We start from the raw sequence: 72,089 nt of genomic DNA on the forward strand, positions 1-72,089 counted from the left end.
AGTGATTTCCAGCTCAGAAAAGCAGTTTAGAGTGAAAAATCAACGTTTCAGGCTGAAATATGACTTTTCATGCAAAAGTGCACAACTCTGCTTAAAATGCTTACAGGAGCATTCTAAGCCGTTTAAAGTGATTTCCAGCTCAGAAAAGCAGTTTAGAGTGAAAAATCAACGTTTCAGGCTGAAATATGACTTTTCATGCAAAAGTGCACAACTCTGCTTAAAATGCTTACAGGAGCATTCTAAGCCGTTTAAAGTGATTTCCAGCTCAGAAAAGCAGTTTAGAGTGAAAAATCAACGTTTCAGGCTGAAATATGACTTTTCATGCAAAAGTGCACAACTCTGCTTAAAATGCTTACAGGAGCATTCTAAGCCGTTTAAAGTGATTTCCAGCTCAGAAAAGCAGTTTAGAGTGAAAAATCAACGTTTCAGGCTGAAATATGACTTTTCATGCAAAAGTGCACAACTCTGCTTAAAATGCTTACAGGAGCATTCTAAGCCGTTTAAAGTGATTTCCAGCTCAGAAAAGCAGTTTAGAGTGAAAAATCAACGTTTCAGGCTGAAATATGACTTTTCATGCAAAAGTGCACAACTCTGCTTAAAATGCTTACAGGAGCATTCTAACGATGAAACAAGCAGTTTAAAGTGATTTCCAGCTCAGAAAAGCAGTTTAGAGGCAAAAATCAACGTTTCAGGCTGAAATGTGACTTTTCATGCAAAAGTGCCCAACTCTGCTTAAAATGCTTACAGGAGCATTCTAAGCCGTTTAAAGTGATTTCCAGCTCAGAAAAGCAGTTTAGAGTGAAAAATCAACGTTTCAGGCTGAAATATGACTTTTCATGCAAAAGTGCACAACTCTGCTTAAAATGCTTACAGGAGCATTCTAAGCCGTTTAAAGTGATTTCCAGCTCAGAAAAGCAGTTTAGAGTGAAAAATCAACGTTTCAGGCTGAAATATGACTTTTCATGCAAAAGTGCACAACTCTGCTTAAAATGCTTACAGGAGCATTCTAAGCCGTTTAAAGTGATTTCCAGCTCAGAAAAGCAGTTTAGAGTGAAAAATCAACGTTTCAGGCTGAAATATGACTTTTCATGCAAAAGTGCACAACTCTGCTTAAAATGCTTACAGGAGCATTCTAAGCCGTTTAAAGTGATTTCCAGCTCAGAAAAGCAGTTTAGAGTGAAAAATCAACGTTTCAGGCTGAAATATGACTTTTCATGCAAAAGTGCACAACTCTGCTTAAAATGCTTACAGGAGCATTCTAACGATGAAACAAGCAGTTTAAAGTGATTTCCAGCTCAGAAAAGCAGTTTAGAGGCAAAAATCAACGTTTCAGGCTGAAATGTGACTTTTCATGCAAAAGTGCCCAACTCTGCTTAAAATGCTTACAGGAGCATTCTAAGCCGTTTAAAGTGATTTCCAGCTCAGAAAAGCAGTTTAGAGTGAAAAATCAACGTTTCAGGCTGAAATATGACTTTTCATGCAAAAGTGCACAACTCTGCTTAAAATGCTTACAGGAGCATTCTAAGCCGTTTAAAGTGATTTCCAGCTCAGAAAAGCAGTTTAGAGTGAAAAATCAACGTTTCAGGCTGAAATATGACTTTTCATGCAAAAGTGCACAACTCTGCTTAAAATGCTTACAGGAGCATTCTAAGCCGTTTAAAGTGATTTCCAGCTCAGAAAAGCAGTTTAGAGTGAAAAATCAACGTTTCAGGCTGAAATATGACTTTTCATGCAAAAGTGCACAACTCTGCTTAAAATGCTTACAGGAGCTTTCTAACGATGAAACAAGCAGTTTAAAGTGATTTCCAGCTCAGAAAACGCTTAGGTTACTCACGTAACCCCGGTTCCCTGAAATAACGGGAACGAAGCATTGCGTCAGTTAGCTGACGCTATGGGGGAAACTCCTGTTTACTCCGTGACTGAAGCCTATTGGTTAACGTCTGTACAAAGTACAGACCAATGACGTTTGAACCCGCGCGCGGGAAGTACACGTCCTTATATAAGCGCGGTTCAAGCGTCAGGAGCTCATTATTATTCGACTGAAGCGCGCAGCCGAATACACTCGCTGCGTAGACGTTTGTAGCACGGCAAGTGACGCAATGCTTCGTTCCCGTTATTTCAGGGAACCGGGGTTACGTGAGTAACCTAAGCGTTCCCTTTCAATACGGTTCACTTCGCATTGCGTCAGTTAGCTGACGCTATGGGGGAACGTAATCCCATCACGCCGTGCATACACAACGTACAGAAGTGCCTTACCGGAGAGACACTGCGTGTGGCCCTATACCCGGCATATTCACAGCTTTAAGCAATGTGTAAGCACCATATAAAATGTTGACGCGCACACGGTGGGGTTTTAAACGCACCGGGGGCACATAACATAGCACAAGACGGCGAGATACCGAGCGCGCCGCGGGTGTGCGAGATAAGTAAATTCAGAGTCACGTTGCTGAGCTCGCTGAGCGCACCGTGGTGTACACATAAAACGCATGAGCGTGCATGATTGAGCCGAGAGAACCTGCGCTCGTAGGGCAGGGACGTCTAAGCTGTACAATCTGACAACGTAGACGGCGAAGACCAGCCGGCCGTGTAGCAGATATCAAATAGATACCCCTGTAGACCAAGTCCATGAAAAAGCCAAACGCTCACAGAGTGGGCTCTATATAGGACATAGCTCATAGAGGGGCGTGAGCCAGTGCGATGGTTTCAACGATCCATCTAAATAACCACTGTAAGCAACAGACATACATAGTGAGTGATCTGCGAAGCTCACGAACGGCCGATCTGACTATAATATGCGGCAGAACGGTTCGTAGCGTGGGATTATACAGATACCACAATAGTGTGAACCCAGGTGCGCCCTCGAGCGCATCGGGATGCATATGGGTAGTATTATAGTGCACAGATCGGTGAGCTGTCCAAGCGCGCCGTAAATGTGTATTGACTATAAATTGCACGGGCACAGGTGAACACTTGAATACATCGTGAATGCATATAGATGAATCAGAGTGTTATAATGCACAGGCCGGCAAGATTCTCAAGCGCGCCGTCATGTGTTCTGATAATAAGTTGTGCGCACACGGGTGAACCCTTCAGTGCACCGTGAATGCGTATAGATAAATCAATGCACAGAACGCGCCGTGAATGTGTACAGATATGATTGATGAACGTACGGTGGGCACTCAACGCACCGTTAACGTACACAGATGAACAACAATGTATGTATGTGTCACAGCCGTGTATACAGATGAGCTTTTCCGAGCGCATCTTTAGTGTATACCGAAATGTTGTAGCGTGCATATGTGAGCTTCTCTAAGCGCACGGTGGACGCATATAATTAAAACCCATATCGTGCATACAGGTGAGCTTATGCGGCGCACCTTTAATGCAACAAACCTCACTAGTGCGCGAAGCAGGGATGTCGAAGCTGTAAACTGACAACGTGGACGGAGGGGGACCAGCCGGCCGTGTCACAAATGTCAAATGAGAAACTTCTAAGACCATGCCCGAGGATCTAATCCATACATGGAGTAGACTTCATTGTCACGGGAGGTGATAACGTCAACGATCCATAAATAACCTGTATTGACAGGTGCGCTAGTGAGTGATCTGTGACGCCGATGAACAGCTGATCGTCTGATGTACGTCAGACGTATCTGTCATACAGGACCTTGGACAGTTCCAGAGCGCTGCGCCTCGGGCACCGTCCGCATCTGAGAAATGACAGACTTATGAATAAAGTGGATGGTCGGTCATAAAAGCGTGGTTCGCTGTTATCACCGCCACATATATATATATACACGCAGGGGGAGAAAGCCGCCGTGCACGAGCCTCTGTAGTGAGGAGAAAGCTGTTCCACCTACAATTCGCGGGGGGAAGACTCTCGCTGTCACTAGACAGAATAGATCAGACTTTGCATAAGGACGCCTCGCGAAAGGGGTCCTAGCAGCTCGTGTCAACGTGTTATAAGGCACGTAATGTAGGTCGTGTCCCACGGATGCAATCTCTGCACGCCCATCGTAACGGGATAATATGTCTGCATCTTGGTAGTTAAGCACGAGATGCGTATCACTCTGATTGAACATAGCTTATAAAGCGATGCAATGAGTTTATAAAGGAGATGACTCGCCAGCTTGTACAGGGGGCGAGATCTCAGTCTGGTTCGGTAAATAATGAAACCACCGTAGTTTGCCCGACCGCATTATCACAATAACATGGTCGAGAGTGCTGCAGTGCTAAAATCATCCCCTTAATGGACCGTATGTACAGTACAAGGTGATTGATATGAGACAAACGGGCGTTCCACGCGCCGAAGGCTGATTGCCGTCGTAAAGCGTGTTCAACCCACAGCAGATGCTGGCGATCTCGTAATGGTAGCACTTCATGCAGCTGTGTGTAACTTAAGCATGAGCTTCCCGGCCGTCAGCTCGGGGCGGGACCTTTGCTTAGTCAAACTGAAGTGGACTTATGAACAGAATGCCACGATATTCAGTTTTCTGAGGGTCGTTAGAGGGGTACGTGAGCCCGTCTTAAACGAGATGCCGCGCGTCTGTCTGTGCGCGCGCTTTGAGTTTTGAAACTTATTGTGGCGGGTAGCAAGCTCACTTCAGGTTGATATTACCCTTAATATCTCCGAGTATTGGAGCAGAGCGGAAGTGTGAGCGTCTTCGGATCCGCTGATATAAATCAGCTGTATGGCCGAAAAACGTCATAAACCGCTTGGCTGTAAGCCTTTGAGTAGCCGTCCGGAGAGGGCGCGATTCAAATGCTTGGAGCCATGGAGAGGTCTGAGGCTGCGTCTCTCTAGGAAGAGAGAATGACAGCCGTAAGACCGTGCTCGTTTGCGCCGTCAGCATCGTAGCGCAGAAACTGAGGTGGGCTGCGAGCGAATTTGGCAGAAAAGTGTTAGAGACACCGTACAGCCGTGGGGTGTCAATACACATGGCCAAACCGGGTTTTTTTTTGGCAAGCGTCGATAGAATTATGGACAGCGGGCCGTGTGTGCGTATTACCGATTGCTTGTCAGTAAGGCGAGAAAGTGTTTAGAGACACCGTACAACCGTGGGGTGTCAATACACAGTATAGTAAGCACGGAAATTACTCTTTTTAGAGGAATTCAATACCGTTCGCCACTATAGTGAGGTCGCATAACCAACAGTATTACTCAGTATGTTTTGGATAAACAGCACACAGAAAACATTTCAGGGCAGTCCAGCCGAGGCGCGACTTAACCCCTCTTCAGACAGTTCTATGTCGACGCAGCTGTGCTGCGAAGACCAGAGCTCGGCCGTTCAGCTGCACGAGCCTCAGTAGTGACGGTGACCCGAACGGCTCACGGAGCAGAGCAGTATGTCTAGGTGGTTTAATGTCAGACTGAACCCATCGCAGAGAGGAAGTCTGCCGTGAGGCCCGCGGTTTTGCCGTTTATTAAAAAGGGCAGAAAAACCGGGTATATAAGAATGTACCAATATTCAGCGCACTGATATAGGACGGGACTGAATAAAGGGAGGTATTCGGGCCTCAGTATGTTTAACAAATTCGTTCTGCCTCTGATTCCGTCTAAACCAGAGAGAAATGACCGGGCAGACTAGTAGTGAGCTTTCCGAAGTGAGATAGACTCAGGCCGGTTAAGCTCTATAATAAGTGTTTTAGCGCTCAGAAAGAGGCGTGTCCGCCTTATCGAGCAGACGAATGAGATCGCGCCGCTCCAGGGGGGAGGGGCATGAAGCTCTGTATAGACGAATAGTGAGCCGGTTAGCTCTTATAATGAGTGTTCTTGATGCTCCAATAGCGGCGAATCCGCCCTATCGAGCAGACGAATGAGATCGCGCCGCTCCAGGATGGGGAGGGGCATGAAGCTCTGTAATCGTTGAACACTAGACAGCTGCATTTAGAGGCAGCGAGCCGTAAGACTGCGTGCTAACTACGCCGTTAAGAGATCTCACCACTGCCGGGAAAGGAGCGAGGGACTCCGCGAGCGTGGAGCACGAGTGGCTGTGCTATGACAGGAAACAGGGGCAGATCCGCCCGTGTTTGCTTGTCGTATGCATCTTTCTAGTTTTACGGTTCCCCCGCTTGTTCATCTCAACAAGAGAGGAACGGCAGAGGGGAGCAGCAACACAGACAGAACAGCCATGCGTCATATAAACGGTATCACCCGATGCACTCGGGGGATTCATATGTGTCAGAGATTTCGCCACTGAATGTGAGAGGAGCGAAGGGACTCTGTAAGCATGAACGGTTGCGATGTGACAGAACACAGGGGGGGTTAGTCCGTGTGTGCAGGTCTATGCATCCATCTAGTCTCATGGCTCGCCGTGTGTTCATCCCGGGGAGAGAGGAACAGCAGGGGGGAGCACGAAACATGGATAAGACAACCGAAGCATATAAGCGCGGTCCCGGCGTGGGAGGTGCCAGACCGGTGACGCGCTCGGGGAAATTCATAGCAGGGAGGCTCACTCAAGCCGCTGTGCTGGACGCTATTACAACAGCGCCTGCTCTTTTAGCTTAAGCTTTATATTAAAATTATTGATCTTACCGGGCGGCCGCAGGGGAGACCTCGTCAGGCATGTGTCCGCTGCACAGGGCTCGTACCACGGCAAGCGAAGGCTATCTTCGGTTCTCGGCCGGAAAGCGGCAGGGGAAGACGCTAGACCTGGATTCTGCTGTCTTCGGTTCTCAGCCGGAAAGGGCAGGGAAGACGCTAGGCCTGGACTCCGCTGCAGGGCTTTTGTCGACGGCGAGGTAAGACTTCTTGTTCTTCGGAGCAGCGAGAGGTTCGCGCTGAAGGAGAAATTAATGAGCTCCTGACGCTTGAACCGCGCTTATATAAGGACGTGTACTTCCCGCGCGCGGGTTCAAACGTCATTGGTCTGTACTTTGTACAGACGTTAACCAATAGGCTTCAGTCACGGAGTAAACAGGAGTTTCCCCCATAGCGTCAGCTAACTGACGCAATGCGAAGTGAACCGTATTGAAAGGGAAGCAGTTTAGAGGCAAAAATCAACGTTTCAGGCTGAAATGTGACTTTTCATGCAAAAGTGCCCAACTCTGCTTAAAATGCTTACAGGAGCATTCTAAGCCGTTTAAAGTGATTTCCAGCTCAGAAAAGCAGTTTAGAGTGAAAAATCAACGTTTCAGGCTGAAATATGACTTTTCATGCAAAAGTGCACAACTCTGCTTAAAATGCTTACAGGAGCATTCTAAGCCGTTTAAAGTGATTTCCAGCTCAGAAAAGCAGTTTAGAGTGAAAAATCAACGTTTCAGGCTGAAATATGACTTTTCATGCAAAAGTGCACAACTCTGCTTAAAATGCTTACAGGAGCATTCTAACGATGAAACAAGCCGTTTAAAGTGATTTCCAGCTCAGAAAAGCAGTTTAGAGTGAAAAATCAACGTTTCAGGCTGAAATATGACTTTTCATGCAAAAGTGCACAACTCTGCTTAAAATGCTTACAGGAGCATTCTAAGCCGTTTAAAGTGATTTCCAGCTCAGAAAAGCAGTTTAGAGTGAAAAATCAACGTTTCAGGCTGAAATATGACTTTTCATGCAAAAGTGCACAACTCTGCTTAAAATGCTTACAGGAGCATTCTAACGATGAAACAAGCAGTTTAAAGTGATTTCCAGCTCAGAAAAGCAGTTTAGAGGCAAAAATCAACGTTTCAGGCTGAAATGTGACTTTTCATGCAAAAGTGCCCAACTCTGCTTAAAATGCTTACAGGAGCATTCTAAGCCGTTTAAAGTGATTTCCAGCTCAGAAAAGCAGTTTAGAGTGAAAAATCAACGTTTCAGGCTGAAATGTGACTTTTCATGCAAAAGTGCACAACTCTGCTTAAAATGCTTACAGGAGCATTCTAAGCCGTTTAAAGTGATTTCCAGCTCAGAAAAGCAGTTTAGAGTGAAAAATCAACGTTTCAGGCTGAAATATGACTTTTCATGCAAAAGTGCACAACTCTGCTTAAAATGCTTACAGGAGCATTCTAAGCCGTTTAAAGTGATTTCCAGCTCAGAAAAGCAGTTTAGAGTGAAAAATCAACGTTTCAGGCTGAAATATGACTTTTCATGCAAAAGTGCACAACTCTGCTTAAAATGCTTACAGGAGCATTCTAAGCCGTTTAAAGTGATTTCCAGCTCAGAAAAGCAGTTTAGAGTGAAAAATCAACGTTTCAGGCTGAAATATGACTTTTCATGCAAAAGTGCACAACTCTGCTTAAAATGCTTACAGGAGCATTCTAAGCCGTTTAAAGTGATTTCCAGCTCAGAAAAGCAGTTTAGAGTGAAAAATCAACGTTTCAGGCTGAAATATGACTTTTCATGCAAAAGTGCACAACTCTGCTTAAAATGCTTACAGGAGCATTCTAAGCCGTTTAAAGTGATTTCCAGCTCAGAAAAGCAGTTTAGAGTGAAAAATCAACGTTTCAGGCTGAAATATGACTTTTCATGCAAAAGTGCACAACTCTGCTTAAAATGCTTACAGGAGCATTCTAACGATGAAACAAGCAGTTTAAAGTGATTTCCAGCTCAGAAAAGCAGTTTAGAGGCAAAAATCAACGTTTCAGGCTGAAATGTGACTTTTCATGCAAAAGTGCCCAACTCTGCTTAAAATGCTTACAGGAGCATTCTAAGCCGTTTAAAGTGATTTCCAGCTCAGAAAAGCAGTTTAGAGTGAAAAATCAACGTTTCAGGCTGAAATATGACTTTTCATGCAAAAGTGCACAACTCTGCTTAAAATGCTTACAGGAGCATTCTAAGCCGTTTAAAGTGATTTCCAGCTCAGAAAAGCAGTTTAGAGTGAAAAATCAACGTTTCAGGCTGAAATATGACTTTTCATGCAAAAGTGCACAACTCTGCTTAAAATGCTTACAGGAGCATTCTAACGATGAAACAAGCCGTTTAAAGTGATTTCCAGCTCAGAAAAGCAGTTTAGAGTGAAAAATCAACGTTTCAGGCTGAAATATGACTTTTCATGCAAAAGTGCACAACTCTGCTTAAAATGCTTACAGGAGCATTCTAAGCCGTTTAAAGTGATTTCCAGCTCAGAAAAGCAGTTTAGAGTGAAAAATCAACGTTTCAGGCTGAAATATGACTTTTCATGCAAAAGTGCACAACTCTGCTTAAAATGCTTACAGGAGCATTCTAAGCCGTTTAAAGTGATTTCCAGCTCAGAAAAGCAGTTTAGAGTGAAAAATCAACGTTTCAGGCTGAAATATGACTTTTCATGCAAAAGTGCACAACTCTGCTTAAAATGCTTACAGGAGCATTCTAACGATGAAACAAGCAGTTTAAAGTGATTTCCAGCTCAGAAAAGCAGTTTAGAGGCAAAAATCAACGTTTCAGGCTGAAATGTGACTTTTCATGCAAAAGTGCCCAACTCTGCTTAAAATGCTTACAGGAGCATTCTAAGCCGTTTAAAGTGATTTCCAGCTCAGAAAAGCAGTTTAGAGTGAAAAATCAACGTTTCAGGCTGAAATATGACTTTTCATGCAAAAGTGCACAACTCTGCTTAAAATGCTTACAGGAGCATTCTAAGCCGTTTAAAGTGATTTCCAGCTCAGAAAAGCAGTTTAGAGTGAAAAATCAACGTTTCAGGCTGAAATATGACTTTTCATGCAAAAGTGCACAACTCTGCTTAAAATGCTTACAGGAGCATTCTAACGATGAAACAAGCAGTTTAAAGTGATTTCCAGCTCAGAAAAGCAGTTTAGAGGCAAAAATCAACGTTTCAGGCTGAAATGTGACTTTTCATGCAAAAGTGCCCAACTCTGCTTAAAATGCTTACAGGAGCATTCTAAGCCGTTTAAAGTGATTTCCAGCTCAGAAAAGCAGTTTAGAGTGAAAAATCAACGTTTCAGGCTGAAATATGACTTTTCATGCAAAAGTGCACAACTCTGCTTAAAATGCTTACAGGAGCATTCTAACGATGAAACAAGCAGTTTAAAGTGATTTCCAGCTCAGAAAAGCAGTTTAGAGGCAAAAATCAACGTTTCAGGCTGAAATGTGACTTTTCATGCAAAAGTGCACAACTCTGCTTAAAATGCTTACAGGAGCATTCTAAGCCGTTTAAAGTGATTTCCAGCTCAGAAAAGCAGTTTAGAGTGAAAAATCAACGTTTCAGGCTGAAATATGACTTTTCATGCAAAAGTGCACAACTCTGCTTAAAATGCTTACAGGAGCATTCTAAGCCGTTTAAAGTGATTTCCAGCTCAGAAAAGCAGTTTAGAGTGAAAAATCAACGTTTCAGGCTGAAATATGACTTTTCATGCAAAAGTGCACAACTCTGCTTAAAATGCTTACAGGAGCATTCTAACGATGAAACAAGCAGTTTAAAGTGATTTCCAGCTCAGAAAAGCAGTTTAGAGGCAAAAATCAACGTTTCAGGCTGAAATGTGACTTTTCATGCAAAAGTGCCCAACTCTGCTTAAAATGCTTACAGGAGCATTCTAAGCCGTTTAAAGTGATTTCCAGCTCAGAAAAGCAGTTTAGAGTGAAAAATCAACGTTTCAGGCTGAAATATGACTTTTCATGCAAAAGTGCACAACTCTGCTTAAAATGCTTACAGGAGCATTCTAAGCCGTTTAAAGTGATTTCCAGCTCAGAAAAGCAGTTTAGAGTGAAAAATCAACGTTTCAGGCTGAAATATGACTTTTCATGCAAAAGTGCACAACTCTGCTTAAAATGCTTACAGGAGCATTCTAACGATGAAACAAGCAGTTTAAAGTGATTTCCAGCTCAGAAAAGCAGTTTAGAGGCAAAAATCAACGTTTCAGGCTGAAATGTGACTTTTCATGCAAAAGTGCCCAACTCTGCTTAAAATGCTTACAGGAGCATTCTAAGCCGTTTAAAGTGATTTCCAGCTCAGAAAAGCAGTTTAGAGTGAAAAATCAACGTTTCAGGCTGAAATATGACTTTTCATGCAAAAGTGCACAACTCTGCTTAAAATGCTTACAGGAGCATTCTAAGCCGTTTAAAGTGATTTCCAGCTCAGAAAAGCAGTTTAGAGTGAAAAATCAACGTTTCAGGCTGAAATATGACTTTTCATGCAAAAGTGCACAACTCTGCTTAAAATGCTTACAGGAGCATTCTAACGATGAAACAAGCAGTTTAAAGTGATTTCCAGCTCAGAAAAGCAGTTTAGAGGCAAAAATCAACGTTTCAGGCTGAAATGTGACTTTTCATGCAAAAGTGCCCAACTCTGCTTAAAATGCTTACAGGAGCATTCTAAGCCGTTTAAAGTGATTTCCAGCTCAGAAAAGCAGTTTAGAGTGAAAAATCAACGTTTCAGGCTGAAATATGACTTTTCATGCAAAAGTGCACAACTCTGCTTAAAATGCTTACAGGAGCATTCTAAGCCGTTTAAAGTGATTTCCAGCTCAGAAAAGCAGTTTAGAGTGAAAAATCAACGTTTCAGGCTGAAATATGACTTTTCATGCAAAAGTGCACAACTCTGCTTAAAATGCTTACAGGAGCATTCTAACGATGAAACAAGCCGTTTAAAGTGATTTCCAGCTCAGAAAAGCAGTTTAGAGTGAAAAATCAACGTTTCAGGCTGAAATATGACTTTTCATGCAAAAGTGCACAACTCTGCTTAAAATGCTTACAGGAGCATTCTAAGCCGTTTAAAGTGATTTCCAGCTCAGAAAAGCAGTTTAGAGTGAAAAATCAACGTTTCAGGCTGAAATATGACTTTTCATGCAAAAGTGCACAACTCTGCTTAAAATGCTTACAGGAGCATTCTAAGCCGTTTAAAGTGATTTCCAGCTCAGAAAAGCAGTTTAGAGTGAAAAATCAACGTTTCAGGCTGAAATATGACTTTTCATGCAAAAGTGCACAACTCTGCTTAAAATGCTTACAGGAGCATTCTAACGATGAAACAAGCAGTTTAAAGTGATTTCCAGCTCAGAAAAGCAGTTTAGAGTGAAAAATCAACGTTTCAGGCTGAAATGTGACTTTTCATGCAAAAGTGCCCAACTCTGCTTAAAATGCTTACAGGAGCATTCTAAGCCGTTTAAAGTGATTTCCAGCTCAGAAAAGCAGTTTAGAGGCAAAAATCAACGTTTCAGGCTGAAATGTGACTTTTCATGCAAAAGTGCACAACTCTGCTTAAAATGCTTACAGGAGCATTCTAAGCCGTTTAAAGTGATTTCCAGCTCAGAAAAGCAGTTTAGAGTGAAAAATCAACGTTTCAGGCTGAAATATGACTTTTCATGCAAAAGTGCACAACTCTGCTTAAAATGCTTACAGGAGCATTCTAAGCCGTTTAAAGTGATTTCCAGCTCAGAAAAGCAGTTTAGAGTGAAAAATCAACGTTTCAGGCTGAAATATGACTTTTCATGCAAAAGTGCACAACTCTGCTTAAAATGCTTACAGGAGCATTCTAAGCCGTTTAAAGTGATTTCCAGCTCAGAAAAGCAGTTTAGAGTGAAAAATCAACGTTTCAGGCTGAAATATGACTTTTCATGCAAAAGTGCACAACTCTGCTTAAAATGCTTACAGGAGCATTCTAACGATGAAACAAGCAGTTTAAAGTGATTTCCAGCTCAGAAAAGCAGTTTAGAGGCAAAAATCAACGTTTCAGGCTGAAATGTGACTTTTCATGCAAAAGTGCCCAACTCTGCTTAAAATGCTTACAGGAGCATTCTAAGCCGTTTAAAGTGATTTCCAGCTCAGAAAAGCAGTTTAGAGTGAAAAATCAACGTTTCAGGCTGAAATATGACTTTTCATGCAAAAGTGCACAACTCTGCTTAAAATGCTTACAGGAGCATTCTAACGATGAAACAAGCAGTTTAAAGTGATTTCCAGCTCAGAAAAGCAGTTTAGAGGCAAAAATCAACGTTTCAGGCTGAAATGTGACTTTTCATGCAAAAGTGCCCAACTCTGCTTAAAATGCTTACAGGAGCATTCTAAGCCGTTTAAAGTGATTTCCAGCTCAGAAAAGCAGTTTAGAGTGAAAAATCAACGTTTCAGGCTGAAATATGACTTTTCATGCAAAAGTGCACAACTCTGCTTAAAATGCTTACAGGAGCATTCTAAGCCGTTTAAAGTGATTTCCAGCTCAGAAAAGCAGTTTAGAGTGAAAAATCAACGTTTCAGGCTGAAATATGACTTTTCATGCAAAAGTGCACAACTCTGCTTAAAATGCTTACAGGAGCATTCTAACGATGAAACAAGCAGTTTAAAGTGATTTCCAGCTCAGAAAAGCAGTTTAGAGGCAAAAATCAACGTTTCAGGCTGAAATGTGACTTTTCATGCAAAAGTGCACAACTCTGCTTAAAATGCTTACAGGAGCATTCTAAGCCGTTTAAAGTGATTTCCAGCTCAGAAAAGCAGTTTAGAGTGAAAAATCAACGTTTCAGGCTGAAATATGACTTTTCATGCAAAAGTGCACAACTCTGCTTAAAATGCTTACAGGAGCATTCTAACGATGAAACAAGCAGTTTAAAGTGATTTCCAGCTCAGAAAAGCAGTTTAGAGGCAAAAATCAACGTTTCAGGCTGAAATGTGACTTTTCATGCAAAAGTGCCCAACTCTGCTTAAAATGCTTACAGGAGCATTCTAAGCCGTTTAAAGTGATTTCCAGCTCAGAAAAGCAGTTTAGAGTGAAAAATCAACGTTTCAGGCTGAAATATGACTTTTCATGCAAAAGTGCACAACTCTGCTTAAAATGCTTACAGGAGCATTCTAAGCCGTTTAAAGTGATTTCCAGCTCAGAAAAGCAGTTTAGAGTGAAAAATCAACGTTTCAGGCTGAAATATGACTTTTCATGCAAAAGTGCACAACTCTGCTTAAAATGCTTACAGGAGCATTCTAACGATGAAACAAGCAGTTTAAAGTGATTTCCAGCTCAGAAAAGCAGTTTAGAGTGAAAAATCAACGTTTCAGGCTGAAATGTGACTTTTCATGCAAAAGTGCACAACTCTGCTTAAAATGCTTACAGGAGCATTCTAACGATGAAACAAGCAGTTTAAAGTGATTTCCAGCTCAGAAAAGCAGTTTAGAGGCAAAAATCAACGTTTCAGGCTGAAATGTGACTTTTCATGCAAAAGTGCCCAACTCTGCTTAAAATGCTTACAGGAGCATTCTAAGCCGTTTAAAGTGATTTCCAGCTCAGAAAAGCAGTTTAGAGTGAAAAATCAACGTTTCAGGCTGAAATATGACTTTTCATGCAAAAGTGCACAACTCTGCTTAAAATGCTTACAGGAGCATTCTAAGCCGTTTAAAGTGATTTCCAGCTCAGAAAAGCAGTTTAGAGTGAAAAATCAACGTTTCAGGCTGAAATATGACTTTTCATGCAAAAGTGCACAACTCTGCTTAAAATGCTTACAGGAGCATTCTAACGATGAAACAAGCCGTTTAAAGTGATTTCCAGCTCAGAAAAGCAGTTTAGAGTGAAAAATCAACGTTTCAGGCTGAAATATGACTTTTCATGCAAAAGTGCACAACTCTGCTTAAAATGCTTACAGGAGCATTCTAAGCCGTTTAAAGTGATTTCCAGCTCAGAAAAGCAGTTTAGAGTGAAAAATCAACGTTTCAGGCTGAAATATGACTTTTCATGCAAAAGTGCACAACTCTGCTTAAAATGCTTACAGGAGCATTCTAACGATGAAACAAGCAGTTTAAAGTGATTTCCAGCTCAGAAAAGCAGTTTAGAGGCAAAAATCAACGTTTCAGGCTGAAATGTGACTTTTCATGCAAAAGTGCCCAACTCTGCTTAAAATGCTTACAGGAGCATTCTAAGCCGTTTAAAGTGATTTCCAGCTCAGAAAAGCAGTTTAGAGTGAAAAATCAACGTTTCAGGCTGAAATATGACTTTTCATGCAAAAGTGCACAACTCTGCTTAAAATGCTTACAGGAGCATTCTAAGCCGTTTAAAGTGATTTCCAGCTCAGAAAAGCAGTTTAGAGTGAAAAATCAACGTTTCAGGCTGAAATATGACTTTTCATGCAAAAGTGCACAACTCTGCTTAAAATGCTTACAGGAGCATTCTAACGATGAAACAAGCCGTTTAAAGTGATTTCCAGCTCAGAAAAGCAGTTTAGAGTGAAAAATCAACGTTTCAGGCTGAAATATGACTTTTCATGCAAAAGTGCACAACTCTGCTTAAAATGCTTACAGGAGCATTCTAAGCCGTTTAAAGTGATTTCCAGCTCAGAAAAGCAGTTTAGAGTGAAAAATCAACGTTTCAGGCTGAAATATGACTTTTCATGCAAAAGTGCACAACTCTGCTTAAAATGCTTACAGGAGCATTCTAAGCCGTTTAAAGTGATTTCCAGCTCAGAAAAGCAGTTTAGAGTGAAAAATCAACGTTTCAGGCTGAAATATGACTTTTCATGCAAAAGTGCACAACTCTGCTTAAAATGCTTACAGGAGCATTCTAACGATGAAACAAGCAGTTTAAAGTGATTTCCAGCTCAGAAAAGCAGTTTAGAGGCAAAAATCAACGTTTCAGGCTGAAATGTGACTTTTCATGCAAAAGTGCCCAACTCTGCTTAAAATGCTTACAGGAGCATTCTAAGCCGTTTAAAGTGATTTCCAGCTCAGAAAAGCAGTTTAGAGTGAAAAATCAACGTTTCAGGCTGAAATATGACTTTTCATGCAAAAGTGCACAACTCTGCTTAAAATGCTTACAGGAGCATTCTAAGCCGTTTAAAGTGATTTCCAGCTCAGAAAAGCAGTTTAGAGTGAAAAATCAACGTTTCAGGCTGAAATATGACTTTTCATGCAAAAGTGCACAACTCTGCTTAAAATGCTTACAGGAGCATTCTAAGCCGTTTAAAGTGATTTCCAGCTCAGAAAAGCAGTTTAGAGTGAAAAATCAACGTTTCAGGCTGAAATATGACTTTTCATGCAAAAGTGCACAACTCTGCTTAAAATGCTTACAGGAGCATTCTAAGCCGTTTAAAGTGATTTCCAGCTCAGAAAAGCAGTTTAGAGTGAAAAATCAACGTTTCAGGCTGAAATATGACTTTTCATGCAAAAGTGCACAACTCTGCTTAAAATGCTTACAGGAGCATTCTAACGATGAAACAAGCAGTTTAAAGTGATTTCCAGCTCAGAAAAGCAGTTTAGAGGCAAAAATCAACGTTTCAGGCTGAAATGTGACTTTTCATGCAAAAGTGCCCAACTCTGCTTAAAATGCTTACAGGAGCATTCTAAGCCGTTTAAAGTGATTTCCAGCTCAGAAAAGCAGTTTAGAGTGAAAAATCAACGTTTCAGGCTGAAATATGACTTTTCATGCAAAAGTGCACAACTCTGCTTAAAATGCTTACAGGAGCATTCTAAGCCGTTTAAAGTGATTTCCAGCTCAGAAAAGCAGTTTAGAGTGAAAAATCAACGTTTCAGGCTGAAATATGACTTTTCATGCAAAAGTGCACAACTCTGCTTAAAATGCTTACAGGAGCATTCTAAGCCGTTTAAAGTGATTTCCAGCTCAGAAAAGCAGTTTAGAGTGAAAAATCAACGTTTCAGGCTGAAATATGACTTTTCATGCAAAAGTGCACAACTCTGCTTAAAATGCTTACAGGAGCATTCTAACGATGAAACAAGCAGTTTAAAGTGATTTCCAGCTCAGAAAAGCAGTTTAGAGGCAAAAATCAACGTTTCAGGCTGAAATGTGACTTTTCATGCAAAAGTGCCCAACTCTGCTTAAAATGCTTACAGGAGCATTCTAAGCCGTTTAAAGTGATTTCCAGCTCAGAAAAGCAGTTTAGAGTGAAAAATCAACGTTTCAGGCTGAAATATGACTTTTCATGCAAAAGTGCACAACTCTGCTTAAAATGCTTACAGGAGCATTCTAAGCCGTTTAAAGTGATTTCCAGCTCAGAAAAGCAGTTTAGAGTGAAAAATCAACGTTTCAGGCTGAAATATGACTTTTCATGCAAAAGTGCACAACTCTGCTTAAAATGCTTACAGGAGCATTCTAAGCCGTTTAAAGTGATTTCCAGCTCAGAAAAGCAGTTTAGAGTGAAAAATCAACGTTTCAGGCTGAAATATGACTTTTCATGCAAAAGTGCACAACTCTGCTTAAAATGCTTACAGGAGCATTCTAAGCCGTTTAAAGTGATTTCCAGCTCAGAAAAGCAGTTTAGAGTGAAAAATCAACGTTTCAGGCTGAAATATGACTTTTCATGCAAAAGTGCACAACTCTGCTTAAAATGCTTACAGGAGCATTCTAACGATGAAACAAGCAGTTTAAAGTGATTTCCAGCTCAGAAAAGCAGTTTAGAGGCAAAAATCAACGTTTCAGGCTGAAATGTGACTTTTCATGCAAAAGTGCCCAACTCTGCTTAAAATGCTTACAGGAGCATTCTAAGCCGTTTAAAGTGATTTCCAGCTCAGAAAAGCAGTTTAGAGTGAAAAATCAACGTTTCAGGCTGAAATGTGACTTTTCATGCAAAAGTGCACAACTCTGCTTAAAATGCTTACAGGAGCATTCTAAGCCGTTTAAAGTGATTTCCAGCTCAGAAAAGCAGTTTAGAGTGAAAAATCAACGTTTCAGGCTGAAATATGACTTTTCATGCAAAAGTGCACAACTCTGCTTAAAATGCTTACAGGAGCATTCTAAGCCGTTTAAAGTGATTTCCAGCTCAGAAAAGCAGTTTAGAGTGAAAAATCAACGTTTCAGGCTGAAATATGACTTTTCATGCAAAAGTGCACAACTCTGCTTAAAATGCTTACAGGAGCATTCTAACGATGAAACAAGCCGTTTAAAGTGATTTCCAGCTCAGAAAAGCAGTTTAGAGTGAAAAATCAACGTTTCAGGCTGAAATATGACTTTTCATGCAAAAGTGCACAACTCTGCTTAAAATGCTTACAGGAGCATTCTAAGCCGTTTAAAGTGATTTCCAGCTCAGAAAAGCAGTTTAGAGTGAAAAATCAACGTTTCAGGCTGAAATATGACTTTTCATGCAAAAGTGCACAACTCTGCTTAAAATGCTTACAGGAGCATTCTAAGCCGTTTAAAGTGATTTCCAGCTCAGAAAAGCAGTTTAGAGTGAAAAATCAACGTTTCAGGCTGAAATATGACTTTTCATGCAAAAGTGCACAACTCTGCTTAAAATGCTTACAGGAGCATTCTAACGATGAAACAAGCAGTTTAAAGTGATTTCCAGCTCAGAAAAGCAGTTTAGAGGCAAAAATCAACGTTTCAGGCTGAAATGTGACTTTTCATGCAAAAGTGCCCAACTCTGCTTAAAATGCTTACAGGAGCATTCTAAGCCGTTTAAAGTGATTTCCAGCTCAGAAAAGCAGTTTAGAGTGAAAAATCAACGTTTCAGGCTGAAATATGACTTTTCATGCAAAAGTGCACAACTCTGCTTAAAATGCTTACAGGAGCATTCTAAGCCGTTTAAAGTGATTTCCAGCTCAGAAAAGCAGTTTAGAGTGAAAAATCAACGTTTCAGGCTGAAATATGACTTTTCATGCAAAAGTGCACAACTCTGCTTAAAATGCTTACAGGAGCATTCTAACGATGAAACAAGCCGTTTAAAGTGATTTCCAGCTCAGAAAAGCAGTTTAGAGTGAAAAATCAACGTTTCAGGCTGAAATATGACTTTTCATGCAAAAGTGCACAACTCTGCTTAAAATGCTTACAGGAGCATTCTAAGCCGTTTAAAGTGATTTCCAGCTCAGAAAAGCAGTTTAGAGTGAAAAATCAACGTTTCAGGCTGAAATATGACTTTTCATGCAAAAGTGCACAACTCTGCTTAAAATGCTTACAGGAGCATTCTAAGCCGTTTAAAGTGATTTCCAGCTCAGAAAAGCAGTTTAGAGTGAAAAATCAACGTTTCAGGCTGAAATATGACTTTTCATGCAAAAGTGCACAACTCTGCTTAAAATGCTTACAGGAGCATTCTAACGATGAAACAAGCAGTTTAAAGTGATTTCCAGCTCAGAAAAGCAGTTTAGAGGCAAAAATCAACGTTTCAGGCTGAAATGTGACTTTTCATGCAAAAGTGCCCAACTCTGCTTAAAATGCTTACAGGAGCATTCTAAGCCGTTTAAAGTGATTTCCAGCTCAGAAAAGCAGTTTAGAGTGAAAAATCAACGTTTCAGGCTGAAATATGACTTTTCATGCAAAAGTGCACAACTCTGCTTAAAATGCTTACAGGAGCATTCTAAGCCGTTTAAAGTGATTTCCAGCTCAGAAAAGCAGTTTAGAGTGAAAAATCAACGTTTCAGGCTGAAATATGACTTTTCATGCAAAAGTGCACAACTCTGCTTAAAATGCTTACAGGAGCATTCTAACGATGAAACAAGCAGTTTAAAGTGATTTCCAGCTCAGAAAAGCAGTTTAGAGTGAAAAATCAACGTTTCAGGCTGAAATATGACTTTTCATGCAAAAGTGCACAACTCTGCTTAAAATGCTTACAGGAGCATTCTAAGCCGTTTAAAGTGATTTCCAGCTCAGAAAAGCAGTTTAGAGTGAAAAATCAACGTTTCAGGCTGAAATATGACTTTTCATGCAAAAGTGCACAACTCTGCTTAAAATGCTTACAGGAGCATTCTAACGATGAAACAAGCAGTTTAAAGTGATTTCCAGCTCAGAAAAGCAGTTTAGAGGCAAAAATCAACGTTTCAGGCTGAAATGTGACTTTTCATGCAAAAGTGCCCAACTCTGCTTAAAATGCTTACAGGAGCATTCTAAGCCGTTTAAAGTGATTTCCAGCTCAGAAAAGCAGTTTAGAGTGAAAAATCAACGTTTCAGGCTGAAATATGACTTTTCATGCAAAAGTGCACAACTCTGCTTAAAATGCTTACAGGAGCATTCTAAGCCGTTTAAAGTGATTTCCAGCTCAGAAAAGCAGTTTAGAGTGAAAAATCAACGTTTCAGGCTGAAATATGACTTTTCATGCAAAAGTGCACAACTCTGCTTAAAATGCTTACAGGAGCATTCTAAGCCGTTTAAAGTGATTTCCAGCTCAGAAAAGCAGTTTAGAGTGAAAAATCAACGTTTCAGGCTGAAATATGACTTTTCATGCAAAAGTGCACAACTCTGCTTAAAATGCTTACAGGAGCATTCTAAGCCGTTTAAAGTGATTTCCAGCTCAGAAAAGCAGTTTAGAGTGAAAAATCAACGTTTCAGGCTGAAATATGACTTTTCATGCAAAAGTGCACAACTCTGCTTAAAATGCTTACAGGAGCATTCTAAGCCGTTTAAAGTGATTTCCAGCTCAGAAAAGCAGTTTAGAGTGAAAAATCAACGTTTCAGGCTGAAATATGACTTTTCATGCAAAAGTGCACAACTCTGCTTAAAATGCTTACAGGAGCATTCTAACGATGAAACAAGCAGTTTAAAGTGATTTCCAGCTCAGAAAAGCAGTTTAGAGGCAAAAATCAACGTTTCAGGCTGAAATGTGACTTTTCATGCAAAAGTGCCCAACTCTGCTTAAAATGCTTACAGGAGCATTCTAAGCCGTTTAAAGTGATTTCCAGCTCAGAAAAGCAGTTTAGAGTGAAAAATCAACGTTTCAGGCTGAAATATGACTTTTCATGCAAAAGTGCACAACTCTGCTTAAAATGCTTACAGGAGCATTCTAACGATGAAACAAGCAGTTTAAAGTGATTTCCAGCTCAGAAAAGCAGTTTAGAGTGAAAAATCAACGTTTCAGGCTGAAATATGACTTTTCATGCAAAAGTGCACAACTCTGCTTAAAATGCTTACAGGAGCATTCTAAGCCGTTTAAAGTGATTTCCAGCTCAGAAAAGCAGTTTAGAGTGAAAAATCAACGTTTCAGGCTGAAATATGACTTTTCATGCAAAAGTGCACAACTCTGCTTAAAATGCTTACAGGAGCATTCTAAGCCGTTTAAAGTGATTTCCAGCTCAGAAAAGCAGTTTAGAGTGAAAAATCAACGTTTCAGGCTGAAATATGACTTTTCATGCAAAAGTGCACAACTCTGCTTAAAATGCTTACAGGAGCATTCTAACGATGAAACAAGCAGTTTAAAGTGATTTCCAGCTCAGAAAAGCAGTTTAGAGGCAAAAATCAACGTTTCAGGCTGAAATGTGACTTTTCATGCAAAAGTGCCCAACTCTGCTTAAAATGCTTACAGGAGCATTCTAAGCCGTTTAAAGTGATTTCCAGCTCAGAAAAGCAGTTTAGAGTGAAAAATCAACGTTTCAGGCTGAAATATGACTTTTCATGCAAAAGTGCACAACTCTGCTTAAAATGCTTACAGGAGCATTCTAAGCCGTTTAAAGTGATTTCCAGCTCAGAAAAGCAGTTTAGAGTGAAAAATCAACGTTTCAGGCTGAAATATGACTTTTCATGCAAAAGTGCACAACTCTGCTTAAAATGCTTACAGGAGCATTCTAAGCCGTTTAAAGTGATTTCCAGCTCAGAAAAGCAGTTTAGAGTGAAAAATCAACGTTTCAGGCTGAAATATGACTTTTCATGCAAAAGTGCACAACTCTGCTTAAAATGCTTACAGGAGCATTCTAAGCCGTTTAAAGTGATTTCCAGCTCAGAAAAGCAGTTTAGAGTGAAAAATCAACGTTTCAGGCTGAAATATGACTTTTCATGCAAAAGTGCACAACTCTGCTTAAAATGCTTACAGGAGCATTCTAACGATGAAACAAGCAGTTTAAAGTGATTTCCAGCTCAGAAAAGCAGTTTAGAGGCAAAAATCAACGTTTCAGGCTGAAATGTGACTTTTCATGCAAAAGTGCCCAACTCTGCTTAAAATGCTTACAGGAGCATTCTAAGCCGTTTAAAGTGATTTCCAGCTCAGAAAAGCAGTTTAGAGTGAAAAATCAACGTTTCAGGCTGAAATATGACTTTTCATGCAAAAGTGCACAACTCTGCTTAAAATGCTTACAGGAGCATTCTAAGCCGTTTAAAGTGATTTCCAGCTCAGAAAAGCAGTTTAGAGTGAAAAATCAACGTTTCAGGCTGAAATATGACTTTTCATGCAAAAGTGCACAACTCTGCTTAAAATGCTTACAGGAGCATTCTAACGATGAAACAAGCAGTTTAAAGTGATTTCCAGCTCAGAAAAGCAGTTTAGAGGCAAAAATCAACGTTTCAGGCTGAAATGTGACTTTTCATGCAAAAGTGCCCAACTCTGCTTAAAATGCTTACAGGAGCATTCTAAGCCGTTTAAAGTGATTTCCAGCTCAGAAAAGCAGTTTAGAGTGAAAAATCAACGTTTCAGGCTGAAATATGACTTTTCATGCAAAAGTGCACAACTCTGCTTAAAATGCTTACAGGAGCATTCTAAGCCGTTTAAAGTGATTTCCAGCTCAGAAAAGCAGTTTAGAGTGAAAAATCAACGTTTCAGGCTGAAATATGACTTTTCATGCAAAAGTGCACAACTCTGCTTAAAATGCTTACAGGAGCATTCTAACGATGAAACAAGCAGTTTAAAGTGATTTCCAGCTCAGAAAAGCAGTTTAGAGTGAAAAATCAACGTTTCAGGCTGAAATATGACTTTTCATGCAAAAGTGCACAACTCTGCTTAAAATGCTTACAGGAGCATTCTAAGCCGTTTAAAGTGATTTCCAGCTCAGAAAAGCAGTTTAGAGTGAAAAATCAACGTTTCAGGCTGAAATATGACTTTTCATGCAAAAGTGCACAACTCTGCTTAAAATGCTTACAGGAGCATTCTAAGCCGTTTAAAGTGATTTCCAGCTCAGAAAAGCAGTTTAGAGTGAAAAATCAACGTTTCAGGCTGAAATATGACTTTTCATGCAAAAGTGCACAACTCTGCTTAAAATGCTTACAGGAGCATTCTAACGATGAAACAAGCAGTTTAAAGTGATTTCCAGCTCAGAAAAGCAGTTTAGAGTGAAAAATCAACGTTTCAGGCTGAAATATGACTTTTCATGCAAAAGTGCACAACTCTGCTTAAAATGCTTACAGGAGCATTCTAAGCCGTTTAAAGTGATTTCCAGCTCAGAAAAGCAGTTTAGAGTGAAAAATCAACGTTTCAGGCTGAAATATGACTTTTCATGCAAAAGTGCACAACTCTGCTTAAAATGCTTACAGGAGCATTCTAAGCCGTTTAAAGTGATTTCCAGCTCAGAAAAGCAGTTTAGAGTGAAAAATCAACGTTTCAGGCTGAAATATGACTTTTCATGCAAAAGTGCACAACTCTGCTTAAAATGCTTACAGGAGCATTCTAAGCCGTTTAAAGTGATTTCCAGCTCAGAAAAGCAGTTTAGAGTGAAAAATCAACGTTTCAGGCTGAAATATGACTTTTCATGCAAAAGTGCACAACTCTGCTTAAAATGCTTACAGGAGCATTCTAAGCCGTTTAAAGTGATTTCCAGCTCAGAAAAGCAGTTTAGAGTGAAAAATCAACGTTTCAGGCTGAAATATGACTTTTCATGCAAAAGTGCACAACTCTGCTTAAAATGCTTACAGGAGCATTCTAAGCCGTTTAAAGTGATTTCCAGCTCAGAAAAGCAGTTTAGAGTGAAAAATCAACGTTTCAGGCTGAAATATGACTTTTCATGCAAAAGTGCACAACTCTGCTTAAAATGCTTACAGGAGCATTCTAACGATGAAACAAGCAGTTTAAAGTGATTTCCAGCTCAGAAAAGCAGTTTAGAGTGAAAAATCAACGTTTCAGGCTGAAATATGACTTTTCATGCAAAAGTGCACAACTCTGCTTAAAATGCTTACAGGAGCATTCTAAGCCGTTTAAAGTGATTTCCAGCTCAGAAAAGCAGTTTAGAGGCAAAAATCAACGTTTCAGGCTGAAATGTGACTTTTCATGCAAAAGTGCACAACTCTGCTTAAAATGCTTACAGGAGCATTCTAAGCCGTTTAAAGTGATTTCCAGCTCAGAAAAGCAGTTTAGAGTGAAAAATCAACGTTTCAGGCTGAAATATGACTTTTCATGCAAAAGTGCACAACTCTGCTTAAAATGCTTACAGGAGCATTCTAAGCCGTTTAAAGTGATTTCCAGCTCAGAAAAGCAGTTTAGAGTGAAAAATCAACGTTTCAGGCTGAAATATGACTTTTCATGCAAAAGTGCACAACTCTGCTTAAAATGCTTACAGGAGCATTCTAAGCCGTTTAAAGTGATTTCCAGCTCAGAAAAGCAGTTTAGAGTGAAAAATCAACGTTTCAGGCTGAAATATGACTTTTCATGCAAAAGTGCACAACTCTGCTTAAAATGCTTACAGGAGCATTCTAACGATGAAACAAGCAGTTTAAAGTGATTTCCAGCTCAGAAAAGCAGTTTAGAGGCAAAAATCAACGTTTCAGGCTGAAATGTGACTTTTCATGCAAAAGTGCCCAACTCTGCTTAAAATGCTTACAGGAGCATTCTAAGCCGTTTAAAGTGATTTCCAGCTCAGAAAAGCAGTTTAGAGTGAAAAATCAACGTTTCAGGCTGAAATATGACTTTTCATGCAAAAGTGCACAACTCTGCTTAAAATGCTTACAGGAGCATTCTAAGCCGTTTAAAGTGATTTCCAGCTCAGAAAAGCAGTTTAGAGTGAAAAATCAACGTTTCAGGCTGAAATATGACTTTTCATGCAAAAGTGCACAACTCTGCTTAAAATGCTTACAGGAGCATTCTAACGATGAAACAAGCAGTTTAAAGTGATTTCCAGCTCAGAAAAGCAGTTTAGAGTGAAAAATCAACGTTTCAGGCTGAAATATGACTTTTCATGCAAAAGTGCACAACTCTGCTTAAAATGCTTACAGGAGCATTCTAAGCCGTTTAAAGTGATTTCCAGCTCAGAAAAGCAGTTTAGAGTGAAAAATCAACGTTTCAGGCTGAAATATGACTTTTCATGCAAAAGTGCACAACTCTGCTTAAAATGCTTACAGGAGCATTCTAAGCCGTTTAAAGTGATTTCCAGCTCAGAAAAGCAGTTTAGAGTGAAAAATCAACGTTTCAGGCTGAAATATGACTTTTCATGCAAAAGTGCACAACTCTGCTTAAAATGCTTACAGGAGCATTCTAACGATGAAACAAGCAGTTTAAAGTGATTTCCAGCTCAGAAAAGCAGTTTAGAGGCAAAAATCAACGTTTCAGGCTGAAATGTGACTTTTCATGCAAAAGTGCCCAACTCTGCTTAAAATGCTTACAGGAGCATTCTAAGCCGTTTAAAGTGATTTCCAGCTCAGAAAAGCAGTTTAGAGTGAAAAATCAACGTTTCAGGCTGAAATATGACTTTTCATGCAAAAGTGCACAACTCTGCTTAAAATGCTTACAGGAGCATTCTAAGCCGTTTAAAGTGATTTCCAGCTCAGAAAAGCAGTTTAGAGTGAAAAATCAACGTTTCAGGCTGAAATATGACTTTTCATGCAAAAGTGCACAACTCTGCTTAAAATGCTTACAGGAGCATTCTAAGCCGTTTAAAGTGATTTCCAGCTCAGAAAAGCAGTTTAGAGTGAAAAATCAACGTTTCAGGCTGAAATATGACTTTTCATGCAAAAGTGCACAACTCTGCTTAAAATGCTTACAGGAGCATTCTAAGCCGTTTAAAGTGATTTCCAGCTCAGAAAAGCAGTTTAGAGTGAAAAATCAACGTTTCAGGCTGAAATATGACTTTTCATGCAAAAGTGCACAACTCTGCTTAAAATGCTTACAGGAGCATTCTAAGCCGTTTAAAGTGATTTCCAGCTCAGAAAAGCAGTTTAGAGTGAAAAATCAACGTTTCAGGCTGAAATATGACTTTTCATGCAAAAGTGCACAACTCTGCTTAAAATGCTTACAGGAGCATTCTAAGCCGTTTAAAGTGATTTCCAGCTCAGAAAAGCAGTTTAGAGTGAAAAATCAACGTTTCAGGCTGAAATATGACTTTTCATGCAAAAGTGCACAACTCTGCTTAAAATGCTTACAGGAGCATTCTAACGATGAAACAAGCAGTTTAAAGTGATTTCCAGCTCAGAAAAGCAGTTTAGAGGCAAAAATCAACGTTTCAGGCTGAAATGTGACTTTTCATGCAAAAGTGCCCAACTCTGCTTAAAATGCTTACAGGAGCATTCTAAGCCGTTTAAAGTGATTTCCAGCTCAGAAAAGCAGTTTAGAGTGAAAAATCAACGTTTCAGGCTGAAATATGACTTTTCATGCAAAAGTGCACAACTCTGCTTAAAATGCTTACAGGAGCATTCTAACGATGAAACAAGCAGTTTAAAGTGATTTCCAGCTCAGAAAAGCAGTTTAGAGGCAAAAATCAACGTTTCAGGCTGAAATGTGACTTTTCATGCAAAAGTGCCCAACTCTGCTTAAAATGCTTACAGGAGCATTCTAAGCCGTTTAAAGTGATTTCCAGCTCAGAAAAGCAGTTTAGAGTGAAAAATCAACGTTTCAGGCTGAAATATGACTTTTCATGCAAAAGTGCACAACTCTGCTTAAAATGCTTACAGGAGCATTCTAAGCCGTTTAAAGTGATTTCCAGCTCAGAAAAGCAGTTTAGAGTGAAAAATCAACGTTTCAGGCTGAAATATGACTTTTCATGCAAAAGTGCACAACTCTGCTTAAAATGCTTACAGGAGCATTCTAACGATGAAACAAGCAGTTTAAAGTGATTTCCAGCTCAGAAAAGCAGTTTAGAGGCAAAAATCAACGTTTCAGGCTGAAATGTGACTTTTCATGCAAAAGTGCCCAACTCTGCTTAAAATGCTTACAGGAGCATTCTAAGCCGTTTAAAGTGATTTCCAGCTCAGAAAAGCAGTTTAGAGTGAAAAATCAACGTTTCAGGCTGAAATATGACTTTTCATGCAAAAGTGCACAACTCTGCTTAAAATGCTTACAGGAGCATTCTAACGATGAAACAAGCAGTTTAAAGTGATTTCCAGCTCAGAAAAGCAGTTTAGAGGCAAAAATCAACGTTTCAGGCTGAAATGTGACTTTTCATGCAAAAGTGCCCAACTCTGCTTAAAATGCTTACAGGAGCATTCTAAGCCGTTTAAAGTGATTTCCAGCTCAGAAAAGCAGTTTAGAGTGAAAAATCAACGTTTCAGGCTGAAATATGACTTTTCATGCAAAAGTGCACAACTCTGCTTAAAATGCTTACAGGAGCATTCTAAGCCGTTTAAAGTGATTTCCAGCTCAGAAAAGCAGTTTAGAGTGAAAAATCAACGTTTCAGGCTGAAATATGACTTTTCATGCAAAAGTGCACAACTCTGCTTAAAATGCTTACAGGAGCATTCTAACGATGAAACAAGCCGTTTAAAGTGATTTCCAGCTCAGAAAAGCAGTTTAGAGTGAAAAATCAACGTTTCAGGCTGAAATATGACTTTTCATGCAAAAGTGCACAACTCTGCTTAAAATGCTTACAGGAGCATTCTAAGCCGTTTAAAGTGATTTCCAGCTCAGAAAAGCAGTTTAGAGTGAAAAATCAACGTTTCAGGCTGAAATATGACTTTTCATGCAAAAGTGCACAACTCTGCTTAAAATGCTTACAGGAGCATTCTAACGATGAAACAAGCAGTTTAAAGTGATTTCCAGCTCAGAAAAGCAGTTTAGAGGCAAAAATCAACGTTTCAGGCTGAAATGTGACTTTTCATGCAAAAGTGCCCAACTCTGCTTAAAATGCTTACAGGAGCATTCTAAGCCGTTTAAAGTGATTTCCAGCTCAGAAAAGCAGTTTAGAGGCAAAAATCAACGTTTCAGGCTGAAATGTGACTTTTCATGCAAAAGTGCACAACTCTGCTTAAAATGCTTACAGGAGCATTCTAAGCCGTTTAAAGTGATTTCCAGCTCAGAAAAGCAGTTTAGAGTGAAAAATCAACGTTTCAGGCTGAAATATGACTTTTCATGCAAAAGTGCACAACTCTGCTTAAAATGCTTACAGGAGCATTCTAAGCCGTTTAAAGTGATTTCCAGCTCAGAAAAGCAGTTTAGAGTGAAAAATCAACGTTTCAGGCTGAAATATGACTTTTCATGCAAAAGTGCACAACTCTGCTTAAAATGCTTACAGGAGCATTCTAACGATGAAACAAGCCGTTTAAAGTGATTTCCAGCTCAGAAAAGCAGTTTAGAGTGAAAAATCAACGTTTCAGGCTGAAATATGACTTTTCATGCAAAAGTGCACAACTCTGCTTAAAATGCTTACAGGAGCATTCTAAGCCGTTTAAAGTGATTTCCAGCTCAGAAAAGCAGTTTAGAGTGAAAAATCAACGTTTCAGGCTGAAATATGACTTTTCATGCAAAAGTGCACAACTCTGCTTAAAATGCTTACAGGAGCATTCTAAGCCGTTTAAAGTGATTTCCAGCTCAGAAAAGCAGTTTAGAGTGAAAAAACAACGTTTCAGGCTGAAATATGACTTTTCATGCAAAAGTGCACAACTCTGCTTAAAATGCTTACAGGAGCATTCTAACGATGAAACAAGCAGTTTAAAGTGATTTCCAGCTCAGAAAAGCAGTTTAGAGGCAAAAATCAACGTTTCAGGCTGAAATGTGACTTTTCATGCAAAAGTGCCCAACTCTGCTTAAAATGCTTACAGGAGCATTCTAAGCCGTTTAAAGTGATTTCCAGCTCAGAAAAGCAGTTTAGAGTGAAAAATCAACGTTTCAGGCTGAAATATGACTTTTCATGCAAAAGTGCACAACTCTGCTTAAAATGCTTACAGGAGCATTCTAAGCCGTTTAAAGTGATTTCCAGCTCAGAAAAGCAGTTTAGAGTGAAAAATCAACGTTTCAGGCTGAAATATGACTTTTCATGCAAAAGTGCACAACTCTGCTTAAAATGCTTACAGGAGCATTCTAACGATGAAACAAGCCGTTTAAAGTGATTTCCAGCTCAGAAAAGCAGTTTAGAGTGAAAAATCAACGTTTCAGGCTGAAATATGACTTTTCATGTGTAACCCTTGTATAGGTAAATACACACTAGGTTCGGTTTGGTGATAATGCTTAAATCAAGATTTTATAATCAACTGTTTTCATTTAACAAAAAAAATGAATTAAAGACAACAAGTAAAATGCATTTGCAACGTAACTTGTATTAACTCAACAATGAATAAAAATAAACAATTACAATAAACGTGTGTGTGTGTGTGTTATCAGTGTAAGTGTATAGTTTGATCAATGATCAACCATTGGTCAGTTCGATTCACGTTGCTGAGCTCAGATTTAGTCGGTTCCAGTTCAATGGGAAAGAGTTTGAATCAGTGTCAATTAAAGTTCCAGAAAAGGGAAAAGATTATCCATAGGTTGCGGATTGTGTTTTATACTGTCCTACCACAGCACTGGTGATCAGGAGTTGCCTGAACATAAAGATCTGCTGAAAGTTTCAACATTCAAGCTGGTTGGCTCGCCATCCTCCATCCGGAAGAGAAATCAATTCAATCAAAAAACCTGGCCTGCACAAAAACAGGCACAAACATCACTATTACATTCATCACAGTCTGTTGTGAACATTTGTACTAATGCACATCAAAATTATACTTCAAAATGTCAACATTTTGAAAGTTAACCATTTCAGAATAACATATACATGGATACATACATACATGTTTCCCACATATTATGCATTTGACAATATTAATATGGTTCAAAATTGTACTTCTTTAACATAACTGAACAACTTCAGCTCATAAAAACACAATGTGGTATGATTTTGGTCTATATAGAAGATTAATACAACATTACTATGAATCTTTAAACACAGCAATTTGTATCTTACAATCTCATGTAGTTGCATATGAAACAACAAATTGTTCTTTCATAAATCACATCATACCATCATATACACACATTACATCTTATGTTGATGAAATCACCAATCAAAACAATCATTTGATTAATAGTTTTATACAACTAAATCACGCTGTGACTAGCAACGCATGCTAACCGCACGTGACATCACATGTGATTATTAGATATGATCACTCACCGATTCAATGAACGTGCTTTCCGTCTCGGGATAAAAATAAAAATAAAACAAAAACTCCAGCAGTTCCTTGAACTTATACAAAGAAACTCTTAAACCAATTTTAACAAATAAAACTGTTTGAAGCCATATTTACATGAGTTTAGCTTTCCGCTGTTCACATCTTACTTTGCATCTCCCTCCGTTCTCACACACATCCACTCGCTCTGCAAGGGGCGGAGCTTGTAACATTTTTTAACCAATCACAATGATCCCTTCATAACTCACTCATCTATCGCTAAGCAGATCTGCAGAGTTCAGTTTTACACATAAATATGATTGGTGGATTTTCTTGTATGTTACAGACTAACAGAGATATAAACAAACACTTTAACTCCTTATTGTCAGGACCATTTTCTAATGGGGTTACACCCTCCCCCTCTGAATCAACATGAGTCCCTTCATGTTATTAGACTACATAGCCATTTGACATCACAGGATTTCTTAAATTATCATGTCTTTCTATTAAAGTACCAATTAGTGCTTGATGAAATCCTTCTAATACAGTCTGTGCAAAAGAAATTATGGGCTTCCCTAATGTTGGGTAATGGAACAACCCAGGAGCCCTACGGATTCTTTCAGATCTGCGTACCGGACATTCACCTGATGATTCATTTTCAGGGATCTCAATAGCAGCTTCGGGTGCATTAACCTCTGAATCTGGTATATTAACGATAGTATGCGGTGGGGTACTTTTTACGACTTCATCAAGCTCAACTGAAACATCAGGCAATTTCTCAGTCCTACTCACATTTACAAATGTCTCAACTAGATCTCTCTCATCAGTTAAAATAAGAGGTGAGTAGTTTTGATGTTCAATCTCATTTTCTGTTTGGTTTACGACAACTGTGTCACCACCATGCAGTTCCATATCTTTTACATCAGGCAAGGATTGGTCTTTTATGCCAACTTTTGGAACAGTCTGAAGTGAGTTTCCCTTGTTGTTTCCCATCTCAGTGAACTGATTTGTAACATTATGGTTCTTTTTCACTTCAAGGGACTCCATCGCTTGCTCTCTTGTTAGAGTTGGTGAGATGAAAGAATGCAACCAGTATTCTTCTTCATCTTCTGAATCAGGTTGGTCAAGCTGAATCCGATCTTGTCTTGTTTTTGGCTTTCTAGTTGGAATGACTACTTCCTCTGCCTCTTTTGTTTCAGGAAGAAATCCACAGGGAAGAAGGTGATCACGATGCAGCGTCCGTACTGGCCCATCGGCATTCTCAGGTTTAACGGAGTACACTGGTAAGTCTCCCATACGTTTGGTCACAATGTAAACAGTAGATTCCCACCGATCAGCGAGTTTATGTTTGTTACGCAAACGCAAGTTCCTTACTAGAACTCTGTCTCCCATTTCCAAGGTGGACTCTCTGATGACCTTATCAAAGCGTTTTTTGTTTTTGTCAGCCACCTTCTTTGCATTTTGAATTGCAATCCCATAACTGTGTTCCAATCTAGCCTTCAGGTTCTTCACATACTGGGAATGAGAAGTAGCCGTATCATCTCTGACAGGTAACCCAAAAGCAACATCGATAGGTAACCTTGGCTGCCGACCAAACATAAGCTCATACGGTGAAAACCCAGTGACGTCATTCTTGGTGCAATTGTATGCATGAGTTAATGGTTTCACATAATCACGCCAGTGAGCTTTTTCTTTGTCCTGCAAGGTACCTAACATACTCAAGAGGGTGCGATTAAATCGCTCCACAGGGTTCCCTCTGGGATGATATGGACTTGTTCTCACCTTCCGTGTGTTTGTAAGAGTACACAGCTCCCTTATGACATGGGATTCAAAATCTCTACCCTGGTCGCTATGAAGTCGTTCAGGGAAACCATAGTGAGTGAGAAATTGGTCCCACAGACACTTGGCAACTGTGACTGCCTTTTGATCTTTCGTGGGGATGGCCACCGCATATTTTGTGAAGTGGTCAGTAATTACAAGGATATCTTTAGTGTTCCGACTGTCAGGCTCCAGTGATAGGAAATCCATGCACACCAGTTCCATGGGCCTGGTAGTGCATATGTTGACAAGAGGAGCACCTTTACTGGGCTGAGACTTCCTTCGGATACACCTTCCACAGGTTTTAACCTTGCGTTCTACTTCCAAAGACATTTTGGGCCAATAAAACCTGGATCTTACTAGGTCAAGAGTTCTTTCGATCCCTAAATGGCCCATATCATCATGGAGTTCCTGGAGTACTTGAGGTCGGATTGCATATGGCAATACTAACTGGAAAACAGTCTGGCCGTCACACAGCCGTGTGCGGTACAATAGTTCATCCTTCAGCTGAAGACGATCCCACTCCCTCAGCATCAACTGGAGGTCAGAATTGTCAACCTTCAAGTCGGTAGGCACTCTTTTATTAGACTCCATGAGATCTATGACTTGCTTTATGACAGGATCTTCTCTCTGCAGTCTCTTGAGGTTTGTCTGATCATACGTGTGCAGGGGTAAAACACCACACTCAATGTCCTGCCCTTCAAAGCAAGAGGGAACGGCAGATGCCTGCATTGCTAAGGATTCTACATAGCCAAGGTAGGGAATCTGCTCAGAGTTTTGAGTGACAAGATGCTTTTGACATGCCGCTTCAACAGTTTCCCTTGCAATGTCTTTCAGTGGACTAGCAGACTCCAAGAGATGTGAAGTAAAACGTTGGATCTTGTTACTTTCATCTTTCGATATGCAATCATCTTCCAACACATCATGAGGTCTCCTTGATAACCCATCAGCATCCATATTGTGCTTACCCGCCCTGTACTTGATGTTAAAAGTGAAAGTGGACAAGGCAGCGAGCCAACGATAACTGGCCGCATCTAACTTAGCTGTGGTAAGCAGGTAGGTTAGCGGGTTATTATCAGTGACTACCGTGAATTGACTTCCATAAAGGTAGTCATGGAATTTTTCTACAATAGCCCACTTAAGGGCTAAAAACTCTAGTTTATGGGCTGGGTACCTTGATTCACTCCGGTTTAATCCTCTGCTTGCATAAGCAATCACACGAGGTTGGCCATTTTGTTCTTGGTACAAGGTTGCACCCAACCCATAAGTGCTAGCATCCGTATGTAGAGTGTAAGGAAGCTTAGAGTCTGCGAACCCAAGAACAGGAGCGGATGTTAACTTGTCAATAACGGTCTCAAAAGCTTTTTGGCACTCCTGGGTCCACCGCTCAGCAAAGGGCTCTTTTGTATTCAGATATCGACCATCAGCAGCTGCCTTGGACCCTTTGCGATGAGGGGGGTAACCAGCTGTGAGGTTTGTCAATGGTTTGACTATTTTTGAATAGTCTTTGATGAAACGTCGGTAATATCCTGAAAAACCGAGGAATGACCTCAGTTCCTTCAGATTCTGGGGTCTCGGCCAGGTTTTGAGTGCTCGAATCTTCTCAGGATCCGTTTTCACCCCTTCTCTTGACACAATGTGTCCTAGATATCGGACATCAGTCTGGAAAAATTTGCATTTGTCAAGGGACAATTTGAGTCCATAGTCTCTGAGACGTTCTAACACATGGACAAGCCTATTCTCATGCTCCTCCAAACTGTCAGAGTACACAATTAAATCGTCCAAGAAAACGAGAACTTCTTTCAAATGTATATCACCCATGCATCTTTCCATTAGGCGCTGGAAAGTGCTTGGAGCATTCGTGACCCCCTGTGGCATCCGATTGAACTCCCAGAAGCCTAATGGGCAAACGAATGCCGTCTTAGGCTTATCTTCCTCCTCCATTTCAACTTGGTAATATCCGGATTTCAAGTCCATTACGGAAAACCACTGCGATCCTGCAAGTGCAGAGAATGACTCCTCCAGATTTGGAAGTGCATATGCGTCCCGTATTGTTTGCATATTTAACCTCCTATAATCAACACAGAGGCGTACATCTCCATTCTTTTTCCGCACAACAACTATTGGTGACGCAAATGAAGACTCCGACTCCCGTATGATACCAGCGCCAAGGAGAGTTTGCAGATGTTGTTTCACAGCCTCTAAATCTCTTGGGTGGATTGGACGTGCTCTTTGTTTGAAAGGCGTCTCATCTCTTAACTTGATGTGATGCTTTATTTTTGTGGCATGGCCAAAATCGAGATCATGATGGGAGAAAACATCATTGAAAGAGTTCAGTTTCTGAGTTATTCGTTCTTTCCATTCAGGGGATAGTGGTGACATTCCAAAGTCAAACTGCAATTTAGGATTTAGAGTTTTCTCTTGCTGACTAGAACATCCAGCTAAAGTCAGTTCCTCTTTTCTCATGCTAGGAGTCTGAACAAGCTGGTGTGGAATGCAAAGTTCAGCCAAAACACAATTACTCGGAAGAAGAACGTCATGATTAGTTTCATTTCTCAAGCAAACTGGCACTTTAAAGGGACTATGCTTTGGTAAGGTAATGAGACAGTGGTCTACAAACACCCCACCAGGAAGAATGGATTCTGATGGTTGTTCCAGTAAGGCCCATGTCTCATTCCCCACTGAAGCAGACTGAACAAGGTACCCTTCAAGTAAAATCTTTTGCCCTGCTGGGAGAATTTCATTTGTTCTTCCTTTGAGTTTTACTAAGCCTAGCCTTCCACTTGAAGCCTGTTTTTGTCTCTTACTCAGTACTTTCCAAATTTGCTCATAACCATAACGAGAGGAACTAGTCCACTCAGTTGACTGATTACTACATTGCTCATATATGACATCCAAAGTATTAGTGCCAATCAACAGGGGAACGTCATTGTTTGAACTAACATCTGGCACAACCAAAGCAAGGGTATGTATCTCAGGTTCAGACTGGGCGAAATCTTTAGGGAACTTTATACAGACCTCAATGTAGCCTGAATAAGGTACTAGCTGACCATTGGCACCCTCAACAGCAAGCAATTTGTCAATAGGTTGTATAGGCTGGTCAGAAAGGTGGTTATTATAAAATGACTGAGCAATAGTTGTGACCTGAGAGCCTGTATCTAATAGACAATTGCACTCAGTCCCACCTATTTGGACGACTGCAGTACATTTTCCTCCAATTAGCTGTTTTGGCAGCTTTTCAAGTTTTGAGACAATGTGTGTCTTTAAGGCACATAACTGGCTTTTAGAAGTGGGACATGAACTTTTCATGGCCTCTGCATGTCCCTCAACAGGGGCCTCAGCTAGTTTAAATCTTGTTTGTCCAGTGAAACATTTTGCGCATCCCAAGCACGCTGTTTGTCTCTAAGCACTTTCTTTTTTTCTTGCACCAAGACTGGGTTTGGTGCATTATTGCAGGTGGCAGCAATATGACTATCCTCACCACACTTAAAACAATACCATGGCTTAGGCCTTGAAGCAGGAACAGGAGAGGTTGGCATGGGTCTTACATCTGACTTTTGATCAACTGGCTTGGTTTTGTCACGCTTAGGGGCTTTCGCCTGGACCTCTTTCCGTTCATGAATGGACAGAAGCTTAGCAACTTGAGTTTGCAGTTTAGCTATTTGTTTTTGCAGGGGCTGTACTGCGGCAGAAGGAATATGGTCGTTATCACCCGGTAAGTCAGAGGTTACGAAGCACATGTTACAGGCAGCTTGTACATTTGGTTGCATCTTTGCTTTCGTCACACCAAGGTGCTGTCTCATGCGACTACTCTTAGCTGCCTGCCGATCCTCTTCTGTGCGGAGCATAAGTAGTAGCTCTGGAAAGGTTGGAGGCTTTTGTTTGCGCTGTTCAAGCTGAAGGTTGGAAATCAGGGAGTTATTCCAGCACCCCCTGCAGAACTGTCTCAACAGCTGCCTATCTGACTCACTGGGGGCGAGGCCATTGCTCCTTACAACAGAATTCAGTGCCGTTTGAAGGCGATGGAGGTAGTCCGAGGGTTTTTCACCTGCATTCTGATTAAGATTTAGAAAAGCGGCAAAAAGCTCGTCTCCATCTCCAATTGCAGCAAAAGCAGAATCAAGGAGATCCAGGTAGGCTTTAGGTGAAGACAGGGGACCTAAAGGTTTGATTATGTTAGACGCAGGAGGTGAAAGACTCTCAATGATCTTCCGAACAACTTGTGCATCACTAATCATAGGATCATTTAAGTAGAGACTGACTGTTGCGCGCCAGGTATCATAATCAACCTCGAAATTTTGGTGAGGGACTCTGCCAGAAAAGGGTTTCAACTTTAAGGGTGAATGAAGTTGCGAGGCTAGTTCACCACTTCTAACAACATGCTCTACTACCACACGTTGAACCTCTGGCGTAGTAAGCTGGCTGGTTGAGAGCACTACAGGTGTACTATTAGCTCTTGCAGTGTGAGTACTTATAGGAACCTCAGGTACAAACCCTGTATCATCTGAAGGTCTACGTGACTGCCTCTGAAACCCATCATTAGACACTGCCACTGGTTTATGAGGTAACGAATGCGCATCTGTATCCAAGCATGGATCAGCATCGAGCATATGCTGATCTGCAACAGAATCACTGATCCTACTGAGTTCATCCTGGAGGATATCTGCAAATTGCTTCCCACTCAACTGTGCTAATTGTTTAAGCTGAGAAAGGTAGGCTCTTGTTGTAGTGTTACCATGAATCTCACTGATTATGCTTGCGAGACTCTGAACATGACAAACTATTTCAGGGTCTTCCCGAAGAGTTCTGCTATAAGGTAAGGGACGCGCCTTTAAGGCTGTTATTGCACTACTCTGCTCAAATTCAACTACTGTCTGCCCATAGAACAGGGATTGAGCGTCAGTTATTTTTACCTTTCTTGATATGCGCCCATATTTACTCAAAAACTCAAAAATGTCATCATCAACAGAAGTGTTTGACAACCCACTTACTAGAACACAATTGGGCACTTCTAAATTTTCCTTGGATACTACATCCATTTTCCTCTAGTACAATGAACTGTATCAGTGTATATACAGAGAATGAAATCAAATCAATAAAAATAACAGAAAAATGGATTCATGCACCATCAATTATCTCCTGGCTGGCTCGCCACGTTTTACTGTGTAACCCTTGTATAGGTAAATACACACTAGGTTCGGTTTGGTGATAATGCTTAAATCAAGATTTTATAATCAACTGTTTTCATTTAACAAAAAAATGAATTAAAGACAACAAGTAAAATGCATTTGCAAACGTAACTTGTATTAACTCAACAATGAATAAAAATAAACAATTACAATAAACGTGTGTGTGTGTGTCTTATCAGTATAAGTGTATAGTTTGATCAATGATCAACCACTGGTCAGTTCGATTCACGTTGCTGAGCTCAGATTTAGTCGGTTCCAGTTCAATGGAAAAGAGTTTGAATCAGTGTCAATTAAAGTTCCAGAAAAGGGAAAAGATTATCCATAGGTTGCGGATTGTGTTTTATACTGTCCTACCACAGCACTGGTGATCAGGAGTTGCCTGAACATAAAGATCTGCTGAAAGTTTCAACATTCAAGCTGGTTGGCTCGCCATCCTCCATCCGGAAGAGAAATCAATTCAATCAAAAAACCTGGCCTGCACAAAAACAGGCACAAACATCACTATTACATTCATCACAGTCTGTTGTGAACATTTGTACTAATGCACATCAAAATTATACTTCAAAATGTCAACATTTTGAAAGTTAACCATTTCAGAATAACATATACATGGATACATACATACATGTTTCCCACATATTATGCATTTGACAATATTAATATGGTTCAAAATTGTACTTCTTTAACATAACTGAACAACTTCAGCTCATAAAAACACAATGTGGTATGATTTTGGTCTATATAGAAGATTAATACAACATTACTATGAATCTTTAAACACAGCAATTTGTATCTTACAATCTCATGTAGTTGCATATGAAACAACAAATTGTTCTTTCATAAATCACATCATACCATCATATACACACATTACATCTTATGTTGATGAAATCACCAATCAAAACAATCATTTGATTAATAGTTTTATACAACTAAATCACGCTGTGACTAGCAACGCATGCTAACCGCACGTGACATCACATGTGATTATTAGATATGATCACTCACCGATTCAATGAACGTGCTTTCCGTCTCGGGATAAAAATAAAACAAAAACTCCAGCAGTTCCTTGAACTTATACAAAGAAACTCTTAAACCAATTTTAACAAATAAAACTGTTTGAAGCCATATTTACATGAGTTTAGCTTTCCGCTGTTCACATCTTACTTTGCATCTCCCTCCGTTCTCACACACATCCACTCGCTCTGCAAGGGGCGGAGCTTGTAACATTTTTTAACCAATCACAATGATCCCTTCATAACTCACTCAGCTATCGCTAAGCAGATCTGCAGAGTTCAGTTTTACACATAAATATGATTGGTGGATTTTCTTGTATGTTACAGACTAACAGAGATATAAACAAACACTTTAACTCCTTATTGTCAGGACCATTTTCTAATGGGGTTACACCTGCAAAAGTGCACAACTCTGCTTAAAATGCTTACAGGAGCATTCTAAGCCGTTTAAAGTGATTTCCAGCTCAGAAAAGCAGTTTAGAGTGAAAAATCAACGTTTCAGGCTGAAATATGACTTTTCATGCAAAAGTGCACAACTCTGCTTAAAATGCTTACAGGAGCATTCTAAGCCGTTTAAAGTGATTTCCAGCTCAGAAAAGCAGTTTAGAGTGAAAAATCAACGTTTCAGGCTGAAATATGACTTTTCATGCAAAAGTGCACAACTCTGCTTAAAATGCTTACAGGAGCTTTCTAACGATGAAACAAGCAGTTTAAAGTGATTTCCAGCTCAGAAAAGCAGTTTAGAGGCAAAAATCAACGTTTCAGGCTGAAATGTGACTTTTCATGCAAAAGTGCCCAACTCTGCTTAAAATGCTTACAGGAGCATTCTAACGATGAAACAAGCAGTTTAAAGTGATTTCCAGCTCAGAAAAGCAGTTTAGAGGCAAAAATCAACGTTTCAGGCTGAAATATGACTTTTCATGCAAAAGTGCACAACTCTGCTTAAAATGCTTACAGGAGCATTCTAACGATGAAACAAGCAGTTTAAAGTGATTTCCAGCTCAGAAAAGCAGTTTAGAGGCAAAAATCAACGTTTCAGGCTGAAATGTGACTTTTCATGCAAAAGTGCCCAACTCTGCTTAAAATGCTTACAGGAGCATTCTAAGCCGTTTAAAGTGATTTCCAGCTCAAAAAAGCAGTTTAGAGGCAAAAATCAACGTTTCAGGCTGAAATGTGACTTTTCATGCAAAAGTGCACAACTCTGCTTAAAATGCTTACAGGAGCATTCTAAGCCATTTAAAGTGATTTCCAGCTCAGAAAAGCAGTTTAGAGTGAAAAATCAACGTTTCAGGCTGAAATATGACTTTTCATGCAAAAGTGCACAACTCTGCTTAAAATGCTTACAGGAGCATTCTAAGTCGTTTAAAGTGATTTCCAGCTCAGAAAAGCAGTTTAGAGTGAAAAATCAACGTTTCAGGCTGAAATATGACTTTTCATGCAAAAGTGCACAACTCTGCTTAAAATGCTTACAGGAGCATTCTAACGATGAAACAAGCCGTTTAAAGTGATTTCCAGCTCAGAAAAGCAGTTTAGAGTGAAAAATCAACGTTTCAGGCTGAAATACGACTTTTCATGCAAAAGTGCACAACTCTGCTTAAAATGCTTACAGGAGCATTCTAAGCCGTTTAAAGTGATTTCCAGCTCAGAAAAGCAGTTTAGAGTGAAAAATCAACGTTTCAGGCTAAAATATGACTTTTCATGCAAAAGTGCACAACTCTGCTTAAAATGCTTACAGGAGCATTCTAAGCCGTTTAAAGTGATTTCCAGCTCAGAAAAGCAGTTTAGAGTGAAAAAACAACGTTTCAGGCTGAAATATGACTTTTCATGCAAAAGTGCACAACTCTGCTTAAAATGCTTACAGGAGCATTCTAACGATGAAACAAGCAGTTTAAAGTGATTTCCAGCTCAGAAAACCAGTTTAGAGGCAAAAATCAACGTTTCAGGCTGAAATGTGACTTTTCATGCAAAAGTGCCCAACTCTGCTTAAAATGCTTACAGGAGCATTCTAAGCCGTTTAAAGTGATTTCCAGCTCAGAAAAGCAGTTTAGAGTGAAAAATCAACGTTTCAGGCTGAAATATGACTTTTCATGCAAAAGTGCACAACTCTGCTTAAAATGCTTACAGGAGCATTCTAAGCCGTTTAAAGTGATTTCCAGCTCAGAAAAGCAGTTTAGAGTGAAAAATCAACGTTTCAGGCTGAAATATGACTTTTCATGCAAAAGTGCACAACTCTGCTTAAAATGCTTACAGGAGCATTCTAACGATGAAACAAGCAGTTTAAAGTGATTTCCAGCTCAGAAAAGCAGTTTAGAGGCAAAAATCAACGTTTCAGGCTGAAATGTGACTTTTCATGCAAAAGTGCCCAACTCTGCTTAAAATGCTTACAGGAGCATTCTAAGCCGTTTAAAGTGATTTCCAGCTCAGAAAAGCAGTTTAGAGTGAAAAATCAACGTTTCAGGCTGAAATATGACTTTTCATGCAAAAGTGCACAACTCTGCTTAAAATGCTTACAGGAGCATTCTAAGCCGTTTAAAGTGATTTCCAGCTCAGAAAAGCAGTTTAGAGTGAAAAAACAACGTTTCAGGCTGAAATATGACTTTTCATGCAAAAGTGCACAACTCTGCTTAAAATGCTTACAGGAGCATTCTAACGATGAAACAAGCAGTTTAAAGTGATTTCCAGCTCAGAAAACCAGTTTAGAGGCAAAAATCAACGTTTCAGGCTGAAATGTGACTTTTCATGCAAAAGTGCCCAACTCTGCTTAAAATGCTTACAGGAGCATTCTAAGCCGTTTAAAGTGATTTCCAGCTCAGAAAAGCAGTTTAGAGTGAAAAATCAACGTTTCAGGCTGAAATATGACTTTTCATGCAAAAGTGCACAACTCTGCTTAAAATGCTTACAGGAGTATTCTAACGATGAAACAAGCCGTTTAAAGTGATTTCCAGCTCAGAAAAGCAGTTTAGAGTGAAAAATCAACGTTTCAGGCTGAAATATGACTTTTCATGCAAAAGTGCACAACTCTGCTTAAAATGCTTACAGGAGCATTCTAAGCCGTTTAAAGTGATTTCCAGCTCAGAAAAGCAGTTTAGAGTGAAAAAACAACGTTTCAGGCTGAAATATGACTTTTCATGCAAAAGTGCACAACTCTGCTTAAAATGCTTACAGGAGCATTCTAACGATGAAACAAGCCGTTTAAAGTGATTTCCAGCTCAGAAAAGCAGTTTAGAGTGAAAAATCAACGTTTCAGGCTGAAATATGACTTTTCATGCAAAAGTGCACAACTCTGCTTAAAATGCTTACAGGAGCATTCTAAGCCGTTTAAAGTGATTTCCAGCTCAGAAAAGCAGTTTAGAGTGAAAAATCAATGTTTCAGGCTGAAATATGACTTTTCATGCAAAAGTGCCCAACTCTGCTTAAAATGCTTACAGGAGCATTCTAAGCCGTTTAAAGTGATTTCCAGCTCAGAAAAGCAGTTTAGAGTGAAAAATCAACGTTTCAGGCTGAAATATGACTTTTCATGCAAAAGTGCACAACTCTGCTTAAAATGCTTACAGGAGCATTCTAAGCCGTTAAAAGTGATTTCCAGCTCAGAAAAGCAGTTTAGAGTGAAAAATCAACGTTTCAGTCTGAAATATGACTTTTCATGCAAAAATGCACAACTCTGCTTAAAATGCTTACAGGAGCATTCTAACGATGAAACAAGCCGTTTAAAGTGATTTCCAGCTCAGAAAAGCAGTTTAGAGTGAAAAATCAACGTTTCAGGCTGAAATATGACTTTTCATGCAAAAGTGCACAACTCTGCTTAAAATGCTTACAGGAGCATTCTAAGCCGTTTAAAGTGATTTCCAGCTCAGAAAAGCAGTTTAGAGTGAAAAATCAATGTTTCAGGCTGAAATATGACTTTTCATGCAAAAGTGCACAACTCTGCTTAAAATGCTTACAGGAGCATTCTAAGCCGTTTAAAGTGATTTCCAGCTCAGAAAAGCAGTTTAGAGTGAAAAATCAACGTTTCAGGCTGAAATATGACTTTTCATGCAAAAGTGCACAACTCTGCTTAAAATGCTTACAGGAGCATTCTAACGATGAAACAAGCAGTTTAAAGTGATTTCCAGCTCAGAAAAGCAGTTTAGAGGCAAAAATCAACGTTTCAGGCTGAAATGTGACTTTTCATGCAAAAGTGCCCAACTCTGCTTAAAATGCTTACAGGAGCATTCTAAGCCGTTTAAAGTGATTTCCAGCTCAGAAAAGCAGTTTAGAGTGAAAAATCAACGTTTCAGGCTGAAATATGACTTTTCATGCAAAAGTGCACAACTCTGCTTAAAATGCTTACAGGAGCATTCTAAGCCGTTTAAAGTGATTTCCAGCTCAGAAAAGCAGTTTAGAGTGAAAAATCAACGTTTCAGGCTGAAATATGACTTTTCATGCAAAAGTGCACAACTCTGCTTAAAATGCTTACAGGAGCATTCTAACGATGAAACAAGCAGTTTAAAGTGATTTCCAGCTCAGAATAGCAGTTTAGAGGCAAAAATCAACGTTTCAGGCTGAAATGTGACTTTTCATGCAAAAGTGCCCAACTCTGCTTAAAATGCTTACAGGAGCATTCTAAGCCGTTTAAAGTGATTTCCAGCTCAGAAAAGCAGTTTAGAGTGAAAAATCAACGTTTCAGGCTGAAATATGACTTTTCATGCAAAAGTGCACAACTCTGCTTAAAATGCTTACAGGAGCATTCTAACGATGAAACAAGCAGTTTAAAGTGATTTCCAGCTCAGAAAAGCAGTTTAGAGGCAAAAATCAACGTTTCAGGCTGAAATGTGACTTTTCATGCAAAAGTGCCCAACTCTGCTTAAAATGCTTACAGGAGCATTCTAAGCCGTTTAAAGTGACTTCCAGCTCAGAAAAGCAGTTTAGAGTGAAAAATCAACGTTTCAGGCTGAAATATGACTTTTCATGCAAAAGTGCACAACTCTGCTTAAAATGCTTACAGGAGCATTCTAAGCCGTTTAAAGTGATTTCCAGCTCAGAAAAGCAGTTTAGAGTGAAAAATCAACGTTTCAGGCTGAAATATGACTTTTCATGCAAAAGTGCACAACTCTGCTTAAAATGCTTACAGGAGCATTCTAAGCCGTTAAAAGTGATTTCCAGCTCAGAAAAGCAGTTTAGAGTGAAAAATCAACGTTTCAGGCTGAAATATGACTTTTCATGCAAAAATGCACAACTCTGCTTAAAATGCTTACAGGAGCATTCTAACGATGAAACAAGCCGTTTAAAGTGATTTCCAGCTCAGAAAAGCAGTTTAGAGTGAAAAATCAACGTTTCAGGCTGAAATATGACTTTTCATGCAAAAGTGCACAACTCTGCTTAAAATGCTTACAGGAGCATTCTAAGCCGTTTAAAGTGATTTCCAGCTCAGAAAAGCAGTTTAGAGTGAAAAATCAATGTTTCAGGCTGAAATATGACTTTTCATGCAAAAGTGCACAACTCTGCTTAAAATGCTTACAGGAGCATTCTAAGCCGTTTAAAGTGATTTCCAGCTCAGAAAAGCAGTTTAGAGTGAAAAATCAACGTTTCAGGCTGAAATATGACTTTTCATGCAAAAGTGCACAACTCTGCTTAAAATGCTTACAGGAGCATTCTAACGATGAAACAAGCAGTTTAAAGTGATTTCCAGCTCAGAAAAGCAGTTTAGAGGCAAAAATCAACGTTTCAGGCTGAAATGTGACTTTTCATGCAAAAGTGCCCAACTCTGCTTAAAATGCTTACAGGAGCATTCTAAGCCGTTTAAAGTGATTTCCAGCTCAGAAAAGCAGTTTAGAGTGAAAAATCAACGTTTCAGGCTGAAATATGACTTTTCATGCAAAAGTGCACAACTCTGCTTAAAATGCTTACAGGAGCATTCTAAGCCGTTTAAAGTGATTTCCAGCTCAGAAAAGCAGTTTAGAGTGAAAAATCAACGTTTCAGGCTGAAATATGACTTTTCATGCAAAAGTGCACAACTCTGCTTAAAATGCTTACAGGAGCATTCTAACGATGAAACAAGCAGTTTAAAGTGATTTCCAGCTCAGAAAAGCAGTTTAGAGGCAAAAATCAACGTTTCAGGCTGAAATGTGACTTTTCATGCAAAAGTGCCCAACTCTGCTTAAAATGCTTACAGGAGCATTCTAAGCCGTTTAAAGTGATTTCCAGCTCAGAAAAGCAGTTTAGAGTGAAAAATCAACGTTTCAGGCTGAAATATGACTTTTCATGCAAAAGTGCACAACTCTGCTTAAAATGCTTACAGGAGCATTCTAACGATGAAACAAGCAGTTTAAAGTGATTTCCAGCTCAGAAAAGCAGTTTAGAGGCAAAAATCAACGTTTCAGGCTGAAATGTGACTTTTCATGCAAAAGTGCCCAACTCTGCTTAAAATGCTTACAGGAGCATTCTAAGCCGTTTAAAGTGATTTCCAGCTCAGAAAAGCAGTTTAGAGTGAAAAATCAACGTTTCAGGCTGAAATATGACTTTTCATGCAAAAGTGCACAACTCTGCTTAAAATGCTTACAGGAGCATTCTAAGCCGTTTAAAGTGATTTCCAGCTCAGAAAAGCAGTTTAGAGTGAAAAATCAACGTTTCAGGCTGAAATATGACTTTTCATGCAAAAGTGCACAACTCTGCTTAAAATGCTTACAGGAGCATTCTAAGCCGTTTAAAAGTGATTTCCAGCTCAGAAAAGCAGTTTAGAGTGAAAAATCAACGTTTCAGGCTGAAATATGACTTTTCATGCAAAAATGCACAACTCTGCTTAAAATGCTTACAGGAGCATTCTAACGATGAAACAAGCCGTTTAAAGTGATTTCCAGCTCAGAAAAGCAGTTTAGAGTGAAAAATCAACGTTTCAGGCTGAAATATGACTTTTCATGCAAAAGTGCACAACTCTGCTTAAAATGCTTACAGGAGCATTCTAAGCCGTTTAAAGTGATTTCCAGCTCAGAAAAGCAGTTTAGAGTGAAAAATCAACGTTTCAGGCTGAAATATGACTTTTCATGCAAAAGTGCACAACTCTGCTTAAAATGCTTACAGGAGCATTCTAAGCCGTTTAAAGTGATTTCCAGCTCAGAAAAGCAGTTTAGAGTGAAAAATCAACGTTTCAGGCTGAAATATGACTTTTCATGCAAAAGTGCACAACTCTGCTTAAAATGCTTACAGGAGCATTCTAACGATGAAACAAGCAGTTTAAAGTGATTTCCAGCTCAGAAAAGCAGTTTAGAGGCAAAAATCAACGTTTCAGGCTGAAATGTGACTTTTCATGCAAAAGTGCCCAACTCTGCTTAAAATGCTTACAGGAGCATTCTAAGCCGTTTAAAGTGATTTCCAGCTCAGAAAAGCAGTTTAGAGTGAAAAATCAACGTTTCAGGCTGAAATATGACTTTTCATGCAAAAGTGCACAACTCTGCTTAAAATGCTTACAGGAGCATTCTAAGCCGTTTAAAGTGATTTCCAGCTCAGAAAAGCAGTTTAGAGTGAAAAATCAACGTTTCAGGCTGAAATATGACTTTTCATGCAAAAGTGCACAACTCTGCTTAAAATGCTTACAGGAGCATTCTAACGATGAAACAAGCCGTTTAAAGTGATTTCCAGCTCAGAAAAGCAGTTTAGAGTGAAAAATCAACGTTTCAGGCTGAAATATGACTTTTCATGCAAAAGTGCACAACTCTGCTTAAAATGCTTACAGGAGCATTCTAAGCCGTTTAAAGTGATTTCCAGCTCAGAAAAGCAGTTTAGAGTGAAAAATCAACGTTTCAGGCTGAAATATGACTTTTCATGCAAAAGTGCACAACTCTGCTTAAAATGCTTACAGGAGCATTCTAAGCCGTTTAAAGTGATTTCCAGCTCAGAAAAGCAGTTTAGAGTGAAAAAACAACGTTTCAGGCTGAAATATGACTTTTCATGCAAAAGTGCACAACTCTGCTTAAAATGCTTACAGGAGCATTCTAACGATGAAACAAGCAGTTTAAAGTGATTTCCAGCTCAGAAAAGCAGTTTAGAGGCAAAAATCAACGTTTCAGGCTGAAATGTGACTTTTCATGCAAAAGTGCCCAACTCTGCTTAAAATGCTTACAGGAGCATTCTAAGCCGTTTAAAGTGATTTCCAGCTCAGAAAAGCAGTTTAGAGTGAAAAATCAACGTTTCAGGCTGAAATATGACTTTTCATGCAAAAGTGCACAACTCTGCTTAAAATGCTTACAGGAGCATTCTAACGATGAAACAAGCCGTTTAAAGTGATTTCCAGCTCAGAAAAGCAGTTTAGAGTGAAAAATCAACGTTTCAGGCTGAAATATGACTTTTCATGCAAAAGTGCACAACTCTGCTTAAAATGCTTACAGGAGCATTCTAAGCCGTTTAAAGTGATTTCCAGCTCAGAAAAGCAGTTTAGAGTGAAAAATCAACGTTTCAGGCTGAAATATGACTTTTCATGCAAAAGTGCACAACTCTGCTTAAAATGCTTACAGGAGCATTCTAAGCCGTTTAAAGTGATTTCCAGCTCAGAAAAGCAGTTTAGAGTGAAAAAACAACGTTTCAGGCTGAAATATGACTTTTCATGCAAAAGTGCACAACTCTGCTTAAAATGCTTACAGGAGCATTCTAACGATGAAACAAGCAGTTTAAAGTGATTTCCAGCTCAGAAAAGCAGTTTAGAGGCAAAAATCAACGTTTCAGGCTGAAATGTGACTTTTCATGCAAAAGTGCCCAACTCTGCTTAAAATGCTTACAGGAGCATTCTAAGCCGTTTAAAGTGATTTCCAGCTCAGAAAAGCAGTTTAGAGTGAAAAATCAACGTTTCAGGCTGAAATATGACTTTTCATGCAAAAGTGCACAACTCTGCTTAAAATGCTTACAGGAGCATTCTAAGCCGTTAAAAGTGATTTCCAGCTCAGAAAAGCAGTTTAGAGTGAAAAATCAACGTTTCAGTCTGAAATATGACTTTTCATGCAAAAATGCACAACTCTGCTTAAAATGCTTACAGGAGCATTCTAACGATGAAACAAGCCGTTTAAAGTGATTTCCAGCTCAGAAAAGCAGTTTAGAGTGAAAAATCAACGTTTCAGGCTGAAATATGACTTTTCATGCAAAAGTGCACAACTCTGCTTAAAATGCTTACAGGAGCATTCTAAGCCGTTTAAAGTGATTTCCAGCTCAGAAAAGCAGTTTAGAGTGAAAAATCAACGTTTCAGGCTGAAATATGACTTTTCATGCAAAAGTGCCCAACTCTGCTTAAAATGCTTACAGGAGCATTCTAAGCCGTTTAAAGTGATTTCCAGCTCAGAAAAGCAGTTTAGAGTGAAAAATCAACGTTTCAGGCTGAAATATGACTTTTCATGCAAAAGTGCACAACTCTGCTTAAAATGCTTACAGGAGCATTCTAAGCCGTTTAAAGTGATTTCCAGCTCAGAAAAGCAGTTTAGAGTGAAAAATCAACGTTTCAGGCTGAAATATGACTTTTCATGCAAAAGTGCACAACTCTGCTTAAAATGCTTACAGGAGCATTCTAACGATGAAACAAGCCGTTTAAAGTGATTTCCAGCTCAGAAAAGCAGTTTAGAGTGAAAAATCAACGTTTCAGGCTGAAATATGACTTTTCATGCAAAAGTGCACAACTCTGCTTAAAATGCTTACAGGAGCATTCTAAGCCGTTTAAAGTGATTTCCAGCTCAGAAAAGCAGTTTAGAGTGAAAAATCAACGTTTCAGGCTGAAATATGACTTTTCATGCAAAAGTGCACAACTCTGCTTAAAATGCTTACAGGAGCATTCTAACGATGAAACAAGCAGTTTAAAGTGATTTCCAGCTCAGAAAAGCAGTTTAGAGGCAAAAATCAACGTTTCAGGCTGAAATGTGACTTTTCATGCAAAAGTGCCCAACTCTGCTTAAAATGCTTACAGGAGCATTCTAAGCCGTTTAAAGTGATTTCCAGCTCAGAAAAGCAGTTTAGAGTGAAAAATCAACGTTTCAGGCTGAAATATGACTTTTCATGCAAAAGTGCACAACTCTGCTTAAAATGCTTACAGGAGCATTCTAAGCCGTTTAAAGTGATTTCCAGCTCAGAAAAGCAGTTTAGAGTGAAAAATCAACGTTTCAGGCTGAAATATGACTTTTCATGCAAAAGTGCACAACTCTGCTTAAAATGCTTACAGGAGCATTCTAACGATGAAACAAGCAGTTTAAAGTGATTTCCAGCTCAGAAAAGCAGTTTAGAGGCAAAAATCAACGTTTCAGGCTGAAATGTGACTTTTCATGCAAAAGTGCCCAACTCTGCTTAAAATGCTTACAGGAGCATTCTAAGCCGTTTAAAGTGATTTCCAGCTCAGAAAAGCAGTTTAGAGTGAAAAATCAACGTTTCAGGCTGAAATATGACTTTTCATGCAAAAGTGCACAACTCTGCTTAAAATGCTTACAGGAGCATTCTAACGATGAAACAAGCAGTTTAAAGTGATTTCCAGCTCAGAAAAGCAGTTTAGAGTGAAAAATCAACGTTTCAGGCTGAAATATGACTTTTCATGCAAAAGTGCCCAACTCTGCTTAAAATGCTTACAGGAGCATTCTAAGCCGTTTAAAGTGATTTCCAGCTCAGAAAAGCAGTTTAGAGTGAAAAATCAACGTTTCAGGCTGAAATATGACTTTTCATGCAAAAGTGCACAACTCTGCTTAAAATGCTTACAGGAGCATTCTAAGCCGTTTAAAGTGATTTCCAGCTCAGAAAAGCAGTTTAGAGTGAAAAATCAACGTTTCAGGCTGAAATATGACTTTTCATGCAAAAGTGCACAACTCTGCTTAAAATGCTTACAGGAGCATTCTAAGCCGTTTAAAGTGATTTCCAGCTCAGAAAAGCAGTTTAGAGTGAAAAATCAACGTTTCAGGCTGAAATATGACTTTTCATGCAAAAGTGCACAACTCTGCTTAAAATGCTTACAGGAGCATTCTAACGATGAAACAAGCCGTTTAAAGTGATTTCCAGCTCAGAAAAGCAGTTTAGAGTGAAAAATCAACGTTTCAGGCTGAAATATGACTTTTCATGCAAAAGTGCACAACTCTGCTTAAAATGCTTACAGGAGCATTCTAAGCCGTTTAAAGTGATTTCCAGCTCAGAAAAGCAGTTTAGAGTGAAAAATCAACGTTTCAGGCTGAAATATGACTTTTCATGCAAAAGTGCACAACTCTGCTTAAAATGCTTACAGGAGCATTCTAAGCCGTTTAAAGTGATTTCCAGCTCAGAAAAGCAGTTTAGAGTGAAAAATCAACGTTTCAGGCTGAAATATGACTTTTCATGCAAAAGTGCACAACTCTGCTTAAAATGCTTACAGGAGCATTCTAACGATGAAACAAGCAGTTTAAAGTGATTTCCAGCTCAGAAAAGCAGTTTAGAGGCAAAAATCAACGTTTCAGGCTGAAATGTGACTTTTCATGCAAAAGTGCCCAACTCTGCTTAAAATGCTTACAGGAGCATTCTAAGCCGTTTAAAGTGATTTCCAGCTCAGAAAAGCAGTTTAGAGTGAAAAATCAACGTTTCAGGCTGAAATATGACTTTTCATGCAAAAGTGCACAACTCTGCTTAAAATGCTTACAGGAGCATTCTAAGCCGTTTAAAGTGATTTCCAGCTCAGAAAAGCAGTTTAGAGTGAAAAATCAACGTTTCAGGCTGAAATATGACTTTTCATGCAAAAGTGCACAACTCTGCTTAAAATGCTTACAGGAGCATTCTAACGATGAAACAAGCAGTTTAAAGTGATTTCCAGCTCAGAAAAGCAGTTTAGAGGCAAAAATCAACGTTTCAGGCTGAAATGTGACTTTTCATGCAAAAGTGCCCAACTCTGCTTAAAATGCTTACAGGAGCATTCTAAGCCGTTTAAAGTGATTTCCAGCTCAGAAAAGCAGTTTAGAGTGAAAAATCAACGTTTCAGGCTGAAATATGACTTTTCATGCAAAAGTGCACAACTCTGCTTAAAATGCTTACAGGAGCATTCTAAGCCGTTTAAAGTGATTTCCAGCTCAGAAAAGCAGTTTAGAGTGAAAAATCAACGTTTCAGGCTGAAATATGACTTTTCATGCAAAAGTGCACAACTCTGCTTAAAATGCTTACAGGAGCATTCTAAGCCGTTTAAAGTGATTTCCAGCTCAGAAAAGCAGTTTAGAGTGAAAAATCAACGTTTCAGGCTGAAATATGACTTTTCATGCAAAAGTGCACAACTCTGCTTAAAATGCTTACAGGAGCATTCTAAGCCGTTTAAAGTGATTTCCAGCTCAGAAAAGCAGTTTAGAGTGAAAAATCAACGTTTCAGGCTGAAATATGACTTTTCATGCAAAAGTGCACAACTCTGCTTAAAATGCTTACAGGAGCATTCTAAGCCGTTTAAAGTGATTTCCAGCTCAGAAAAGCAGTTTAGAGTGAAAAATCAACGTTTCAGGCTGAAATATGACTTTTCATGCAAAAGTGCACAACTCTGCTTAAAATGCTTACAGGAGCATTCTAAGCCGTTTAAAGTGATTTCCAGCTCAGAAAAGCAGTTTAGAGTGAAAAATCAACGTTTCAGGCTGAAATATGACTTTTCATGCAAAAGTGCACAACTCTGCTTAAAATGCTTACAGGAGCATTCTAAGCCGTTTAAAGTGATTTCCAGCTCAGAAAAGCAGTTTAGAGTGAAAAATCAACGTTTCAGGCTGAAATATGACTTTTCATGCAAAAGTGCACAACTCTGCTTAAAATGCTTACAGGAGCATTCTAACGATGAAACAAGCAGTTTAAAGTGATTTCCAGCTCAGAAAAGCAGTTTAGAGGCAAAAATCAACGTTTCAGGCTGAAATGTGACTTTTCATGCAAAAGTGCCCAACTCTGCTTAAAATGCTTACAGGAGCATTCTAAGCCGTTTAAAGTGATTTCCAGCTCAGAAAAGCAGTTTAGAGTGAAAAATCAACGTTTCAGGCTGAAATATGACTTTTCATGCAAAAGTGCACAACTCTGCTTAAAATGCTTACAGGAGCATTCTAAGCCGTTTAAAGTGATTTCCAGCTCAGAAAAGCAGTTTAGAGTGAAAAATCAACGTTTCAGGCTGAAATATGACTTTTCATGCAAAAGTGCACAACTCTGCTTAAAATGCTTACAGGAGCATTCTAAGCCGTTTAAAGTGATTTCCAGCTCAGAAAAGCAGTTTAGAGTGAAAAATCAACGTTTCAGGCTGAAATATGACTTTTCATGCAAAAGTGCACAACTCTGCTTAAAATGCTTACAGGAGCATTCTAAGCCGTTTAAAGTGATTTCCAGCTCAGAAAAGCAGTTTAGAGTGAAAAATCAACGTTTCAGGCTGAAATATGACTTTTCATGCAAAAGTGCACAACTCTGCTTAAAATGCTTACAGGAGCATTCTAAGCCGTTTAAAGTGATTTCCAGCTCAGAAAAGCAGTTTAGAGTGAAAAATCAACGTTTCAGGCTGAAATATGACTTTTCATGCAAAAGTGCACAACTCTGCTTAAAATGCTTACAGGAGCATTCTAAGCCGTTTAAAGTGATTTCCAGCTCAGAAAAGCAGTTTAGAGTGAAAAATCAACGTTTCAGGCTGAAATATGACTTTTCATGCAAAAGTGCACAACTCTGCTTAAAATGCTTACAGGAGCATTCTAACGATGAAACAAGCAGTTTAAAGTGATTTCCAGCTCAGAAAAGCAGTTTAGAGTGAAAAATCAACGTTTCAGGCTGAAATATGACTTTTCATGCAAAAGTGCACAACTCTGCTTAAAATGCTTACAGGAGCATTCTAAGCCGTTTAAAGTGATTTCCAGCTCAGAAAAGCAGTTTAGAGTGAAAAATCAACGTTTCAGGCTGAAATATGACTTTTCATGCAAAAGTGCACAACTCTGCTTAAAATGCTTACAGGAGCATTCTAAGCCGTTTAAAGTGATTTCCAGCTCAGAAAAGCAGTTTAGAGTGAAAAATCAACGTTTCAGGCTGAAATATGACTTTTCATGCAAAAGTGCACAACTCTGCTTAAAATGCTTACAGGAGCATTCTAACGATGAAACAAGCAGTTTAAAGTGATTTCCAGCTCAGAAAAGCAGTTTAGAGGCAAAAATCAACGTTTCAGGCTGAAATGTGACTTTTCATGCAAAAGTGCCCAACTCTGCTTAAAATGCTTACAGGAGCATTCTAAGCCGTTTAAAGTGATTTCCAGCTCAGAAAAGCAGTTTAGAGTGAAAAATCAACGTTTCAGGCTGAAATATGACTTTTCATGCAAAAGTGCACAACTCTGCTTAAAATGCTTACAGGAGCATTCTAAGCCGTTTAAAGTGATTTCCAGCTCAGAAAAGCAGTTTAGAGTGAAAAATCAACGTTTCAGGCTGAAATATGACTTTTCATGCAAAAGTGCACAACTCTGCTTAAAATGCTTACAGGAGCATTCTAAGCCGTTTAAAGTGATTTCCAGCTCAGAAAAGCAGTTTAGAGTGAAAAATCAACGTTTCAGGCTGAAATATGACTTTTCATGCAAAAGTGCACAACTCTGCTTAAAATGCTTACAGGAGCATTCTAAGCCGTTTAAAGTGATTTCCAGCTCAGAAAAGCAGTTTAGAGTGAAAAATCAACGTTTCAGGCTGAAATATGACTTTTCATGCAAAAGTGCACAACTCTGCTTAAAATGCTTACAGGAGCATTCTAACGATGAAACAAGCAGTTTAAAGTGATTTCCAGCTCAGAAAAGCAGTTTAGAGTGAAAAATCAACGTTTCAGGCTGAAATGTGACTTTTCATGCAAAAGTGCACAACTCTGCTTAAAATGCTTACAGGAGCATTCTAAGCCGTTTAAAGTGATTTCCAGCTCAGAAAAGCAGTTTAGAGTGAAAAATCAACGTTTCAGGCTGAAATATGACTTTTCATGCAAAAGTGCACAACTCTGCTTAAAATGCTTACAGGAGCATTCTAAGCCGTTTAAAGTGATTTCCAGCTCAGAAAAGCAGTTTAGAGTGAAAAATCAACGTTTCAGGCTGAAATATGACTTTTCATGCAAAAGTGCACAACTCTGCTTAAAATGCTTACAGGAGCATTCTAAGCCGTTTAAAGTGATTTCCAGCTCAGAAAAGCAGTTTAGAGTGAAAAATCAACGTTTCAGGCTGAAATATGACTTTTCATGCAAAAGTGCACAACTCTGCTTAAAATGCTTACAGGAGCATTCTAACGATGAAACAAGCAGTTTAAAGTGATTTCCAGCTCAGAAAAGCAGTTTAGAGGCAAAAATCAACGTTTCAGGCTGAAATGTGACTTTTCATGCAAAAGTGCCCAACTCTGCTTAAAATGCTTACAGGAGCATTCTAAGCCGTTTAAAGTGATTTCCAGCTCAGAAAAGCAGTTTAGAGTGAAAAATCAACGTTTCAGGCTGAAATATGACTTTTCATGCAAAAGTGCACAACTCTGCTTAAAATGCTTACAGGAGCATTCTAAGCCGTTTAAAGTGATTTCCAGCTCAGAAAAGCAGTTTAGAGTGAAAAATCAACGTTTCAGGCTGAAATATGACTTTTCATGCAAAAGTGCACAACTCTGCTTAAAATGCTTACAGGAGCATTCTAAGCCGTTTAAAGTGATTTCCAGCTCAGAAAAGCAGTTTAGAGTGAAAAATCAACGTTTCAGGCTGAAATATGACTTTTCATGCAAAAGTGCACAACTCTGCTTAAAATGCTTACAGGAGCATTCTAACGATGAAACAAGCAGTTTAAAGTGATTTCCAGCTCAGAAAAGCAGTTTAGAGGCAAAAATCAACGTTTCAGGCTGAAATGTGACTTTTCATGCAAAAGTGCCCAACTCTGCTTAAAATGCTTACAGGAGCATTCTAAGCCGTTTAAAGTGATTTCCAGCTCAGAAAAGCAGTTTAGAGTGAAAAATCAACGTTTCAGGCTGAAATATGACTTTTCATGCAAAAGTGCACAACTCTGCTTAAAATGCTTACAGGAGCATTCTAAGCCGTTTAAAGTGATTTCCAGCTCAGAAAAGCAGTTTAGAGTGAAAAATCAACGTTTCAGGCTGAAATATGACTTTTCATGCAAAAGTGCACAACTCTGCTTAAAATGCTTACAGGAGCATTCTAACGATGAAACAAGCAGTTTAAAGTGATTTCCAGCTCAGAAAAGCAGTTTAGAGGCAAAAATCAACGTTTCAGGCTGAAATGTGACTTTTCATGCAAAAGTGCCCAACTCTGCTTAAAATGCTTACAGGAGCATTCTAAGCCGTTTAAAGTGATTTCCAGCTCAGAAAAGCAGTTTAGAGTGAAAAATCAACGTTTCAGGCTGAAATATGACTTTTCATGCAAAAGTGCACAACTCTGCTTAAAATGCTTACAGGAGCATTCTAAGCCGTTTAAAGTGATTTCCAGCTCAGAAAAGCAGTTTAGAGTGAAAAATCAACGTTTCAGGCTGAAATATGACTTTTCATGCAAAAGTGCACAACTCTGCTTAAAATGCTTACAGGAGCATTCTAACGATGAAACAAGCAGTTTAAAGTGATTTCCAGCTCAGAAAAGCAGTTTAGAGTGAAAAATCAACGTTTCAGGCTGAAATGTGACTTTTCATGCAAAAGTGCCCAACTCTGCTTAAAATGCTTACAGGAGCATTCTAAGCCGTTTAAAGTGATTTCCAGCTCAGAAAAGCAGTTTAGAGTGAAAAATCAACGTTTCAGGCTGAAATATGACTTTTCATGCAAAAGTGCACAACTCTGCTTAAAATGCTTACAGGAGCATTCTAAGCCGTTTAAAGTGATTTCCAGCTCAGAAAAGCAGTTTAGAGTGAAAAATCAACGTTTCAGGCTGAAATATGACTTTTCATGCAAAAGTGCACAACTCTGCTTAAAATGCTTACAGGAGCATTCTAACGATGAAACAAGCAGTTTAAAGTGATTTCCAGCTCAGAAAAGCAGTTTAGAGGCAAAAATCAACGTTTCAGGCTGAAATGTGACTTTTCATGCAAAAGTGCCCAACTCTGCTTAAAATGCTTACAGGAGCATTCTAAGCCGTTTAAAGTGATTTCCAGCTCAGAAAAGCAGTTTAGAGTGAAAAATCAACGTTTCAGGCTGAAATATGACTTTTCATGCAAAAGTGCACAACTCTGCTTAAAATGCTTACAGGAGCATTCTAAGCCGTTTAAAGTGATTTCCAGCTCAGAAAAGCAGTTTAGAGTGAAAAATCAACGTTTCAGGCTGAAATATGACTTTTCATGCAAAAGTGCACAACTCTGCTTAAAATGCTTACAGGAGCATTCTAAGCCGTTTAAAGTGATTTCCAGCTCAGAAAAGCAGTTTAGAGTGAAAAATCAACGTTTCAGGCTGAAATATGACTTTTCATGCAAAAGTGCACAACTCTGCTTAAAATGCTTACAGGAGCATTCTAACGATGAAACAAGCAGTTTAAAGTGATTTCCAGCTCAGAAAAGCAGTTTAGAGGCAAAAATCAACGTTTCAGGCTGAAATGTGACTTTTCATGCAAAAGTGCCCAACTCTGCTTAAAATGCTTACAGGAGCATTCTAAGCCGTTTAAAGTGATTTCCAGCTCAGAAAAGCAGTTTAGAGTGAAAAATCAACGTTTCAGGCTGAAATATGACTTTTCATGCAAAAGTGCACAACTCTGCTTAAAATGCTTACAGGAGCATTCTAAGCCGTTTAAAGTGATTTCCAGCTCAGAAAAGCAGTTTAGAGTGAAAAATCAACGTTTCAGGCTGAAATATGACTTTTCATGCAAAAGTGCACAACTCTGCTTAAAATGCTTACAGGAGCATTCTAAGCCGTTTAAAGTGATTTCCAGCTCAGAAAAGCAGTTTAGAGTGAAAAATCAACGTTTCAGGCTGAAATATGACTTTTCATGCAAAAGTGCACAACTCTGCTTAAAATGCTTACAGGAGCATTCTAACGATGAAACAAGCAGTTTAAAGTGATTTCCAGCTCAGAAAAGCAGTTTAGAGGCAAAAATCAACGTTTCAGGCTGAAATGTGACTTTTCATGCAAAAGTGCACAACTCTGCTTAAAATGCTTACAGGAGCATTCTAAGCCGTTTAAAGTGATTTCCAGCTCAGAAAAGCAGTTTAGAGTGAAAAATCAACGTTTCAGGCTGAAATATGACTTTTCATGCAAAAGTGCACAACTCTGCTTAAAATGCTTACAGGAGCATTCTAAGCCGTTTAAAGTGATTTCCAGCTCAGAAAAGCAGTTTAGAGTGAAAAATCAACGTTTCAGGCTGAAATATGACTTTTCATGCAAAAGTGCACAACTCTGCTTAAAATGCTTACAGGAGCATTCTAAGCCGTTTAAAGTGATTTCCAGCTCAGAAAAGCAGTTTAGAGTGAAAAATCAACGTTTCAGGCTGAAATATGACTTTTCATGCAAAAGTGCACAACTCTGCTTAAAATGCTTACAGGAGCATTCTAAGCCGTTTAAAGTGATTTCCAGCTCAGAAAAGCAGTTTAGAGTGAAAAATCAACGTTTCAGGCTGAAATATGACTTTTCATGCAAAAGTGCACAACTCTGCTTAAAATGCTTACAGGAGCATTCTAAGCCGTTTAAAGTGATTTCCAGCTCAGAAAAGCAGTTTAGAGTGAAAAATCAACGTTTCAGGCTGAAATATGACTTTTCATGCAAAAGTGCACAACTCTGCTTAAAATGCTTACAGGAGCATTCTAAGCCGTTTAAAGTGATTTCCAGCTCAGAAAAGCAGTTTAGAGTGAAAAATCAACGTTTCAGGCTGAAATATGACTTTTCATGCAAAAGTGCACAACTCTGCTTAAAATGCTTACAGGAGCATTCTAAGCCGTTTAAAGTGATTTCCAGCTCAGAAAAGCAGTTTAGAGTGAAAAATCAACGTTTCAGGCTGAAATATGACTTTTCATGCAAAAGTGCACAACTCTGCTTAAAATGCTTACAGGAGCATTCTAAGCCGTTTAAAGTGATTTCCAGCTCAGAAAAGCAGTTTAGAGTGAAAAATCAACGTTTCAGGCTGAAATATGACTTTTCATGCAAAAGTGCACAACTCTGCTTAAAATGCTTACAGGAGCATTCTAAGCCGTTTAAAGTGATTTCCAGCTCAGAAAAGCAGTTTAGAGTGAAAAATCAACGTTTCAGGCTGAAATATGACTTTTCATGCAAAAGTGCACAACTCTGCTTAAAATGCTTACAGGAGCATTCTAACGATGAAACAAGCAGTTTAAAGTGATTTCCAGCTCAGAAAAGCAGTTTAGAGGCAAAAATCAACGTTTCAGGCTGAAATGTGACTTTTCATGCAAAAGTGCCCAACTCTGCTTAAAATGCTTACAGGAGCATTCTAAGCCGTTTAAAGTGATTTCCAGCTCAGAAAAGCAGTTTAGAGTGAAAAATCAACGTTTCAGGCTGAAATATGACTTTTCATGCAAAAGTGCACAACTCTGCTTAAAATGCTTACAGGAGCATTCTAAGCCGTTTAAAGTGATTTCCAGCTCAGAAAAGCAGTTTAGAGTGAAAAATCAACGTTTCAGGCTGAAATATGACTTTTCATGCAAAAGTGCACAACTCTGCTTAAAATGCTTACAGGAGCATTCTAACGATGAAACAAGCCGTTTAAAGTGATTTCCAGCTCAGAAAAGCAGTTTAGAGTGAAAAATCAACGTTTCAGGCTGAAATATGACTTTTCATGCAAAAGTGCACAACTCTGCTTAAAATGCTTACAGGAGCATTCTAAGCCGTTTAAAGTGATTTCCAGCTCAGAAAAGCAGTTTAGAGTGAAAAATCAACGTTTCAGGCTGAAATATGACTTTTCATGCAAAAGTGCACAACTCTGCTTAAAATGCTTACAGGAGCATTCTAACGATGAAACAAGCAGTTTAAAGTGATTTCCAGCTCAGAAAAGCAGTTTAGAGGCAAAAATCAACGTTTCAGGCTGAAATGTGACTTTTCATGCAAAAGTGCCCAACTCTGCTTAAAATGCTTACAGGAGCATTCTAAGCCGTTTAAAGTGATTTCCAGCTCAGAAAAGCAGTTTAGAGTGAAAAATCAACGTTTCAGGCTGAAATATGACTTTTCATGCAAAAGTGCACAACTCTGCTTAAAATGCTTACAGGAGCATTCTAAGCCGTTTAAAGTGATTTCCAGCTCAGAAAAGCAGTTTAGAGTGAAAAATCAACGTTTCAGGCTGAAATATGACTTTTCATGCAAAAGTGCACAACTCTGCTTAAAATGCTTACAGGAGCATTCTAAGCCGTTTAAAGTGATTTCCAGCTCAGAAAAGCAGTTTAGAGTGAAAAATCAACGTTTCAGGCTGAAATATGACTTTTCATGCAAAAGTGCACAACTCTGCTTAAAATGCTTACAGGAGCATTCTAACGATGAAACAAGCAGTTTAAAGTGATTTCCAGCTCAGAAAAGCAGTTTAGAGGCAAAAATCAACGTTTCAGGCTGAAATGTGACTTTTCATGCAAAAGTGCACAACTCTGCTTAAAATGCTTACAGGAGCATTCTAAGCCGTTTAAAGTGATTTCCAGCTCAGAAAAGCAGTTTAGAGTGAAAAATCAACGTTTCAGGCTGAAATATGACTTTTCATGCAAAAGTGCACAACTCTGCTTAAAATGCTTACAGGAGCATTCTAAGCCGTTTAAAGTGATTTCCAGCTCAGAAAAGCAGTTTAGAGTGAAAAATCAACGTTTCAGGCTGAAATATGACTTTTCATGCAAAAGTGCACAACTCTGCTTAAAATGCTTACAGGAGCATTCTAAGCCGTTTAAAGTGATTTCCAGCTCAGAAAAGCAGTTTAGAGTGAAAAATCAACGTTTCAGGCTGAAATATGACTTTTCATGCAAAAGTGCACAACTCTGCTTAAAATGCTTACAGGAGCATTCTAACGATGAAACAAGCAGTTTAAAGTGATTTCCAGCTCAGAAAAGCAGTTTAGAGGCAAAAATCAACGTTTCAGGCTGAAATGTGACTTTTCATGCAAAAGTGCCCAACTCTGCTTAAAATGCTTACAGGAGCATTCTAAGCCGTTTAAAGTGATTTCCAGCTCAGAAAAGCAGTTTAGAGTGAAAAATCAACGTTTCAGGCTGAAATATGACTTTTCATGCAAAAGTGCACAACTCTGCTTAAAATGCTTACAGGAGCATTCTAAGCCGTTTAAAGTGATTTCCAGCTCAGAAAAGCAGTTTAGAGTGAAAAATCAACGTTTCAGGCTGAAATATGACTTTTCATGCAAAAGTGCACAACTCTGCTTAAAATGCTTACAGGAGCATTCTAACGATGAAACAAGCAGTTTAAAGTGATTTCCAGCTCAGAAAAGCAGTTTAGAGGCAAAAATCAACGTTTCAGGCTGAAATGTGACTTTTCATGCAAAAGTGCCCAACTCTGCTTAAAATGCTTACAGGAGCATTCTAAGCCGTTTAAAGTGATTTCCAGCTCAGAAAAGCAGTTTAGAGTGAAAAATCAACGTTTCAGGCTGAAATATGACTTTTCATGCAAAAGTGCACAACTCTGCTTAAAATGCTTACAGGAGCATTCTAAGCCGTTTAAAGTGATTTCCAGCTCAGAAAAGCAGTTTAGAGTGAAAAATCAACGTTTCAGGCTGAAATATGACTTTTCATGCAAAAGTGCACAACTCTGCTTAAAATGCTTACAGGAGCATTCTAACGATGAAACAAGCAGTTTAAAGTGATTTCCAGCTCAGAAAAGCAGTTTAGAGGCAAAAATCAACGTTTCAGGCTGAAATGTGACTTTTCATGCAAAAGTGCCCAACTCTGCTTAAAATGCTTACAGGAGCATTCTAAGCCGTTTAAAGTGATTTCCAGCTCAGAAAAGCAGTTTAGAGTGAAAAATCAACGTTTCAGGCTGAAATATGACTTTTCATGCAAAAGTGCACAACTCTGCTTAAAATGCTTACAGGAGCATTCTAAGCCGTTTAAAGTGATTTCCAGCTCAGAAAAGCAGTTTAGAGTGAAAAATCAACGTTTCAGGCTGAAATATGACTTTTCATGCAAAAGTGCACAACTCTGCTTAAAATGCTTACAGGAGCATTCTAACGATGAAACAAGCAGTTTAAAGTGATTTCCAGCTCAGAAAAGCAGTTTAGAGGCAAAAATCAACGTTTCAGGCTGAAATGTGACTTTTCATGCAAAAGTGCCCAACTCTGCTTAAAATGCTTACAGGAGCATTCTAAGCCGTTTAAAGTGATTTCCAGCTCAGAAAAGCAGTTTAGAGTGAAAAATCAACGTTTCAGGCTGAAATATGACTTTTCATGCAAAAGTGCACAACTCTGCTTAAAATGCTTACAGGAGCATTCTAAGCCGTTTAAAGTGATTTCCAGCTCAGAAAAGCAGTTTAGAGTGAAAAATCAACGTTTCAGGCTGAAATATGACTTTTCATGCAAAAGTGCACAACTCTGCTTAAAATGCTTACAGGAGCATTCTAAGCCGTTTAAAGTGATTTCCAGCTCAGAAAAGCAGTTTAGAGTGAAAAATCAACGTTTCAGGCTGAAATATGACTTTTCATGCAAAAGTGCACAACTCTGCTTAAAATGCTTACAGGAGCATTCTAACGATGAAACAAGCAGTTTAAAGTGATTTCCAGCTCAGAAAAGCAGTTTAGAGGCAAAAATCAACGTTTCAGGCTGAAATGTGACTTTTCATGCAAAAGTGCCCAACTCTGCTTAAAATGCTTACAGGAGCATTCTAAGCCGTTTAAAGTGATTTCCAGCTCAGAAAAGCAGTTTAGAGTGAAAAATCAACGTTTCAGGCTGAAATATGACTTTTCATGCAAAAGTGCACAACTCTGCTTAAAATGCTTACAGGAGCATTCTAAGCCGTTTAAAGTGATTTCCAGCTCAGAAAAGCAGTTTAGAGTGAAAAATCAACGTTTCAGGCTGAAATATGACTTTTCATGCAAAAGTGCACAACTCTGCTTAAAATGCTTACAGGAGCATTCTAAGCCGTTTAAAGTGATTTCCAGCTCAGAAAAGCAGTTTAGAGTGAAAAATCAACGTTTCAGGCTGAAATATGACTTTTCATGCAAAAGTGCACAACTCTGCTTAAAATGCTTACAGGAGCATTCTAACGATGAAACAAGCAGTTTAAAGTGATTTCCAGCTCAGAAAAGCAGTTTAGAGGCAAAAATCAACGTTTCAGGCTGAAATGTGACTTTTCATGCAAAAGTGCCCAACTCTGCTTAAAATGCTTACAGGAGCATTCTAAGCCGTTTAAAGTGATTTCCAGCTCAGAAAAGCAGTTTAGAGTGAAAAATCAACGTTTCAGGCTGAAATATGACTTTTCATGCAAAAGTGCACAACTCTGCTTAAAATGCTTACAGGAGCATTCTAAGCCGTTTAAAGTGATTTCCAGCTCAGAAAAGCAGTTTAGAGTGAAAAATCAACGTTTCAGGCTGAAATATGACTTTTCATGCAAAAGTGCACAACTCTGCTTAAAATGCTTACAGGAGCATTCTAAGCCGTTTAAAGTGATTTCCAGCTCAGAAAAGCAGTTTAGAGTGAAAAATCAACGTTTCAGGCTGAAATATGACTTTTCATGCAAAAGTGCACAACTCTGCTTAAAATGCTTACAGGAGCATTCTAAGCCGTTTAAAGTGATTTCCAGCTCAGAAAAGCAGTTTAGAGTGAAAAATCAACGTTTCAGGCTGAAATATGACTTTTCATGCAAAAGTGCACAACTCTGCTTAAAATGCTTACAGGAGCATTCTAAGCCGTTTAAAGTGATTTCCAGCTCAGAAAAGCAGTTTAGAGTGAAAAATCAACGTTTCAGGCTGAAATATGACTTTTCATGCAAAAGTGCACAACTCTGCTTAAAATGCTTACAGGAGCATTCTAAGCCGTTTAAAGTGATTTCCAGCTCAGAAAAGCAGTTTAGAGTGAAAAATCAACGTTTCAGGCTGAAATATGACTTTTCATGCAAAAGTGCACAACTCTGCTTAAAATGCTTACAGGAGCATTCTAAGCCGTTTAAAGTGATTTCCAGCTCAGAAAAGCAGTTTAGAGTGAAAAATCAACGTTTCAGGCTGAAATATGACTTTTCATGCAAAAGTGCACAACTCTGCTTAAAATGCTTACAGGAGCATTCTAACGATGAAACAAGCAGTTTAAAGTGATTTCCAGCTCAGAAAAGCAGTTTAGAGTGAAAAATCAACGTTTCAGGCTGAAATATGACTTTTCATGCAAAAGTGCACAACTCTGCTTAAAATGCTTACAGGAGCATTCTAAGCCGTTTAAAGTGATTTCCAGCTCAGAAAAGCAGTTTAGAGTGAAAAATCAACGTTTCAGGCTGAAATATGACTTTTCATGCAAAAGTGCACAACTCTGCTTAAAATGCTTACAGGAGCATTCTAAGCCGTTTAAAGTGATTTCCAGCTCAGAAAAGCAGTTTAGAGTGAAAAATCAACGTTTCAGGCTGAAATATGACTTTTCATGCAAAAGTGCACAACTCTGCTTAAAATGCTTACAGGAGCATTCTAAGCCGTTTAAAGTGATTTCCAGCTCAGAAAAGCAGTTTAGAGTGAAAAATCAACGTTTCAGGCTGAAATATGACTTTTCATGCAAAAGTGCACAACTCTGCTTAAAATGCTTACAGGAGCATTCTAACGATGAAACAAGCAGTTTAAAGTGATTTCCAGCTCAGAAAAGCAGTTTAGAGGCAAAAATCAACGTTTCAGGCTGAAATGTGACTTTTCATGCAAAAGTGCCCAACTCTGCTTAAAATGCTTACAGGAGCATTCTAAGCCGTTTAAAGTGATTTCCAGCTCAGAAAAGCAGTTTAGAGTGAAAAATCAACGTTTCAGGCTGAAATATGACTTTTCATGCAAAAGTGCACAACTCTGCTTAAAATGCTTACAGGAGCATTCTAAGCCGTTTAAAGTGATTTCCAGCTCAGAAAAGCAGTTTAGAGTGAAAAATCAACGTTTCAGGCTGAAATATGACTTTTCATGCAAAAGTGCACAACTCTGCTTAAAATGCTTACAGGAGCATTCTAAGCCGTTTAAAGTGATTTCCAGCTCAGAAAAGCAGTTTAGAGTGAAAAATCAACGTTTCAGGCTGAAATATGACTTTTCATGCAAAAGTGCACAACTCTGCTTAAAATGCTTACAGGAGCATTCTAAGCCGTTTAAAGTGATTTCCAGCTCAGAAAAGCAGTTTAGAGTGAAAAATCAACGTTTCAGGCTGAAATATGACTTTTCATGCAAAAGTGCACAACTCTGCTTAAAATGCTTACAGGAGCATTCTAAGCCGTTTAAAGTGATTTCCAGCTCAGAAAAGCAGTTTAGAGTGAAAAATCAACGTTTCAGGCTGAAATATGACTTTTCATGCAAAAGTGCACAACTCTGCTTAAAATGCTTACAGGAGCATTCTAAGCCGTTTAAAGTGATTTCCAGCTCAGAAAAGCAGTTTAGAGTGAAAAATCAACGTTTCAGGCTGAAATATGACTTTTCATGCAAAAGTGCACAACTCTGCTTAAAATGCTTACAGGAGCATTCTAAGCCGTTTAAAGTGATTTCCAGCTCAGAAAAGCAGTTTAGAGTGAAAAATCAACGTTTCAGGCTGAAATATGACTTTTCATGCAAAAGTGCACAACTCTGCTTAAAATGCTTACAGGAGCATTCTAAGCCGTTTAAAGTGATTTCCAGCTCAGAAAAGCAGTTTAGAGTGAAAAATCAACGTTTCAGGCTGAAATATGACTTTTCATGCAAAAGTGCACAACTCTGCTTAAAATGCTTACAGGAGCATTCTAAGCCGTTTAAAGTGATTTCCAGCTCAGAAAAGCAGTTTAGAGTGAAAAATCAACGTTTCAGGCTGAAATATGACTTTTCATGCAAAAGTGCACAACTCTGCTTAAAATGCTTACAGGAGCATTCTAAGCCGTTTAAAGTGATTTCCAGCTCAGAAAAGCAGTTTAGAGTGAAAAATCAACGTTTCAGGCTGAAATATGACTTTTCATGCAAAAGTGCACAACTCTGCTTAAAATGCTTACAGGAGCATTCTAACGATGAAACAAGCAGTTTAAAGTGATTTCCAGCTCAGAAAAGCAGTTTAGAGGCAAAAATCAACGTTTCAGGCTGAAATGTGACTTTTCATGCAAAAGTGCCCAACTCTGCTTAAAATGCTTACAGGAGCATTCTAAGCCGTTTAAAGTGATTTCCAGCTCAGAAAAGCAGTTTAGAGTGAAAAATCAACGTTTCAGGCTGAAATATGACTTTTCATGCAAAAGTGCACAACTCTGCTTAAAATGCTTACAGGAGCATTCTAAGCCGTTTAAAGTGATTTCCAGCTCAGAAAAGCAGTTTAGAGTGAAAAATCAACGTTTCAGGCTGAAATATGACTTTTCATGCAAAAGTGCACAACTCTGCTTAAAATGCTTACAGGAGCATTCTAAGCCGTTTAAAGTGATTTCCAGCTCAGAAAAGCAGTTTAGAGTGAAAAATCAACGTTTCAGGCTGAAATATGACTTTTCATGCAAAAGTGCACAACTCTGCTTAAAATGCTTACAGGAGCATTCTAAGCCGTTTAAAGTGATTTCCAGCTCAGAAAAGCAGTTTAGAGTGAAAAATCAACGTTTCAGGCTGAAATATGACTTTTCATGCAAAAGTGCACAACTCTGCTTAAAATGCTTACAGGAGCATTCTAACGATGAAACAAGCAGTTTAAAGTGATTTCCAGCTCAGAAAAGCAGTTTAGAGGCAAAAATCAACGTTTCAGGCTGAAATGTGACTTTTCATGCAAAAGTGCCCAACTCTGCTTAAAATGCTTACAGGAGCATTCTAAGCCGTTTAAAGTGATTTCCAGCTCAGAAAAGCAGTTTAGAGTGAAAAATCAACGTTTCAGGCTGAAATATGACTTTTCATGCAAAAGTGCACAACTCTGCTTAAAATGCTTACAGGAGCATTCTAAGCCGTTTAAAGTGATTTCCAGCTCAGAAAAGCAGTTTAGAGTGAAAAATCAACGTTTCAGGCTGAAATATGACTTTTCATGCAAAAGTGCACAACTCTGCTTAAAATGCTTACAGGAGCATTCTAAGCCGTTTAAAGTGATTTCCAGCTCAGAAAAGCAGTTTAGAGTGAAAAATCAACGTTTCAGGCTGAAATATGACTTTTCATGCAAAAGTGCACAACTCTGCTTAAAATGCTTACAGGAGCATTCTAAGCCGTTTAAAGTGATTTCCAGCTCAGAAAAGCAGTTTAGAGTGAAAAATCAACGTTTCAGGCTGAAATGTGACTTTTCATGCAAAAGTGCACAACTCTGCTTAAAATGCTTACAGGAGCATTCTAAGCCGTTTAAAGTGATTTCCAGCTCAGAAAAGCAGTTTAGAGTGAAAAATCAACGTTTCAGGCTGAAATATGACTTTTCATGCAAAAGTGCACAACTCTGCTTAAAATGCTTACAGGAGCATTCTAAGCCGTTTAAAGTGATTTCCAGCTCAGAAAAGCAGTTTAGAGTGAAAAATCAACGTTTCAGGCTGAAATATGACTTTTCATGCAAAAGTGCACAACTCTGCTTAAAATGCTTACAGGAGCATTCTAACGATGAAACAAGCCGTTTAAAGTGATTTCCAGCTCAGAAAAGCAGTTTAGAGTGAAAAATCAACGTTTCAGGCTGAAATATGACTTTTCATGCAAAAGTGCACAACTCTGCTTAAAATGCTTACAGGAGCATTCTAAGCCGTTTAAAGTGATTTCCAGCTCAGAAAAGCAGTTTAGAGTGAAAAATCAACGTTTCAGGCTGAAATATGACTTTTCATGCAAAAGTGCACAACTCTGCTTAAAATGCTTACAGGAGCATTCTAAGCCGTTTAAAGTGATTTCCAGCTCAGAAAAGCAGTTTAGAGTGAAAAATCAACGTTTCAGGCTGAAATATGACTTTTCATGCAAAAGTGCACAACTCTGCTTAAAATGCTTACAGGAGCATTCTAACGATGAAACAAGCAGTTTAAAGTGATTTCCAGCTCAGAAAAGCAGTTTAGAGGCAAAAATCAACGTTTCAGGCTGAAATATGACTTTTCATGCAAAAGTGCACAACTCTGCTTAAAATGCTTACAGGAGCATTCTAAGCCGTTTAAAGTGATTTCCAGCTCAGAAAAGCAGTTTAGAGTGAAAAATCAACGTTTCAGGCTGAAATATGACTTTTCATGCAAAAGTGCACAACTCTGCTTAAAATGCTTACAGGAGCATTCTAAGCCGTTTAAAGTGATTTCCAGCTCAGAAAAGCAGTTTAGAGTGAAAAATCAACGTTTCAGGCTGAAATATGACTTTTCATGCAAAAGTGCACAACTCTGCTTAAAATGCTTACAGGAGCATTCTAAGCCGTTTAAAGTGATTTCCAGCTCAGAAAAGCAGTTTAGAGTGAAAAATCAACGTTTCAGGCTGAAATATGACTTTTCATGCAAAAGTGCACAACTCTGCTTAAAATGCTTACAGGAGCATTCTAACGATGAAACAAGCAGTTTAAAGTGATTTCCAGCTCAGAAAAGCAGTTTAGAGTGAAAAATCAACGTTTCAGGCTGAAATATGACTTTTCATGCAAAAGTGCACAACTCTGCTTAAAATGCTTACAGGAGCATTCTAAGCCGTTTAAAGTGATTTCCAGCTCAGAAAAGCAGTTTAGAGTGAAAAATCAACGTTTCAGGCTGAAATATGACTTTTCATGCAAAAGTGCACAACTCTGCTTAAAATGCTTACAGGAGCATTCTAAGCCGTTTAAAGTGATTTCCAGCTCAGAAAAGCAGTTTAGAGTGAAAAATCAACGTTTCAGGCTGAAATATGACTTTTCATGCAAAAGTGCACAACTCTGCTTAAAATGCTTACAGGAGCATTCTAAGCCGTTTAAAGTGATTTCCAGCTCAGAAAAGCAGTTTAGAGTGAAAAATCAACGTTTCAGGCTGAAATATGACTTTTCATGCAAAAGTGCACAACTCTGCTTAAAATGCTTACAGGAGCATTCTAACGATGAAACAAGCAGTTTAAAGTGATTTCCAGCTCAGAAAAGCAGTTTAGAGGCAAAAATCAACGTTTCAGGCTGAAATGTGACTTTTCATGCAAAAGTGCCCAACTCTGCTTAAAATGCTTACAGGAGCATTCTAAGCCGTTTAAAGTGATTTCCAGCTCAGAAAAGCAGTTTAGAGTGAAAAATCAACGTTTCAGGCTGAAATATGACTTTTCATGCAAAAGTGCACAACTCTGCTTAAAATGCTTACAGGAGCATTCTAAGCCGTTTAAAGTGATTTCCAGCTCAGAAAAGCAGTTTAGAGTGAAAAATCAACGTTTCAGGCTGAAATATGACTTTTCATGCAAAAGTGCACAACTCTGCTTAAAATGCTTACAGGAGCATTCTAAGCCGTTTAAAGTGATTTCCAGCTCAGAAAAGCAGTTTAGAGTGAAAAATCAACGTTTCAGGCTGAAATATGACTTTTCATGCAAAAGTGCACAACTCTGCTTAAAATGCTTACAGGAGCATTCTAAGCCGTTTAAAGTGATTTCCAGCTCAGAAAAGCAGTTTAGAGTGAAAAATCAACGTTTCAGGCTGAAATATGACTTTTCATGCAAAAGTGCACAACTCTGCTTAAAATGCTTACAGGAGCATTCTAACGATGAAACAAGCAGTTTAAAGTGATTTCCAGCTCAGAAAAGCAGTTTAGAGGCAAAAATCAACGTTTCAGGCTGAAATGTGACTTTTCATGCAAAAGTGCCCAACTCTGCTTAAAATGCTTACAGGAGCATTCTAAGCCGTTTAAAGTGATTTCCAGCTCAGAAAAGCAGTTTAGAGTGAAAAATCAACGTTTCAGGCTGAAATATGACTTTTCATGCAAAAGTGCACAACTCTGCTTAAAATGCTTACAGGAGCATTCTAAGCCGTTTAAAGTGATTTCCAGCTCAGAAAAGCAGTTTAGAGTGAAAAATCAACGTTTCAGGCTGAAATATGACTTTTCATGCAAAAGTGCACAACTCTGCTTAAAATGCTTACAGGAGCATTCTAACGATGAAACAAGCAGTTTAAAGTGATTTCCAGCTCAGAAAAGCAGTTTAGAGGCAAAAATCAACGTTTCAGGCTGAAATGTGACTTTTCATGCAAAAGTGCCCAACTCTGCTTAAAATGCTTACAGGAGCATTCTAAGCCGTTTAAAGTGATTTCCAGCTCAGAAAAGCAGTTTAGAGTGAAAAATCAACGTTTCAGGCTGAAATATGACTTTTCATGCAAAAGTGCACAACTCTGCTTAAAATGCTTACAGGAGCATTCTAACGATGAAACAAGCAGTTTAAAGTGATTTCCAGCTCAGAAAAGCAGTTTAGAGGCAAAAATCAACGTTTCAGGCTGAAATGTGACTTTTCATGCAAAAGTGCACAACTCTGCTTAAAATGCTTACAGGAGCATTCTAAGCCGTTTAAAGTGATTTCCAGCTCAGAAAAGCAGTTTAGAGTGAAAAATCAACGTTTCAGGCTGAAATATGACTTTTCATGCAAAAGTGCACAACTCTGCTTAAAATGCTTACAGGAGCATTCTAACGATGAAACAAGCAGTTTAAAGTGATTTCCAGCTCAGAAAAGCAGTTTAGAGGCAAAAATCAACGTTTCAGGCTGAAATGTGACTTTTCATGCAAAAGTGCACAACTCTGCTTAAAATGCTTACAGGAGCATTCTAAGCCGTTTAAAGTGATTTCCAGCTCAGAAAAGCAGTTTAGAGTGAAAAATCAACGTTTCAGGCTGAAATATGACTTTTCATGCAAAAGTGCACAACTCTGCTTAAAATGCTTACAGGAGCATTCTAAGCCGTTTAAAGTGATTTCCAGCTCAGAAAAGCAGTTTAGAGTGAAAAATCAACGTTTCAGGCTGAAATATGACTTTTCATGCAAAAGTGCACAACTCTGCTTAAAATGCTTACAGGAGCATTCTAAGCCGTTTAAAGTGATTTCCAGCTCAGAAAAGCAGTTTAGAGTGAAAAATCAACGTTTCAGGCTGAAATATGACTTTTCATGCAAAAGTGCACAACTCTGCTTAAAATGCTTACAGGAGCATTCTAAGCCGTTTAAAGTGATTTCCAGCTCAGAAAAGCAGTTTAGAGTGAAAAATCAACGTTTCAGGCTGAAATATGACTTTTCATGCAAAAGTGCACAACTCTGCTTAAAATGCTTACAGGAGCATTCTAAGCCGTTTAAAGTGATTTCCAGCTCAGAAAAGCAGTTTAGAGTGAAAAATCAACGTTTCAGGCTGAAATATGACTTTTCATGCAAAAGTGCACAACTCTGCTTAAAATGCTTACAGGAGCATTCTAAGCCGTTTAAAGTGATTTCCAGCTCAGAAAAGCAGTTTAGAGTGAAAAATCAACGTTTCAGGCTGAAATATGACTTTTCATGCAAAAGTGCACAACTCTGCTTAAAATGCTTACAGGAGCATTCTAACGATGAAACAAGCAGTTTAAAGTGATTTCCAGCTCAGAAAAGCAGTTTAGAGGCAAAAATCAACGTTTCAGGCTGAAATGTGACTTTTCATGCAAAAGTGCCCAACTCTGCTTAAAATGCTTACAGGAGCATTCTAAGCCGTTTAAAGTGATTTCCAGCTCAGAAAAGCAGTTTAGAGTGAAAAATCAACGTTTCAGGCTGAAATATGACTTTTCATGCAAAAGTGCACAACTCTGCTTAAAATGCTTACAGGAGCATTCTAAGCCGTTTAAAGTGATTTCCAGCTCAGAAAAGCAGTTTAGAGTGAAAAATCAACGTTTCAGGCTGAAATATGACTTTTCATGCAAAAGTGCACAACTCTGCTTAAAATGCTTACAGGAGCATTCTAACGATGAAACAAGCAGTTTAAAGTGATTTCCAGCTCAGAAAAGCAGTTTAGAGGCAAAAATCAACGTTTCAGGCTGAAATGTGACTTTTCATGCAAAAGTGCCCAACTCTGCTTAAAATGCTTACAGGAGCATTCTAAGCCGTTTAAAGTGATTTCCAGCTCAGAAAAGCAGTTTAGAGTGAAAAATCAACGTTTCAGGCTGAAATATGACTTTTCATGCAAAAGTGCACAACTCTGCTTAAAATGCTTACAGGAGCATTCTAAGCCGTTTAAAGTGATTTCCAGCTCAGAAAAGCAGTTTAGAGTGAAAAATCAACGTTTCAGGCTGAAATATGACTTTTCATGCAAAAGTGCACAACTCTGCTTAAAATGCTTACAGGAGCATTCTAAGCCGTTTAAAGTGATTTCCAGCTCAGAAAAGCAGTTTAGAGTGAAAAATCAACGTTTCAGGCTGAAATATGACTTTTCATGCAAAAGTGCACAACTCTGCTTAAAATGCTTACAGGAGCATTCTAACGATGAAACAAGCAGTTTAAAGTGATTTCCAGCTCAGAAAAGCAGTTTAGAGGCAAAAATCAACGTTTCAGGCTGAAATGTGACTTTTCATGCAAAAGTGCCCAACTCTGCTTAAAATGCTTACAGGAGCATTCTAAGCCGTTTAAAGTGATTTCCAGCTCAGAAAAGCAGTTTAGAGTGAAAAATCAACGTTTCAGGCTGAAATGTGACTTTTCATGCAAAAGTGCACAACTCTGCTTAAAATGCTTACAGGAGCATTCTAAGCCGTTTAAAGTGATTTCCAGCTCAGAAAAGCAGTTTAGAGTGAAAAATCAACGTTTCAGGCTGAAATATGACTTTTCATGCAAAAGTGCACAACTCTGCTTAAAATGCTTACAGGAGCATTCTAAGCCGTTTAAAGTGATTTCCAGCTCAGAAAAGCAGTTTAGAGTGAAAAATCAACGTTTCAGGCTGAAATATGACTTTTCATGCAAAAGTGCACAACTCTGCTTAAAATGCTTACAGGAGCATTCTAACGATGAAACAAGCAGTTTAAAGTGATTTCCAGCTCAGAAAAGCAGTTTAGAGGCAAAAATCAACGTTTCAGGCTGAAATGTGACTTTTCATGCAAAAGTGCCCAACTCTGCTTAAAATGCTTACAGGAGCATTCTAAGCCGTTTAAAGTGATTTCCAGCTCAGAAAAGCAGTTTAGAGTGAAAAATCAACGTTTCAGGCTGAAATATGACTTTTCATGCAAAAGTGCACAACTCTGCTTAAAATGCTTACAGGAGCATTCTAAGCCGTTTAAAGTGATTTCCAGCTCAGAAAAGCAGTTTAGAGTGAAAAATCAACGTTTCAGGCTGAAATATGACTTTTCATGCAAAAGTGCACAACTCTGCTTAAAATGCTTACAGGAGCATTCTAAGCCGTTTAAAGTGATTTCCAGCTCAGAAAAGCAGTTTAGAGTGAAAAATCAACGTTTCAGGCTGAAATATGACTTTTCATGCAAAAGTGCACAACTCTGCTTAAAATGCTTACAGGAGCATTCTAACGATGAAACAAGCAGTTTAAAGTGATTTCCAGCTCAGAAAAGCAGTTTAGAGGCAAAAATCAACGTTTCAGGCTGAAATGTGACTTTTCATGCAAAAGTGCACAACTCTGCTTAAAATGCTTACAGGAGCATTCTAAGCCGTTTAAAGTGATTTCCAGCTCAGAAAAGCAGTTTAGAGGCAAAAATCAACGTTTCAGGCTGAAATGTGACTTTTCATGCAAAAGTGCACAACTCTGCTTAAAATGCTTACAGGAGCATTCTAAGCCGTTTAAAGTGATTTCCAGCTCAGAAAAGCAGTTTAGAGTGAAAAATCAACGTTTCAGGCTGAAATATGACTTTTCATGCAAAAGTGCACAACTCTGCTTAAAATGCTTACAGGAGCATTCTAAGCCGTTTAAAGTGATTTCCAGCTCAGAAAAGCAGTTTAGAGTGAAAAATCAACGTTTCAGGCTGAAATATGACTTTTCATGCAAAAGTGCACAACTCTGCTTAAAATGCTTACAGGAGCATTCTAACGATGAAACAAGCAGTTTAAAGTGATTTCCAGCTCAGAAAAGCAGTTTAGAGGCAAAAATCAACGTTTCAGGCTGAAATGTGACTTTTCATGCAAAAGTGCCCAACTCTGCTTAAAATGCTTACAGGAGCATTCTAAGCCGTTTAAAGTGATTTCCAGCTCAGAAAAGCAGTTTAGAGTGAAAAATCAACGTTTCAGGCTGAAATATGACTTTTCATGCAAAAGTGCACAACTCTGCTTAAAATGCTTACAGGAGCATTCTAAGCCGTTTAAAGTGATTTCCAGCTCAGAAAAGCAGTTTAGAGTGAAAAATCAACGTTTCAGGCTGAAATATGACTTTTCATGCAAAAGTGCACAACTCTGCTTAAAATGCTTACAGGAGCATTCTAAGCCGTTTAAAGTGATTTCCAGCTCAGAAAAGCAGTTTAGAGTGAAAAATCAA

The sequence above is a fragment of the Misgurnus anguillicaudatus genome, chromosome 22 (assembly GCF_027580225.2).
Source record: "Misgurnus anguillicaudatus chromosome 22, ASM2758022v2, whole genome shotgun sequence".
Taxonomy (NCBI): domain Eukaryota; kingdom Metazoa; phylum Chordata; class Actinopteri; order Cypriniformes; family Cobitidae; genus Misgurnus; species Misgurnus anguillicaudatus.